The 60,948-nt window shown below is 35.0% G+C and overlaps 1 protein-coding gene and 1 non-coding gene across 2 annotated transcripts; both read right to left on the reverse strand.

The window, feature by feature from the left end:
• Positions 1-16,662: 16,662 nt before the first annotated feature.
• Positions 16,663-60,387, reverse strand: KIF18A (kinesin family member 18A). The gene is made up of 16 exons (XM_062577344.1): positions 60,060-60,387; positions 59,262-59,419; positions 58,022-58,126; positions 56,907-57,017; positions 52,253-52,450; positions 46,287-46,463; positions 45,360-45,434; positions 45,046-45,149; positions 41,218-41,380; positions 36,735-36,899; positions 35,480-35,601; positions 33,737-33,972; positions 21,131-21,614; positions 20,414-20,518; positions 17,686-17,795; positions 16,663-16,811 (listed from the first exon to the last, which is right to left on the reverse strand). The coding sequence occupies exons 1-16, from the start codon at positions 60,385-60,387 to the stop codon at positions 16,663-16,665; spliced, it is 2,790 nt and encodes a 929-aa protein (XP_062433328.1).
• Positions 34,455-34,524, reverse strand: TRNAV-UAC (transfer RNA valine (anticodon UAC)). Its single transcript has one exon. It is a non-coding gene; the product is annotated as a tRNA-Val (tRNA).
• Positions 60,388-60,948: the final 561 nt, after the last annotated feature.

Below are 60,948 nucleotides of genomic sequence, written 5' to 3' on the forward strand. Positions count from 1 at the left end.
CCAACAAGGAATCTAAGTTAAGAATTCCACTCAGACTCCCAGTTTCACTCATTCTATCCTATAGTCAGTGGTGCAGGGATGCATTGTGTGTCCATTATTCTTGTTTAGGGTACAAATTAACAGAATAGATATTTTGTCTTCATAAGGAAAAACTGTCTTGATTCTATTAAAAAAAAATACTACAACAACAACTTCCTAGAGTTTCTCCTTTTTCTTCTTCATCTCAAGCACTGGAAATTTACAGTTGTAAATACCACTCTGCACAACTTTAGTGCCTTATAGATGAAGGATCCACTTACTCCAGCCACAAGTAGAGCACTGTCCACTCAGGAACGTCCCTTTCCACTTCTGACAGTGACTTCTGACGCGCTACATCGTTCGCAAACGCACAGCAGTACCCGAACCTCTCGGCGTATGCCCAGTGCAGGCACATTTCCTAAATTCTCAAGTCATTTCTGAGCATCTACTTGGCTAGACAGCCTAACCATAACAGCTCAAGAAAGTAGCCTGAAATTACTTCAGATTACTTCGATATCCTCATTTCACTGACAAGTGAGATGCATTTTTTCTTTTTAAAATGAAACATTCCCAAGTCTTGTCCTATCTTGTTCCCTGTTTACTTAATTGTATTCCAGAAAGTCCCCTTAGGTGCCAGTTAACGTGGCATATATTTCATCATCTGCTTTTCCAGCAGTAAAGGTGCTTTCTTAACATTTCTGAACTTACTGCAGAGTTGTCACCAGCGACTTGAAGGTGCCATGGTCCCCACAGCAGTTTGCCTACGACAACGTGGTCATCCTACCTCCACTGAGGGCCAGACCAGGTTCCCATCACATCAGCTTCTGCCATTCTGTTCCCTGAACTAGTGATCATATTGGCCACATGGATCAATAACTCTTGCCATTTTCCACTCATTTTAATGTCTTCTTCCACTTTCCCATTACTTGAAATTTCTTTAGAGGAGACATTGAATAAGGTCATGGAAACTGTGTAGATTTGCTTCATCTATCTTTGGATTTCTCTTAGTCTTTTACTTTCATCTTTCATTTTAACAACTTTGGTTTCGGCACAGCTATGTTATTAATTAGATTTCCTGGTAAGCGCTTACAGTTCTTTAAGAAGAGTTTGATAAATTCTGGGAAGAATTATTTTAAACCCATGAAAAAGGCCTATTGTTTATTTTTCAAATCACTAAATCCTTGTGTGAGATGATTCAACAGGAAATTCAGGTTCATGATAGCAATTATAATGTGCTATCATTTTCTGACCTCCTTATTGAAGTTCCTGCTATAGTCTCTTGAATAAAGTGCAAGTCCTTTGTACCGAGGAATTGCTTGACCACTATAATTTGGGGAAGAACCTGAAACCCACAGAAGAGATTTAGCACCTAGCAGTTTACTTAACTTCCATTTGCTGTTCACTACTTATAATTAGATTATAAATGCTAAAAATAGTTTTGAAGGTGAAGGCTTGAAAATCTAACGAAATATCTTTATATTTCATTTTGAAAGTCTTCTAATTTCATGCATAACTATTGCTTATTAATGGTAAATTTTGTGCAACTTCCAAATGAAACCTAAGTTTGTCCCTGAGTGCCCATGGCCCTTCTACAATTTCTGCATTGTTTTCCCCCAAAATACCTGACACACAATGCCTTGTGTGACAGCATTCATCGAGTGGAAGACTACTGAAAGTCTTTCGATATCCTCCTCATGCAGCATATAATCTTGTGTCTTATTGATTTACCATCACCCAAAGCCTACAATGAACACAGAATTATTAATTACCTTATGGGATTTTGTATGGTACTTTCACTACAGTATCTGAGTTCTTTGAAAACATTAATGAACTGATCTTCTCAACACCCTTTTGAAGTAAGGGAATATTTTTATCGCTATCTTACACAGGGGAAACGGAATAATTGAGATAAAAGCCAACTTGTTCAGAAGTGTCAGCTAATTTTGTTTGCCCATGTTGAAAGCCTAGGACCTGAGTTTTCCAATAGCTAAGGTTTTTAGAAGCTTTTTATAAGTTCAGAGTAAAGATCCTGGTTATATCAATTGCTGCTGTGAATGCAAAATGTTGTGTATATTCAACATTTCTTCAGATCAAGTCTCAGTTGTCTCAAATTGAGCACTCAAAAGTGAAAAGACTTTGAAAAGTTTGAGTCACCTGCCCATTACCTTAAAGGAATCACGTGACTTAGATAAAGCGCTTACTTCTTTCTCCCTGGGCAGAATCACAGAAGTACTCTTTCTCTTCGTGTCATTCACAAGATTCCTTTCAACTTCCACAACAAATGAGATTTCTTGTGAAACCCCCTCTTCTTCACTGAAGGACTCCAGGCCACGACTAAAACTAGTCCATCCTGTGCAAAAATTTATATATATATATATGTGTATATATATTTTACTACACAAGATAGTACTATCTACACAAGATGCCTGTATGCAAAGGGAAAGAATTACAGTGACACATGAATTGCCACATGCAAAAGTTCTGATTGTGACTCTGAAATCTTCAACCAGGGACCAAAGAAAAGATACAGACAGGTCTATGTCAGACAGAAGCTGAGACACATAACTGGAGTTTAATTGCAAGCTCACATATTGAGATTTTTTTTCTCTAATTTTTTCAGTATGACCAGCCACTTAGACATGTAAGTGCTGTTATCTACAAGACCTAAAATAACTTTTTAGAAATGCTTTCAGATATACAAATATATTTGCATATATTACCAACTCTTAAAATCATTATATAGACTATTATTTTGGGCAATTGTCTTTTTACATATAACATGAAAAAATTGTTATATTTACATATAACATATGACAAAACCTAATACACCCTCAGATGTGAAGGGAGGAAGTTAAAGGAGCACCTCTAAAAACCAGGCTGTTTTCAATGTATTGCAATGCATTTGCTTAACTGCCTGTATTTAAAAATATCTAAAGTAAAGTTTATATACCTTTCTGCAAGCTAACTTTTTAGGTCTGGTTTCAGTTGTCATTTCAGTGCTTTGTCACCAGTGCCTTTAGAGAGCTCAGTGAAGCTTATGCTATTAAAAGGAAATGGAAGAGGAAGTGAAAAATCGCACAGCAAGTTCTGAGCTCATGCCACACGTACACATAAACACAAAGCAAAAACATCTGCCAAGTACCAGCAACGCCGCCTCCCCCTTCTCACCCCCCCGCCCATGGGAAAAAAAAAAATCCCACCAACCCCATTTTTTGGGCATAGCTCTCCATAGCTGATCATAGTCATCAGCAACAGGCAGAGATGTTAAGTCCTAGAAGTAAATCAACCTTTTCCAAGGAAAAAACAGTCATCTAAAAGCATAGTGTGAAAAACTGAGGCTGCTGTGAAACATATGAGAGTTTTTCTGTTGGCTTCAGTGGGACCTGAATTTCAGCTTAAATCTATATTACACTGACAGTAACAAGTAGAGAAAAGCTGTTTTAAAATATGACCTTATTCTACTGTAAAATTATGGCAGTGAAACTATTTTTTTATGTTGGTACAGCAAATAGATGATATCTCAGAATCACATAATTTAAGACCAGAAAGGGTCTACAAGTTGTCCCACGTAAGTTCCTGTGCAACACGAGTTATTCAACTTTGATCTCGTTATTACCTCATTGACACCAGTAACATGTATTTGAATAAATTACATCTTAAGAAAAATAGCTAGATTTTATTTTAAAACTGCAAGAGAGGGAAAATTCATCATCTCCTCGAAATGTTTGTTATTTATCATTTCTGCCAAGCCTAGGGCCCATTTATGATTTAAATAACCCTGGTTTTAGCTTGCTTAGTTTGTTTTTGCTACAGATTCCTAAACTAGACTGAAATAAGCTCTCAACATCCATCACGAAGGTACTACACTCAGAAGTTAAGGAGTTCTTTTTTTGTGCTTATTGCAGTCAAGACTTTTCACACTTTCTGCAAGGCACTGTCTCCTGTCCTACAATCGTGCTTTGTTCTTTCAACATATTTTCTGGTTTTTTTAACGTTTAAATTCTTAGGTATTACAAGTGGACAGTTTGCTTACCGAGGGCAGGAAGAGAGGTAAAATTACTACTTTTCATTTATCAATCATAAAGAAAATTGCAGTAACCTTATTAACCACAGCATTGCACTGGGGATGTCTATCAGCTTGCTTGTTCTCTCTGAGCCTGATTGCTTTTCCAGAGCTATTACTTGCCCTGCCCTGTGTAGGAACGGTGGTCTTTTTTCCCTCTGAGCATAAAACTTACCCTATAAGTTTGTTGCATTTTTTGTGAATGTGTTCACTTTTCTAAGTGGTCTAGCTTGCTCCGAATGCATGCGAAATTCCTTTCCATTATTTACCCTTTTGCCAGCCTCTGTAGCTTTTACAAAAATTTATCAAAGGAGATTTGTATCTCCCTTCAGATAATAGATAAAATCTGAACCTTACTGGAAAGATCTGTATGCAGAGATCTCCCTTCCATAACCTCTTGGGATGGAGCTGATGGCTTGGATTTGAATACTTTTAAATTTGGATGAGAGTATAACTTAAAATCTGTTTTTTTTTTTTTTTTTTTTTTTTTTTAACAATCAGAAATAATGAAGTCATATGCTTAATCCACATGAGTAAGTACTCTACTTTGGCTAGGGGCAAACAGCCTATAGGCCTGTTGATAATCTCTCCCTTATTAATCATATCAGCCTCTCTCATTGCTAGTAACTGTATGTTAACCGCTTGTCTGATAAGATAGTTTGAAAACATACGTTTGTATTCACTTATTTCATACTGCAAGAAATGCATCTCAGATATTTCTTCTCAGCTTTTGATAAAAAGGATTCTTGCTATCTATTTAGTTAAATAGGTATTCAGTAATTCTAATCTTCCTTCGGTATCTCCTGGATCTTGGTCACAAATCAAACAGTCTACTTTTATTTGTTTCTAATTCTTTTCAGTCCCCTTTTCATTGGATTTTCTTTTTATGAAGCTAGTAATATTGAATATACTTGCCCAAGTTGTTTGCATTCTCTCAAATTCTACTCAGTATTGAAGTCCATACTTGCACTGATATTATTCCCCAGCACAGCTTCCAGTTTGTGCTCCACGTCACGATTTTCCTCCACCTTCTGGCAGCAGTGGAGAAAAGAGTCTATCAAAAACAGGTTATAACAACTTAATTTTTTCCTATCTGTGAACAGGAGGATACTAGAACTCATCCTTATGAAATATTTATATCAGTTCAGTATATGAAGTTAAAAAATATGCAGGATTCAAGATATTAGCAAATAATTATTTATCCATTAGCTAACCTCAAAAGTTAAAGAGCTTTTTCCAACCTGTGACAAATGGTTCCATGCTTCTTCCCTCCCTCTTTAATGTGAAAAATAGTCAGTTTGGGCTTTATAAGAGATTTATTTAGACCCACAAAGAAATATATCACACTTAGACTATCCCTCTGTCATCAAAAGCCTATGCTGTGTTTTGTTTAGATTTCTAATTGTTTTACTCAGTACTCTAACTATAACTACTAGCAACAGTAAATCCAAGCCCATGATTAGTCTTAATAAAACTGAATGTTTTTTGTCAAAAAACTAAATGCCATCCCCCAAAAAAAGATAGAGATGTACCTTCATCAGAGTAGCAAACCAAATTATCAAAAGAACATTTTCCTCATTGTAAAATTTAGTAGAAATAGAGTGTTGATTTGAAATAAAATGTTACTATTTTGATTCATTAAGCTTCCGCCGTTCCTAACGGACCACGATGGTGTGGGGCTGTTATTGATTGAGAGCGGTCAAGGGAAAAAAACAACCAACCAACCAAAAAACTCTACAGAAAGAACTAGCAGGCTGAGAACACACAAAAAAATAATGGATTGAACTTGAACACAGCCCAAGATGGCTGAAACATGTTTTAATGATTTTCCAGGCAAATATAAGATTCAGTAGAAAAGATCGGTTTTGAAAAACGAGAAAAAAAATGAAGCAAATAAAGTTGTAGAGGAGTATTCAAATAAAATATTCCCTAACATTTTTCAGAATAATTTCAAATACAGTTATCTTTTCCCACCCAGGAGCCAAAGTCTCCCAGCACATGAGAATTGGTTTGTTATGGAAAATATTTTATGATTTCAGTATATCCATAGTACTTTCCATCCACTGGTGTAAAGACTGTGTGCAAGTATTACAATCCATATACTTTTCCAGCAGAATCCACAGTACTTAATACTTATTTTATAATTCATTCTTAAGTTCTTAACCTGAAATGTGTCAGCAAGGCTCAGATTAAATACTCCTTAAAAAAAAAAAAAAAAAAAAAAAAAAAAAAAAAAAAAAAAAAAAACACACACACACACAAAATTATCTCCTATATCTTCTTTTACGGTGTCCAACATATACACTTGCTTCTCAGTTTCCCCTAATACATGAGCAGAATAGTGTTACAAAATATCATAAGGGCTAAAAAAATGCATGACAAAGATCAACAAAAGGAAAAAACTCAGTGAATCGAAGAAAGTAAAGGGAGATCATGCAATGAAGAAAATAAAAATATCATTATTTCCAAGCTTTGTAACAATATGGGGATATTTGTGTATTCTTCATTGCATAATCTGGTGCCTCTTTTCAAAATGGGACAACGTAATTTACACAAAATCATTAGCTGAGATTAGAAACTAGCTCACTTAGTGTCTAGTGTCGTGCTTTGACCTCTGCCTCAACTAGGGTAGACTCACACCTAGGACTTAGCAAATCTAGGAAAAGTTGTCACAAATTGAAGTAAAACATGGAAAATTTCTTCTCTTTGTTAGTGTGCAATCTTGCAAATTTTTGCAGTTTCTGAAGAGTAAATATAACCATTGCTTGGAAGAAAGAAGATATTCAGAGTGTGGAATATTAAGGTCCTTAAGGAACAAGACTAGGTGTATTGCCAGGTGTACTGCCAAAGGAATTCAGCCCAGGTTCCCATCCTGAATTGCCTTCTGGAAGAGAGAGAGTCTCTTCTCTCTTTCTCTGTGTCTCTATTGATTAGAGGTGGTGGGAAAATTAGTTCCTCAGCATTAAGCGAGACTCGTAGCCATGCTAGAGTTAAAGTCTGGTCAGCCCAGCCTCCTCTTTCTGAGAGTACTTCTTAGTAGACACTGACAGAAGTTTCAGAACCAGTCAAACATACTAATGATACAGAATGTGCCCTCCTATCTAAAATGCATATAATGCATTTTAGGAATCTGCTGAGCCCAATCAGCCTAATCACTTTTGGCACCCACCATATATATTAAATTACAGAGTTCATTGTCACAGGATAAGCTGTGCAGGAAAGAACTTTCATGTGTTTCGAACCTGCCCTTTAGTTCTCATACAGTAAGAAACAGCAGATAATTGTTGCCTAGTCCCTTTTACCGTGACTCATTTTATATGCCTTTATTGCAACTCCTCAATCACCTGTTTTCCAGGCTGAAGTGTCCCAATCTTTTAAATCATTCCCTGTATTTGGACTGTTCAGTATTTTAATCATTCCTCTCACCCTTCTTTATACCTTTTGTAGTTCTACTATATTTATTTGAAATGTGTAGGACAACACTGTTCATAAGCCAAGGATTTATACAATGACTTCTTGTCTATTCTTTTTCTTGCTATTTTGACCACAGAGCTGATGTTTTCATGGTATTTTTACAATAACTCCAAGGTCTCTTTACTGAGTCACAATATCTATTTGAGAACCCATCATCATGTATATACAGTTTGGGTTGTTTTCCTTTCTGTGCATTATTTTGCATTCATTGACATTCAGTTTCATCTGTTATTTTATTGCCCAGTCACTTGGTAACTGAGATGCTCCTGCAACTCTTCACAGATAGTTAAAACTACCTGAATAATTCAGTATAAATAATTTTGTCATTTTATAATAGAACCTCTTTTTGAAACAATCTGAGTATGTTGAACCATACAGGTCTTAGCATAGTTACCTACAGGACTCCACCAGTAATCTTTCTCTGTGCTCTGAAAATTGACCCTTTATTCCCATTCTTTGTTTTCCAACCTTTAAGTACTTATTAACTCATATTAAGATCTTCCTTTTTACCCAAAGCCTCTTTGTTTCTTTAATAACCTTCAATGAGATAAACTTGCAACAGGTTGTCAGAAGTTATGTGGACTGTACCAAGCAGTTCTATTTTAATTACACACTCAGAGTCTGTAAGGAATCCAATAGCTCTGTGAGACAGGATTTCCCTCTACAGAAAGCTGTTACCATTATAGCTCTCTATAGGTTAGTCCACATCTTAACTGTATTTCCTAACAGATTTCTTATTATATTCATTAAATTTCTGTGTAGATCCCTAGAACCTCTAAAATAGCCATATTTGCCTCTTTCCAATACACTGATACTAAAGACAGTTGAACTGATAGAACTTGTATCAGTTATTCAGCTCTTCCATATTCGACCATTAGTGTTATTGGCTAGCACAAATGATCTATTACTACTCATTTAATTACTTTTTTTTTTTATGAAATATCTTTTATTAGCTGTTCAGTTTCAGACAATTTATCTTATTCCCTTGGACTGTAGGATCATTCATGTTGGAAGGGACCCTGGTAAGTCATATAGTCCAGTCGCTTGCTCATAGCAGAGTCAACACTTATTTCAGATGAGGCCAAGGTTGTTTGTCCAGTCGAATCTCGAAACCTCCAAGGTCAGAGATTCCACTGACAGCTGGGTGACTTGTTCCAATGCTTAATTACTCTCACTGTCAGAAACTCCTGATTCAATTTATGACCATTGTTTTTCTTCCACCACCTACTTCAGTAGAAAGCCTTGCCTCATCTTCTCAATAACCACCTCTGACATACTGCAATGCTCCTACTGGGCCTCCCTTAAGCCTTCTCTTCTCCAAGCTAAGCAAGTCCTATTCCCTCAGCCTTATGCTCCAGCTCCTTGACCATACTGATTACCCTCTGCTTACATTTATGAGCATCTTCAGAGAGGAACCTCATGAGGTTCAACAAGGGCAAGTGCAGAGTCCTGCACCTGGGGAGGAAGAACTCTGTGCACCAGTACAAGCTGGGGGCTGACCTTCTGGAGAGCAGCTCCGCAGAGAAGGACCTGGGAGTGCTGGTGGATGACAAGTTGACCGTGAGCCAGCAATGTGCCCTTGTGGCCATGAAGGCCAATGGTCTCCTGAGGTGCATTAGGAAGAGTGTTGCCAGCAGGTCGAGGGAGGTGATCCTGCCCCTCTACTCAGCCCTGGGGAGGCCTCATCTCGAGTACTGTGTCCAGTTCTGGGCTCCCCAGTCCAAGAGAGAAATGGAGCTACTGGAGAGAGTCCAGTGGAGGGCTACAAAGATGCTCAGAGGGCTGGAGCACTTGCCCTATGAGGAACAGCTGCAAGAGCTGGGCCTCTTCAGCCTGGGGAAGAGAAGACTGAGGGGGGATCTTATCAATGTGTACAAGTACCTGAAGGGAGGGTGCCAGAGGGACGAGGACAAACACTTTTCTGTTGCCCGGTGTGACAGGACAAGAGGCAATGGGCACAAATTGAAGCACAGGAAGTCCCGCCTGACCGTGAGGGGGAATTTCTTCACTGCGAGAGTGACAGAGCCCTGGACCAGGTTGTCTAGAGAGGTTGTGGAGTCTCCTTCTGTGGAGATCTTCAAGGCCCGCCTGGATGCAACCCTGTCTAACATGCTTTGGGTGACCCTGCTGAGCAAGGAGGTTGGGCTAGATGATCTCCAGAGGCCCCTTCCATGATTCTATGATCTTTCTTGCTTTGAGTAGCATCAAGCTGGACACACTATTCCACATGTAGTCTAAGCAGTGCTGAGTAAAGAGAAATGATCACCTCTTTTGACCTACTGGCCATTCTTTTTTGATGCAGTCCAGTGTGCTGCTAAGTCTCTTTATTGCTGCCAGGATGCATTACTGATTCATGTTTGGCCTACTGCCCAGCTGGATCTCCAGGTGCTTTTCAACAGAACTGCTACTCATCTAGTCAGTCCCCAGACTGTCCTGATGCAGGGTGTTAAGCCATCGCAGGAGAAGGACTTTGTTTTTATCCTGTTCAATTTCACAAGTATCCTGCTTGATCCACTCCTTGAGCTCTGAATGACAGCCCTGCCCTCAAGCACATCAACCACATCAAATACAGCTTGGTATCCACCATAGACTTGATAACGGTACATTTGATCTCTTCCTCCTTAAATTACAATTCATCCATTTCCTGTCAGAAATACTTTGACATGCAAGTCTTGCCTAATACATCTTAGGAACTTTTTCAAGATAGCTACAGTAGCCTTATCTTTTCTGATTACTCTTTCTAATGAACCATTATGAATCAGGCCTTCAGATGCTTTAGCAGGCTTTCAATTTCTGAGATACGTGAAAAAGGATTTACTATTAGCTTTTCTTTTTAACAAGTTATTCTATTATTTTCATATTTAAAAGTCTACTTTTATTTGAGCACAGCTTCCACATTTTTACTTCCAGTATATCTAACAATCTCCTTTACTTTGGTTTTGGACTGTTTGTTTTTCCTCTTGTTCCTCAAAGGCTGTTTTTGATAGATGCCTCAGGTAAACAGCATTACCAGTTATTTGCCCCTTTTAGTTTCTTTTTAAATCAATTTCTACTTTAGTTTTACTTTCCCCTTCCCTAGCTAAATATAATAGTGGGTATTTTTCACTTTTTGCTCCTATAAGGATATTGAATGGGAGCGTATTATAGAATAATGATTAAACTTTGAGGCATCATCTATGCACTGTTCAGGACCAGGGCAAGTGTTTTGGGGTGGGGGTTTTAAAATATCATCTGCATCATAGCCCTTCCTGACATTATCTCATCTATACATAGTCAACTACAGATGATAATTATTACTTCTGCTCTTTACAGACTGTTTCAACTTAGCATGTCGCTGACACAGTGCAGGTTGGACAAACAATAGGAATTTATCTATGAACTTTCACTGGAAATGTATTCCATGTTAATCAGATGGTTAGCTCATTCACTAGTTTTCAATTTCCCTTAGTATATCGAAATACTGTCATGTATAAAAATAATTTATCTTTAATATATCTTTAAGTAAATGGAACTAACTGTTTCAAGGAAATACCATACTGTATGGCAGTCTAAGTGCACCTGGTAAAAAGATGTAAAAATAGTGGTTTCACCATCTTATTTTTTGTAAAACATAATTAAATATATTCAGTATAAAAATAGTATCAGCAATGCTGGTGTGCTAAAATTCAAATTGCAAAATGAGATCTGTTTTATTCAGTTTCAAAGCTTGATTTATTCCACTAATGGTGCTAGGCAGATGTAGTCACTCCCCAGTAGAAGTTAGATGTACAATAGTCATGCTACGTAAAACCTTAATTCTTAACATCTATAGCAAAACCAAACTGAAAGCAATGGAGAAATTAGGAATATTTTTCCCAAAGGGGAAATTAATTACAGAGATTAATTACACAACAGAGAAATAAAACAGGCCATTTACCATTACTCGTCTACACTCTATTAAGAAGAGTCTTAGAAATTCCTACAGGGAAGACCACATATTTTACATTTCTGGCAAATAAATTCTCTAGGAATATTCACTTTCTCTAGCAATATTCACCTTCTCTAATTTTTAAAACTAATGTTCTCATGTCTGTTTACAGAAAAGCATTTTCAAAACCCAACAGCTACTTGGGAATTCAAATGATTCTCAAGATGGACCACTGCGCTACCTTAAGACTTTGTGTTGTCACGATTCCAAATACTATCTACCTTTTGGAACCAGAGTACTGCAACTTGCAAGTGTGACAGACTCAGCAGTCCCAGCAAAGGACTGTCAATCTTGAACTTTAGAACTCATTTCCAAAATACTGTCCCAATAAATACAAACTTCCTCACCTTCAGGCTGATACAGAAACTTCTTCCACCCATGTCAAAGTGACTTTTCCCAATAAACCAATAAAGTTCTTGTGCTTTGCTAGCCACACGAGAGCACACTTTTTTTTTGTGTGTGTAATCTTATTTCACATAACCTGTAAATATCAAGAGGTATCTCTGGATATAAGTTTGTATACGTCTTTGTTTACCATTGGAGTAACAAAGCTCATTAAAAATCTGCAAGATCAACAGATATGATTGGCTTTCAACACACCTAGGTACTTGACATACGCACACTAAAGCATAGCAACTAGTTATGAAAATCAAGTTACGCAAAACAAGTCCGAAGATACAAGTCCTTTAGAAATGACTCAGTAGTCTCTATAGCCTCACTGATAACAATACCACTTTCACTCTTTGCTGTATTTCTTTCTCCTGTACCCAACTCCATCCTCAATAACAAAAGTTCATAGATTTCCAAGACTAGTTAACAAGTGTCTCAGTATGCTTCAGATATCTCCTATAAATTCACTTTCCTGTGATGACAATAAGCAAGTAAATGAGTCATAGTACAAACTATATCTTGCAGCCTTTGTATTTTTTCCCCCTCAGAATTTCCCAGTGGGAGTCGATCTTTAACATCCTCTTCATATTTGCACAGAAATGCTTTTCAGAACATTTCAACCTATTTGGTCATGGGAAATGTTGACCTCTTAAGTAAAAGAGCTCAAAACAAGCTTTTCTGAAAAGCTGATAATAGCAAGCTGTCCCAAAAGTCTGGCCTGGACTCAAAGATATTATTAGGACCATCAGCTTGTACCAGCAGTAGTACAACCAAATACAGTGGCTAGAGGTAAAACATTAAGGTTGTTGACTACCATCACTTTCAGAGAGAAAAGGACATACTGGGATATGACATATGCTTGATGTAGATAAACATGTTTTAAAACAAACAAACAAAAAACCAAAAAACTTTTGGCCAAGAAAGCCTAGACAACATATCTCAGCGTATAGAAATATTTTTAGGCATTTTAGATGGTTTCATGACTGTTTTAGTGTTCGGATAAATTTAGGTAGAAGTACCCCGCAACAACGTATGTATTTTAAGCATTTTCTAGCTGCTATAGAACTGGGTCTTGGATAAATATGTCCACATTTAAAAAGTCATTTAGACAAGTTTTCCAAGGTGAGTGTCACTTTTCCCGTGGTGTCCTAATCTAAGAGGACACATAAAACAATTCCTGATCTATAATGAAAACTCCATCATCCTAAGGCTTGATACAAGTTTGTACTTGTACACAAGCTGCAACTGCTCCTTAAAGATAGTCCAAGAATTTGCATGTTTCTCCTCCCTTTCATTAAAAATTTTGGAACAGCAATGGACAGCTAGGAAGAGTTTATAGATTATTACCATGCAACTAACTAGGAATAAAATCAACTACTATGGAAAAAAAATAATATCTCAAATATACTACACCCTTAAGATTTAAGCAAAAATTTTGAGCTATGAAAGGGTATTTGTGTTTAAGATTAACATGAATACCACTGTTTTAGAGACAGTATTGTTCACGTTCAAACTACACACACAGAAAGGCTATGGCAGCAGTGGCATGTGTACTTGCTCTTTTAAAATTATACTTGCGTTTTGCAGAGTATACTCAAATATTCTAAAGAAAGTTTTTTTTTTTTTTTAAATGAAGAATTATCACTGTGAAATATTTTTCTTCACATTCTTCAAAATGACGTATCATATCATTGCAACTTTTGTATCAACAGATTTTCAGGCAGTTTAATACTTAATCTAACATGAACTTTTAGAAATAGTTTTTTAGGACATTTGGGTATGAAGGACTACCTCCCATACACTGTTGATTTTATACACAGAACTCATGAACACTATTAAATAGGTAGAGACATGAAGATTAATCTAAATTTTTGATTCAGGCTAGAGTTTTTGTTTTAAATAAACTAGGTATCTGTATTAAATGAGAAAGCAAGATGAATCATTCGTTACCTGTGAAGTATTAGGTATCCAAGATATCAGACTCTAGAATATGTAAGGAGCACAACATTTTCCTCAAGTGATTTTTTTTAAACTTTTTTTTTAAAACACTAAACAAGATTAAATTGACCCAAATAATTTAAATTCTTGATTCAGTCTGAGTCATGTTATATTGTGCAATATTATGTTTCATCCCATCTGGCACAATTTAACACCACATGGTACAACAGAGTGAAAGCAAGTGAAAGTATAATTCAGATTAATATAATCTAAAAAGCTATTACTTAATTTAGTTTGTAAAGGTAGGCCAAAAGGTAACAAGCAGTGCAGATATGCAAAAAAAAGTTTATTGCATTATACCTTCTCCACTACTCAAATAGTGTTTCCTTTCCACCTTAAAATAGACTGGCACTATAATAAAGAAAAAAAAAAGAAAAAAAAAAAAAAAAGAAAAAAGAAAAACACCCACAAAACCCCCCACACTTATTAAGCACTAAAAATTTCTGTACCAGTAATGTGTGTGGAATATTGGTTCTGAAGCACCTTCTGCTTACAAAGTCTGAAAGATGTGTTCATAGTACACAATACAAACATATGCTTAAAAAGATATCTGATATAATGGATGGAAATAGTTTTGCTTTTTTGCTAGTTATAACTAACAAAATACCTACCTTGTAATCAACAACTTGTAATCAACATATTTGGATAATAGATAGTAGGAATGTGGGTCATATCTCATCTCTGCACACTAATTTTCTCAATTTTTTTTGTCTCTAGAAATGTCACCAGTCAATCAAATCAGCTCCACTCATAGGTATGCAAAACATTAAGAAAAAGATAACAACCCATCAGTTCTATGTTTTGATCCAGCATCAAAACATTACATGCACAAGCTCGTCTAAAAATAAAAATCTTTCAAAATTGCTCGGAACATTTATGTGAGTTTTGAGCCTTAGATGCCACAAGAGCATTCTAACTATATTTATAAGCAAAGCCCAACATTTCCCATGTAGATGTGAAACTGTGAATAAGCTCCCCATGAACGTTTTGTATTGAACACTAAAAATTCAAAAGAAAAACCACAAATCAAGAACATATTGGTCCCTATGGCTTTAGTTACACTTGTTGCCAAATTTGTAAGAAGTTATAATTCATTCCAAAATCTTGTTGCTTTTTGTGATAGAGTAAATTTAAAATAATTTTTTCCTCCTTCATTCTACTGAAATTTCTTACATCACCTGGCCTGAGCATGGTCATTTTAAAATTCAATTTTCTTTGATTTTTCTGATGTTTTGGACATTGCTTGCAACTTTCTTTTCCACATTCAATATTTTCCCAGTCTACACCATGCTCTCTGCATGACCCCTTGCCCACCACAGTGGCTTCCTGACCTATACTCCTCAAGAAAGAGACCCAAAGAAAGGACTATAAAGAACAAATTTAAATATATTTACAAAGCTGTAAATATATGATAATTGTTAGAAACATATTTTTGGAACAAATTTGGAAAAGCTACTAATCGCTGATTCCAGTCATCTGCTCTCATAGGAAAGCATGTGATACAATTCTTTTAAGAACTTGTAAAACTCTTCTGAGCCTATAGCTATCACTGGAAGCCAGAACATTCTTCTCCGTCACTCATCATGTTGCCAAGTTGCTTGCTTCAGACAGGAGTTGGACTCTCTTGGAAATAGCTACACCTAGTCGTCTTTTCTAGCATTCCTTGGTTTGGTGAATTTTATTCATGTACTTATTTTTGTATAGACTATACGCTAGAATCATGTTCCTAGAAGTGGACAGGCTATCAGGACTGCAATATTACTATATAGTAATGACATCCCTTTGAACACTAGTCATTTATCGAAGATACAGTACAAACTATGAGGTGTTATGATAATACCTGTCAAAATTATTCTGTCATATTTCACAATAGAAGAAACATTCATTCTTCTAAAAGCTCAATTCATGCTATATTGTTCTGATTTACAACTGCTAAAAATTTATTCAAATTAAAGTAATTATTCTATTTACAACTGAATTACTTAAAAATCCCCACTGAAATACAAAGAAGGAACATTTACAACTCAACTAAGTAACAGGCTGAAAAATGGAAAAAAAAATTAGATATAATACTTCATTTAAAACCTTTTTTTTGTGAATATTTGTCTCCTTATACTACATTAGCATTATCTGTCCATATTAACACTGATATCTAAGATTAAACTGGCATCTTAATACTCAATATGAATGTATTTTAACAGATTAAACATGCTTCACTTCCAAATGAAAAAATTAACGTTATGAAATTTCAGTGAAAGCAATTTAGCCAGTAAAAATAAATTTTCTAACTTTTGTACCACAAATTATCACTAGAAAATTAAGACTGAACACAGGTAAGCAATTTAAAGCAACTTTAGAAAAATTATAGCACCATTCAGCCCCTTCACACCTCAGGTAATGCAAAGCTTTGATCTGTCAATTACACACATAAGGAAAAAAGCTCACAGAGAATATGGCAAAAAGTATACTATGCACTTCTCTATTGCCAAGTCCAAATGAAATTTCTTATTCAATTGTTAACATACCAAAGATATTTGTAAGCTCAAAAGGCAGACAAAAAACCCATTAATTTATTTTAGAATTTAATAAAATCCTCATATCTCCAAGAAGCAGTTGTTCTAGAATAGTGCATTATTGAAAGAGACATAAGTTGATATGTATCTTCAACAACAAATAGTTTATGAGGGGAAAATGAAAGTCACACAGTTCTTGCTTGTTATTTATCAGTCCTGCTTGAAATATAAACTCAGGGCTAAATCCTATTTTTCTTCTTACAAACATGAAGTAAAAGATTCTTTGAAGTCCTTGGTTTAACATGCGCCACTACATTTCCTTCTGAAAGGCTTCTAATGAGGTTTCTTGGCATATCCTGTTCTTGCTTCCAGTTCCTTGTTTTAGATCCTAATGAGGAAAGAAATATTATAAATGAGACTTTCATCCAATAAACATAAGCAGAATCTGGTATACCTGGATCTCCTTTGCAGAGGAAATCTGAGAACTTTAACAGATACTTCTTGTCTCTATTGAAAGCTATTTTGATTTGACTCTCAGCTCAATAATCCCATGTGTGAGTTCCCTAGCAGGTCCACTGATGTGACTCTCAGCTGACATACAAGATGCTAGAAAAAGGAGCAGTAGTCTATTTAATTAAAAAATAAAAATAAGCAAGTGTTTTATTCTTTATTATATAGAATATAATACTGTAAAATAGAAATTATGTCACTTGAGGAACTTTTTTCTATTCAATTTGAAAAAAGCTGTTCCTGTTAGGAATTTGGCCATATTTCATTCTTCACCTGTAACAGATCCTTTCTGAAAGCAGAATGTAGTCTGTCTTCAAAATTGAACTTTGAAAAGCAAGAACTGATTTTCTATTTCAGAATTTGGTATTTTATTAGGTACTTTCTTAATAATATGGGTACAGCAACTGATTTTGGTAAAGATGAAGTTGATAAGCAAAGATAAAATTCATAATAAATTTCAAATCTCCAATCAACAAGTACATACACAATTTTTAGTGTTAAATCCTTAACTCAGCACAAGGTTTTCTTTGACAGGCTCTCAACATCTGGATCAGATCTAATCAAAACTCTGTACTTGTCAGACATATTTAGATATTTTTTTAAAAGAATAGATATACTATGCAAACTAACAGCTTAGTGTAGCGATCACAACAACACATGCCATTAAATTGACAACACTGTAAACATCAATCTTAATCTTGCACTTCCTATACAAACACAATGTAGTGTCATCCACTAGTTTTGACACCTACCTGCCATTCTGGGTACTCGCAAAGCTCTACGGCTTAACAAGATCTCCTGTCGAAAACGTTTTGCAGAAACAGGATCTTGCAGGTTACTTAATCCAGTGTTTGATGAAGAACTGGAAAAAACAGTCAAAAAGAATTTGCTTTCAATAAAGTGATTATGCTTTATTACAGTAGCTCAAGCCTTACAACGTGCAAATACATTAAAAAATATTATTCAGCATTTACAGTTCATAACAATGCAAAGAAACTCATTTCTGTCTGTGTGTATGTATACATATGCACACACGCACTTACACATATAAGGATACTATTCCTCTTTTCTGTATCCTTTTAAATCCTTATAAGGACATTATTAATAATGAGATTAAAAAAATGAAAATTAAATGTTGCCATTTAATGTTAAAATGTGGACTAACATGCCAACAATTTTTGCCAAAACTGCGGAAGCCAGCTTTATAGTGATTACACACAAATTATATTAGGAAATTATCACAGATATAACATGTATGACATTCCCAAAATGACCAAGCTGCATTTATTGATCCAATCACATTTTTTATGGCTACAATAATTCTAGAGCCTCCAAACACAGTGGCTGGGGGTGGCTTTATAGCATGGCAATACTTTTCAGCTAAGCTACAAGTGAGCTGTTATAGCTTTAGATTCACTAAGACAAATTTCTGTATTTTATAGCCTTTTAGATGATGGGCTTACGATCTACACTGAAAGTTATTAACTTATCTGTGATCTCATACTTTCATACTTGCCTCACTAACTCACTGTGGTTCCACTCTGTAAAACAGTTTTGTAAACATGTTAATTCTATTTATATCCAGGCTTCTATGCTTCCTCATTTCTCACTCTATAGTCCTCTTATACTAATTTTCTTAATAATCACCTTATACTCAATTGAAAATACATAGCAAGCAGTAAATACTAGTCCCGGCCATGGCCAGTGCTAAGATCTATTCATAAATGCTTCTTGAAAGACAACTTACAAGAATGTAATGGTATTTTAGTAAAAAAAAAAAAAAAAAAAAAAAAAAAAAAGAGAGAGGCTTCTGTATATTATGACTGACTTGTCTCTTATGCTTGGTCCTAGCAATAGAACCGTTTCCAGTTATATTTATGGTGCAGAAAGAATAACTTTATTTTTATTCTAATGTTATTACAAGATGAATGACTGGAATGAACTACTTCAAGTAGGGAAAGCATGGAAAGAAAAAATGAGAAAAGAAAGGAGATGCTGTCTGAAAATTCAGTGTAAATTCTTTTTCTGCTTCAAAGAGACAGGAAAATGCTTTCATTCCTTTTCTTACTTCTTCACCAACAGAAAGACAGACTTGTAAAGAATTTTTGGTTTACGGTAAGACAGGTAGTCTAAGCACAGGAAATAATCCCAAAAAAGGAATAAGGGTTATGGGATTTTCCTGTAGAGTTATTCTAAATAAGAAGTGAAATTTGGTGAGACTGAAGAAAGGAGACAGAGTAGAAAGAGCTGTTTTTTTTTTTTTTTTGTTTTTTTTTTTTTTTTTGACAAAAGCATGCATAAGTTTGCAAATCATTAAACCTAGTGAGTACTTCTACAGCCTATCCTAGAACTTTTACCTTAAGATAAGATAAATCAGGCTTCAAAAAAATCCCACTCCTCTCTCTAAAGATAATCCAGACAACTAGCTCATTTCAGAGGGTGGGTGACCTGTTCTTCTGAATTCATAATTAACTATTTGAAAAGTTTGAAAAATGCATTAATGAAGCATCACTTTTCTCATCTTAGAGCCTTGTAGATTTACCTGGTCCAATTTCATGTTCTAGTTGTTATTAAGAATTAATCTAAACTTTTTACTCTAAGATTTTTCTATCTCAAATAAATCAAGAGTACTTGAAGTTTCTTCCATGTCCTGTGACATATCTATAGAACCTGCTCGAACAGCCTTGAAACATTCTTTAGAGAAAGATCTACAAGGTAGCAGCTACATTACTGTTTAGTGACAAGTGAGTCAATAACGATTTTAAGAGACTGCATTGATTTTTTTGCTTTCGATTTAAAACCAAAATTTTTTAAACCAAAAATGATCTAAGAGCTTACCCTGAAATATAATCACTCCCCTCCCTCCAAAAAGGGCAATTCTACTACTTAGCATCTCTTCAGTTTCAGCTTCTCTGCTGTTCCTAACAACCAACCTCTTTCAGGGCCTAAAAACAGAAGCGACTAAATGGGAATTCTTCCCAGAGCAGACCACAACAATGAAGTCATAACAACTGAGACTGGAAATGAATTATCAGAAAAACAAAGGCACTACCCACATAAGAAGTGTTGTCAAACATTTTCTCTTCTTTCCATTTTGGTAGTCTCTAGTGTTTTCCAGCAAAGGCATAACATTTTCAGACAAATTAGATTTTCTAATCGATGATGGAAACTGTTTCAGAATGTGTCATCTTGCTATTCCAGGTATAGAGCATTTATGGAAGACGTGAAATTAGTTTATATTTGTTCTATTAAAACAACAGAAGTTGCTGAACAAAATGCAACACAGCAAAAGTGCTTCTATTCAACTTCCCAAGAAAAAAAAAATGTTAAACATATTTGACATCTCATATAGGTCCAGATGACTTGTGTCAGACATACTTCAGATTTGGGATATAATATTAGAATTACAGTGAGAATTGAAGTGACAATATAAGAAATAAACTCATTTGCATGGAATTAGAACAGTTAGTTTCACCTTACCTTAATATCTTTCTTTTTCTCTCAGCAGCAGATGTCATTGCCATATATGAAGGCCTTTCATGTACCAAAGTAGAATTTTTGTTTTTCAAGGAAGAGAAACCAAGTCTGAAACCAAAGTATTACATTACTTAAAATCTATCCTGGATAGAAGTCAAATGGAATTGTTTTTCCACTGTGAACAAACATTTTTTCTAAAGTTGAAAAACAATAATGGAATTTTTTTTTAGATAATATTATTTGCTTCAGAGTTTCCTTTTTAAAAAAAAAAAAAAAAAAAGATAAGGACTTCATACTATGAATATCAGGAATTCAAATTACAGGGCTTCTTGCACAATAGCATCTCACAATTATTTTCCAAAGGAGGTTAAGGTATCCATTTTACAGACAGGAAAACTGACATTTAGAGAAAGAAAGCAACTTGTCTGAAGCCCCATAAACACAAGTTTCTAAGTGCTGTATTTCTTTTTGGCACATATCTTGTCTTACAAGATAAGCTTTGAACCTTTCCTGTTACCACTCAAGTACCATTGACTTCAAATAGTGGCAGAATTGAATATGATGATTAAAATTTAGAGTTTGATTTTCAAAAAGTTAGGCTTACAAATAAAAATTGACAACAGGGACATTAACTAGTTCTTTGAAATCAAGCAGAATGTTTAGGAAACAGAAATAGGGAAAAAATAGGTAGTATTCCTTGCCCATATAAATGTGAATTACCTTTGCAAAATGCTACTGCTACATGGCTGTGACTCTCTTCCAGATGAGTCAGTAGAAGCTTCATTTGTTTTACTTGGGCCTTGATAGAGAATTACTGTAGAGTCCATGTCAGCTTCACCACACTCTGGGATAATATTACATATAGAGTCCGTAAGACTGTCCTTTCTCAGTGGCATATCTATGTTACAATCACTTGCTCCCTGAAGCCCTGCAGTGTGCAAATCTTGCTTTACTACAGTCTGTGTACAGCAACTCTGTAGTGGCTTTCTGCAAAATTCTGGTGTATACACAATAGGGCGAACCTCCTTGCTAAGCGAATCCTCCAGATGGTGGAGGTTGGAGAGCTTGGAAGCAGCAGGACTTTGAGCTGTGACTGGAGAGTCCATTAGCTTTCTCCTAGTTCTCTTCTGTGATGGGACTGCATATTCTACTATTTGTTTTGTATTTTTCTTAATTTCTTCTGATGGTGTGCCAAAAAGTGTACCTGTGCAACAACAGTTAGCAGTAGTTAGTACATTTACCTACATTTACTTCCTAAATATTGCTGTTCTTCTCTTTTTCCCTCCTTAAATAAGTTTTCTTTTGCAGAAGATATCAGCAAAAGTTACTACAAATACTATTGATTTCATTTACATATTAATTTGCTCACATGACTTAAATTATTTCTATTGTCGCATTGTCCGTATGGTAGCATTTGTTCTGCGGTACTTGACGGATTGTAAATATGCACAAGCCGATATAGTTAATGTCAGAGAAAAAGTTACAAGGAAGCACAAGATACAAGATACAATGACAGGGCATGGAAAAGTAAAAATTTGTCATGATAACAGTATCATTTTCAGTAACACTTAATTTAAGATGGTATTATCACAATAATCCTGCAACTGTCTTCTGACCATAGCCATTTTTCCTAGAAAGTACCATGCAGTAGAATGAACAAGATTGTTATGAAGGAAGACAGTATCACAAAAAGAGGACAACTTTTTTGACGCTGTAAATGATAAAGTAGTGTTTTGGGAAAAGGGAAAGAGAGCAGGTACCTGGGTCTTGTCAGTTACATTCACTATAATTGTAACTATGATACATTGTTAAAAGAATTAAAAATTGTTAAAAGAATTAAAAAAGCAAGCAATGACCCAGCAGTTGGTCCATTCACCCCTATTAATGCATTTTTTCTTGAAGTGCCACAATATTTTTAATTTTGCGTATGCACTAATAAAACCAACCGCCAAAACATAAGATTAAAAAGTCTTATTTCTATTCTAAATTAAATGAGGGAGAACCATTCTAATACACAGACCACTGTTCTAATAGCTGGGCTAATGTTAACTCAGGTCAATGACTAGTAGTTTTTAATGGAAAATTAACCAAATTCTTATTTTAGAATTCAAGACTAGTAGATGGTAGTCATAAAAAGGGAAGCGCTTCTATATTCAACTTTTATTGCAAATTTCAGAGATGAAATAAAAGGCAAGCATCCTTAAAATTACTGTGGATTGGCCCCTCTTCAGCTTGCAGCTGAAGCTGCATCTGCTTTGCCTATTCTATGATCAACTAAACTGTAAGAAGATCTTGCACTTTTAAATTGCAGAAAGAAAGGTACTCAGGAAATAACTATAGCTTCAAGTGATCACAAATATTTATTTTTTGCAAAATTCTGTTTCATGTTTGCCTCAGTGAGAAAGTTAGCTTTTACTCAAGCTAAATGACTCTAGTTTGCTATTATGCATTCAACACCTATAGCATGTTAGCACTTCCATGAAATTCCTTAAAAGAGAAAATTTAATTAACAAAAATATTTTAATATCCTTTCCCCCCCCTCATTTAATGTTTAATTTCCTTGGAAAGCAAAGCTTATGTGATTATGTCTCTGTCTATTACTTCTCAGCCCTGGTTTCATTTTGACATCATTGCCCAGCTGCAACCCAATTTGTTATATGCAAAAGTTCCAAGCAAACTAATCTCCAATCAGCATCAGAAATCGGATGTCTTAAGGAAAAGGCCCAAACAAGGACCTCACTGAGGGAAAGCCTTCAAAGGATGATCTCAGCACTCTCAGCACTTCTTGTCGTTTTTTTTTTTTTTTTTTTTTTTTTTTTTTTTTTTTTTTTTTTGACCTAGAATTTGCACACAAGATCCTCTCATGGTCATAACACATGACATCATCAGCTACAGCAGATGATTCCCATTTAGAGGGGATGAGTTAGAGTTTTAAGTGCTGTGAGGAAACAGGGAAGGAAGACTACCATCTCAGACTTGGACATCTTGGAGAGGACGGAACAAGTAGTAGTGAAGACATTACAAGTAATAGGTAAATTAGATGCTAATATATAAAGGACAAATTTGCTCTACGTTGCCAGAACTTAATTAAATTATGAAGCCTTTGAAAAATAAAACAGCCATTTATCCCAAACTTAGAAGCTCAGTCTTACAAAGAACGATGCTTACGCTATTATGGCTCAAGAAATACGTAACATGGTCTTACCCAACAATAAAAGCAAGGTAATGCAACAGCACACACACTAAAAGTAAGGTAAGTTAAACTATCGCTTATTGGAAAGAGATACCTGTGCAGAAATTACAATTCTACCATTTTGTTTTCAGGTTTGAAAAAATACAAAGAAAATTCAGGCGAGAAGTCTGTTTGACCAAAATAACCCCACTATATGTGTATACACACGTGCATATGTGTAATTTACCTACCTCATCTTAATGTAATTCTTTGTCAACATTCACCAGCAGAAGTGCAAATTGTTGAGACAGAGTAACTTGATTCTAAGCTGAAGATTAAGCTAATTAACAATTATTATTCACATGCAGTAGAATGGAAAGGACAATGGGGAATGTTAGAGCAGAATAAAGCCATATTTCTTTCCAAGATCACAGGTTGTTATCATGACAGAACCTGCACATTCCCTAAATAATTTTAGCCTTCTCTAGAAGTATTATAGGCCTACTTTAATGAAGACATTTGTACTATTTTCAGTGTGTACTCCTATGACATTACCAACAAACCTATGCTTTATTAATGTGCTTAATCTTTATTCTGATTACTAGAAAATATTTTTTGAGGGAAAGAAAGGTTAGTCTTTTGCATAAAAGAATACTATACTCATGTAAAACCAAGAATTAAAGACTAGCATTTTCTTTTAAAGATTTTTGGATAGCTTATATTCTTAAACACAAGAAGCTTTATCAAATGATTCCAGTCTAGTCTTTGAATTAACTATCCATTAAGCATTTTAGAACTCATTTTAAAATATTAATTCATTATGTTTTCCTCCTGCTTATATGCAACTGAAAGCATGTGTTTCGGGAAAAATAATGGCTAGAATTATATTTGTTCATACATTATGACAGGGAGGTTCCAGTTTCAGAAAGTTTGCTTACTGTAAGGCACTGAGGTTTTGCTAATGTCCTAAAGTTACTAGGAAGGAAGTCTGTGTTAGAGAAACATTTTGGTGTGAGTGCCAAGTTTTAGAAGCTTCTCCAGGACCAAGTACTGGAAGCATTTTTAAATTAACCGTAAATGCAAGCATTTAAACCATGAACCAGATAGGTAGAGAACACAAAAGTATTGCCAACATTAATAATTTGTTGAATTTCATCATAATAAGCAGTATTTCATACTGTAATACAAGTACATTAAATGACAATTGCAACAATTCTATATAGGGCAAATACAAGCCATTAGTAAAACCCCAGACCTATTTTTTAAATCTATTTATCACTGGAATAAAATTCATAGCAAGAACAAGTTAATATAAAACTAGCTCCTCTTGCCAGTTAAATAGTGGAAAGCACATGAAATATTCAAGTGTCCCTTCCCAAAGCTTCTTCTGAAAGTATTAAGTTGCTCCCAACGTACTAAAAAAACCCCAAAACAAACAAACAAACAAACAAAAAAAAAACCCCAAAAATCCCCAAAAAGTAAAAAGCAAAAAAACAACCCCCTCCCATACACATAAGCAATGTCATATTTAACTTGGTTTCACTTGAACCCATTAGTGTCATCATCTCCACATCATTCTTCTCTATGGATTTGTACTTGCTGTGTCTAGCTTGCAATCTCCCCCTCACTCCAACCTCTGATACACTTTTCTTAATCATTCACACAGACCTTGAATCTACACACTTCATCCATTGGATTACTCCAACATCCTTCCTTTATGTCTTGACAAGTGCAAGCTTATTCTACTTCCTGTAGATTCAAAATGTTGTTAGCACTAGGCTGTTGATACCCTCTGTCACAGATAGGTATCCCCATTCCAGTTCAGAGAGGGGCATGTTTCTCAGCACACACAAACTGTATTTCTTTTGGATGAAACTAAGTATCTTCCAAACACAGTCTAGCATTAAAGAGATATTTCACTTATGAGATCACATCAAAGCAAGCTTGTAATAAATCAACCAAAAAAAGAGATCCCCAAATGCACATGTTGTTGATATCAGGTATTGATTTTCTTCACTGATCCCTCTACTTCCTAATGTGGACATAGGCTTGACAAGTTGTGTCCAATTGTCTCGTAGTAATGCACAGTCTGCATTTTTCTTTTTCTGATTTTCACTGTCTGGTCTGTGAGACATCACTAGTTTCTCAGCATTATGTCAGAAGAAAACGTTGTCACTCTTTAATGGGACAACCACCTCAAAAGTCAGGTTTGTTGTTGTACATACACATCAAACCAGTTATGATCTAAAGTAAACATTAATATTGCAAGAAAAACACATTAAAATCTACAAAATAACAATACATTTCTCTCTTATTTACATCCTAATAAGGAAAGAAGATACTGAAAGCCCAGCTATGACACAATGGCTATTTTTTCAGGATGCTTTTAATATCTGCAACTGAAAAGTTAAATAAAATGAGCTCAGACAACAACAGCTGCTACAAGGACAATACTCCTATAGATTTCAGATGAGTTCAGATGGTCATATCTGGTGTGATATATTCTGGAGAATAGCCAATATCTTTTTTTGTGCAAATTTACTTTAAGATACTTAAGGTTACCCCAAATTTTTAGAATAGTGTTATTTAGATGTATACTTTCTTAAATTATATACAGACATATATATCTCAAAAATTACTTTTGAAAGAGAAGATTAGTCTTGCAGGCTGACACAAATACAACATCTAAAACTGAAACGTCTACACAGCACACCTTCTATTTCCTAATCTTAGCATAACTTTGTCTAAACAAGCATTAAACATTTTAGTAAATAATTTTGGGAAATGGGTGATATCAGTCACCACTAGGCTTATATTGTAACAGAGCAGTTAAAACTTGGATGAACTAGTTCTTTAAATCCAATTTGAAAAGGGAATAGGAAAAAGAAAAAACTCCAGACTTCAATGTCATCAGTGGCAAATATGAACTCAGCGTTAAAACAACACAGAAAAGACCTGAGAAATGTGATTTCACAGTAGGTCATGTCTACCAAAACCAGAAACATAGTCTTGATAGATAGAGCAGAAAACTAGGCCCAGAGTAAATGGGACAGCTCAGCAGACCATAAAACTAAGCCAAAGTTTGCTACAGACCCCTAGAAAAGTGGGAAGAAAATGCATACAGTTGTCCAAATCTATAGATTTTTTATATATATATATATATATAAAATATATATATATATATAAAGATATATCTACATATCTAGAAATCTAGAATCAGAAATGTTTCTGCATTTCATTAATCACAGGATCTCTCCAAGAAAATAAAACAGAAAACCAGAACCATATAAAGTTTGCAGAAAGGCTTTGTGGTTAACACTGTCACTGAGGAAACAAGCAAAGAGTTGCTTTAGTCTATTGAGAACATAAACGTTTGGCACATCTAAGTGTGGTTGACAGACTCAGTTCGATTGCAGAAATTTGACTACTGAAGACTTATTGTTTGCATGGGCTGCATAAACACAGATGGACTAAAGTGACCAAATACAGTCTTTGGAGTATTAAACTTCCTTCACTCCTTAACTTTGCCCTTGAGAACACTTACATTAACATTTTCCCCCCAAATGATGCTGAACTGGACTGTTTCCTATAGTACACATTCATAATAGCTACAAGATACCCCAAATCCACTCAGCAGGACCCTGAAACTCTGATTTCAAAACAAGCATTCAAAAGGATAAGTAAACTTTATCTTTTTATACTTTTTCCTTAAAGTCTCTTTAGGGACAGCCAAAACAATATCCAACTTGGGCTGGAGTTTGCGTGAAAATGTATTTTTCTTTATAAAATTATTTATATGACAATTTCAAACAACGCTTTCTCCCAGTATACACAGTATTAGCATAATATTGTTGAGTGCTTGTAGATAGGATGTATGTATACATAACACATGCTTTATCTTTTTCCCTAAAATGTATCAGTGAGTAAAGAGAAAACTGGGATAACAGCATACCATTGTGTAGGAGAAAAAAAATAAATTAAAAAACTCAAAGGGAATATATAAGGTTAATAAAGAACTATTTTCCTTCCTGCAAAATCAGACTACCATATTCAAAAAAACATAGTGATTTTAATACAAAAATAAATACTTACTTCCCACAGTACAATTTTGCTGTTGAACTCACTGCAATATCCTGTGGGATTTATACATATTATTTTAAAACAAACTCATAAGATAGAGGTTTACTTGCAGTTATTACATATGATTGCTCCAATGAGACTTCCTGAACTGGAAATTGCAAGTCAGCTGACTCTAGACTTGCCCTGTTATCACAGTCTTTCTTAGGATTGCGTTACAGGCAACTTCTGAACATAGGATATTGAAGAAGACATAGTGATGGACCAAGTATAGCTACTCATATTGTCTTCAGAACAAACTGAATTGATTCCTAAATGAATGTCCAGTGCTAGCCATTAAGCAGAAAATTAATGGCAACACTTAAAAACAAACACGACCACCTCTAAAAACTCCCTCAAACTTCTTTTATAGTAAGGCATAAAAGAAATGTCTATTTGCTTCATATTTTGCAGCCAATTCAATATTCTTCATCAGATGACCATCATGCTTCAGGAATATTAAATTTATTTTCATTTCATATACAGAAGTGAATCACTATGTAAAAGGATTAACTAAACAGAAAAATGCAGAAATATCTTCTTAGCTAGCATTCTTGTCTAAAACTCTTACTCTTTAAAAAAATAAGAATTATTCTAAATGTGTTTTACGGACCAGATCACTTGCTTATTTACTAATCCTTTATTTCAGGTTGATAATTAGAAAAGATAACTGTCAGCCTTCTTTTAAGATATTATTTATCTTACTAGATTCATCTTTCTAACCACTTGTCACTTCAAAATTAAAAATAAAAATCATCCCATCTGCTGGTGGGCAGGTATGAGGTGGTTTTGGTCACTGGTTTGTCATATTATCTGTCCCCCAAAACTCTTCAGAGGACAGAGGAATTGATTTTCAAGAAACATACCAGTATTAGCTCTTTACAGCACTGAGAGTTAATATGAAAAGCAGGGCACGCTATTTAGAAAACATGAGTCACAGCAAAAGTAAGCAAGGCTCATGACAAGACAACTGCGATGAATTGGGTGAGTTCTAATTGAGGTCCAGGACAAAATAACAGTCAAGACTTTTTTCTTCTAGAACTTATGTTAATACATGCTTAAGGGGATTATTTTTGGAAACTGTGCTAAATTAAGTCTGCCAGGTTGTTCTGCTAAAGTGAAATCAAATATTAATATATTCATTTCAATAACCATTCCTGGGCTACCAATGATTGATCCAATTACTACACTAATCATACATTTTGATTCTTCTAACAACTGAGTCATGGAATTCCAAACTGCAAATGAGGTCTAGTGAATGAATTTCAATTACTTAATATTCATGTGACCCAAAGGCATCAGTGTGATGGCCAACTTAACAACAATTTTGCAAACAGCTGCGATGAGGAAAAAAGGCTAAAAGCCAGGGTGCATTCTTGTGGGTTCTAGAGGTCATGAGTACTATTTCACATAGCACAAGAAAGTCATACGGGACATACGGTGTGAAAAAGCTCTTCAACATATGACAAGTCTTTCCAGCACGCAAGAATTACGCTTCTCCTGGTTTTAATCAATGCTTTTACTACATGCAACTACATTCCAACTGCCACGCAAAGTAATAAATTGACTTTAGTTTCAGATGTTTGTCACCAGGAGAGGTAATGGATGCCATTTTTTTCCTGTAAATCAATTCTGTTCTCTCAATACTAATATACAGTAAGGCTTCCGGAAATGGTATGCCTGAAACAATGCCAAGAACTTTCCCATTCATAGAAATACTTGTAAATATCAGTCATAGCTCTCCATCTACCCAACAGTCCATCCTCTGTGAATACTATATGGCTCTCCATTAACCAAACACCCTAAAATGGATGCCTGAAACATTTTTAAAAATAAAGTTACACTGCTTCCATAGCTTCCATTTTACTCTACATAATGGTTAGCTTGTTCATGAAGTTGCACATTTTAACTCTAACAAAACACATTAAAATCCGTAGTGAAAAGATACATGACCTTTGACAAAGGACATTAAGCTTTAGTTAGTTGTCAATAAGCTTTAGCTAGCTTTTCCTTAAAAAAAAAAAAAAAAAAAGTTTTAGCACAAGAATTGGCCGTCTTGATAATTTCAATATAGGAGCAGATATATTGAATGAATGGCCAGACAGGATCTTGATCCTCTTCTCTTCCAGTTAGACTTTACACAGTTTAATATATAGGGGAGCTTTTCTATGGAAAAAAAAAGTCTTCACTGGAAACAAAGATTTATACATTACTGGAAATAGTGAAGTCTTCAGTATTTTGAAGATCCTGATAGAAATAAATATCTTACAAAAAATTAATATCAAGAACACATTTAAACTTATTTACCTTCACACAATAAGGTAAATTCACTTGGTATATATTTTTCAAAAAGTAATTTCGTAAGAAATTTGCTTTCAGCAAAACCTGGATTAAAAATCTCCACTTTCACCCTTACTGTCACTTCCATTCTTTAGATTCTTTTTCTAGATCAACTACTATTTTGGTTTCCTTCTTTAGGATCAGCTAGTGGAATGTAGTTAATTCCCAAAGTAACCCATGAAAAGGTGAAGTCTTGCTTTTATAGTTTTTCCTAATCCACAGAAATGATTCAGCTGTTTCAGTTCTTTTGGGGACAGTGCTTATAGTCAGAAAAGTTACATATGAAAAAAAAAAAGAAAAAAAAAAGTTGCTTATGTGGCTTAGAGCATTCCAGTCTTCTTTTTGTTAAACCACTCAACAACAATTTGTATTTCAATTATGTCAAATTTCAGTTTCCCTCTAAGAGGGCTGCCAGCAAAAGTTTACTATATCATAAAGAAGTTTTCTGCAATGATTAGTGCCTCATGCTTTATGAGGTGGAAAATTCAGCAGTCTCATTTAAGTACAGATGTTTTTCTGTATTGCTACCATGTTAAACACATAGTGACTAAATAATAACTTGTAGATTATTAGAGTAACAAATTTGAAATTTCCAATTATGGGTAACAGATGGCTATTACCATTTATATCATTAAATACCAATTATATTATTAAATACTTAATTACATTTCTTTTGAACTTATTAACTTCATATGCCTTCATTGGAGAAGCAGCTGATTTTCCTCCCAAGTCTTACTATATAGCCATTATTTTCTACATGACTAGTATATATCATTTTTACCAAAGAGTTTTCTCTCCTCAAGTACTCTTTCAAGTATGCTTGTACGTATGTTCAAGAACGATACATCACATTTGTTACCAGCTGATCTAGTACACATCTTTCCTGTTAGATCCTCTAACTCCTGTTAGGAGCTCATAGTACATTAAAGAGTTATTATACACAATTCTATGTAATATGAAACATTATTGCCACGAATCAACTTTCCTATCCCTCTTCCCAAATTATTTCAAAAAGAAATATCTAAGATACTACCACAATTAAACACAAATTTATTTGAATTGGGAGACTACAGTAAAACAAAAACTGTTCTCAACTTACAACATGAAAAATAATCAAAAGCCAAGAAATGAACTGTATTGCTCTCTCCTGTTGACAAGCTGAAGTACATGTAATTACGTTATATGTGAAAAACAGATTTTTTAACGAGGAATAACGACCACTGTGTAACAGGGTCTTTTTCTTTCTTTTTTTAAACGTGGACGTGAAACACTATTTCCTTCTAAACGTCCTGAATAAATTACAAACAACAAAGTATCAATGTACCAAAGGTGAGTGTATTTGTATAAATCTTTCTTTTTATTTGTTCACCAAGTTCTTAGGTCAGCTTTTACTAACATTTGCAAGTGTACTTTTGAAATGACTTTAGGGAGAAGGAATTGGATTCTTGAAAAATTTATTACATCTTTAAAGGAAAAGAGAAATTACTACATCCTTCCTATTTCTGATTAGGATGTTGTCTTTGTACTACTTCACATTTTCCCATGCTAAAGTTTATCTCTAAAAAGTTTGAGTATTTATGTCCTGCTCAAGAGAAATGTATTTCTACAGCATAACAACTACTTAATAGTTCAATCTTTTAGGACTGAAATCTAACAAACAATTGAGGAAGAGCTATTTCTTTGTGTTTGTGTCCTATCAAATAACTTTTATAACACTTTTTTTTTTTTAAGCTGGTAAATGGATTTTTTTTCCCCACTCCCACCTCCAAATATGTATGGAAATGACTGGCTCAATGTCAATAATATTTTATGTAAGGACATATTAAGATTAAAATGGTATTATAAAAATACTGCTAATTTCTCTTTTCTGAGCAGATACTGTTAGGAAGACAGTTGTTTCTACCATGTTTTCTGCTGCATCTATCAAGAGGGAAAAGGAAAGAAACCAATACTTCCCATTCCAAAGATCAATAAAAAAAAAAAAAAAAAAAAAACCAAAAAAAATCCCACACCATCGCAAAAGATTTCCATGGAAATCTTCAGGCAAGGACATTGTTTACGGCCAAAAAAAATCAACTGCCTTTTAACTGAAAAGAGTGTTTACTTCAGCGCACATGCAGTTAAAAAAAAAATTAGAACAAGAGAATTGGAAAACTTCCCCATAAAACTTCCAATACAATCCCTCAAATTAAGTCTATGCCTTAAAATTCCTGAATAATTTTAGTAATAGTAATTTTAGTGTTAATTTCAGGAGGAACAGATCTGACCTCTTAGAAGACAGAATCTGAAAAAAGGTAGAACAGAAGTAAAATTAATTATGAAAGAAAACCAGAAGCGTATTAGTGTCAGTGAGCGGTAAGAATTAAAATTCACAAAAGTCCTCACTCCAGGCAGAAATGAAAACAGGACAAGCCAGCAAGTGCTTTCAGCTTTGCTGTATCTCTCCCTCCTCTGACTGAGATGGGCAGAGCAAGTAATACAAATATCTTCCTTTATCTTCCTTTCCATCGTCTCCCTTAAAGGGCTAAGAGTTCCAACCTAATGGACCCCTAACACAAGCTAACCTTTACATTGAGGACAGCCAAATATAGTGAGTCCTCTCTGATACAATCAATAGCAGTACAAACATCTGCTAAAATACTATAGTGCATTTAATGGGATCAGAGAAAGAATAGGCTTTTGCAGAATAACTCCCAATCCTACAGCTAGCTATGTAGAATACTGACTAAAGGAAGAAGGTAACTTAATTGCATGGTGCTCCAGAGGTCACTGCTCTTTCATGTCTACCAGCTTTTGAGAAACTGAAGAATTATTAATATGCTTTTCCCTGGATAACTATGGATAGCTTCCACTGTTATGGATTATTATAACTATTATTACGAAGCTCCAATGTGTTGAGCATCTTCATTCTGGCTAGGCAGCAACACAGTGGCCCATAGCATCTGAACTGTTGAGAATTGTCCTTTTGAGATTTTGCTTCTCATCTCTCTGAGCAAAGCTTACTCTAAGGCTTGCTTCTTCATCCCTTTGCACACAGTCTACAGTACAGTGCAACTCCTTTAATAGTTATCTGTGGGAAAATCAAAAGAGAAGGCAGCTACAGAGAGTAATGGGGAAAATCAGGGCCACCAGGATGCAGCAGCATAGCCATTGCTGTGGAACAGCATAATTTCATGGTAGAAATGCCGACTCCTTTGATATCTTCAAAAAGTAAACTTATAAAATATTGTATTAAATTGATTCTATGTCAACCTATAACAAACAGCAAAGCTCATTCCCCCTCAAACTTGTTACATCGAACAGTTTAAAAACATTTAGTTGCTCAACTTTTCAAAATCACTGCAACAGTACTTACTGACGACACTATGATACTCTTCCATCTGCATCATATGAAAGATTCAAATGGAATTAATCTTTTTAATAACATGCATAAAATCTGGAAACACTGATATATGAGGCATGTTACAATAACAGAATGGTGTTATCTGTGTGCAGAGCATGTATACTGAAAAAGTCAAGCTATTTCCCACATCCAATGAAAAATAGTATATAATTTATAGAAGATTAATCTGATACTCGCTTTTATTTTTGGCTTTAATATTTGCAGAAGTGTGTATCCACTACATACATGGATAACAGAGTCTTTGGGAGACATTTAAAAATATTTCCAACAGAAAACAAATTAGTTATATACTTACGGCATGGGGTGTTTGGATTGTTCATAAGTTGTGGAAATGCAAAAATAACTGATGTCTCTGGATGTCTTTGATTTTGTACCTCATCTCCAGTTTGGTCAGCCCAAACTACTGACTTTTGTCTTTGAATCAGCTGCTCAACTTCTGCAAATTCAGCCTCTATTGAAGTATTTGTCAATCCAGCTTCTTTCAAAGTCAGGTATTGTTTGCGAAGAATTGGAAGCAAAGCATTTAGTACTCTATAAACAACAAAAGGCAAGACAAACATGACTATTTCATAACTAATCAGAGGCTTACTAGAACTGCCACTATGAGAAATTTTTTTTTTCTTTTTTTGTTCTGCTTAACTTCAGTAGCTCTGTTGCAGAACTAATTTTTGGAAAACATTACAACACTGAGTAGAAATATTTATGACTATTTCAGTGATTTTTCTCTTTTGTCAAATCTTGCATTGGACTATGATTTTTTTTTAAAAAAAATTAACTAGCTATGTCTTGTTTTTCCTAATCTCAGAGTTTTCCAGTCCCTCACTTCCCCCCAAAACACAGTCAAGACAGTCAAGATACCTTGATTTAAATACTTACTTTCAAAATTACTAGATAGATGAACAATTTAAATGTACATAGATCCTAATCAGAAATCACAGAAATCACAGATTCAGTAAGGTTGGAAGGGACCTCTGGAGATCCTCTAGTCCAAACTCCCAAAGATTTCCTGGTGCTGGTTCCACTGGGGCTTGAACCCAGGACCTTCAGCGTGTAAAGCAGACGTGATAACCACTACACTATCCCAAAAAATTTGGAACACTAGGAACCTAAATTATACAATAGAGCATATTTAGATCTATACACAACTAGAATCTAAATTATGATGAGAAAATTGGGAATTTTACGTGAACACAAGAATGCCTTAACTGCAGAATCAGTTGCAAGATTGAACTCTTGATTCAACAGAGAAGGGAGGGGGTGTAAACACATACATATACAAACACACACGCATATATACAAATATATTAGGAAAAAAGCAAAGTAACTTGGTAATTACAAACATGGAGTTTTAAAAATTTTGATTTCCATTTTGCAGGTTTACAGTAAACTTCACAAGAAAGCAAGTATGTAACAACTTTCTCCTACCCTCCCAAGAATGTATAAAATCTAGTTATGTCATTTTGGAATTATTTCATTAAAAATTTAATTTTCATTTACTAAACAGATTTGTGATTACTTCCCTTTTGTTTCATCATGCTTGAAAGTTAATCTTGAACAGCTTCAAGCAACTGATAATTGAAAAAGAGTTGATGAATACCACCAAACTTTTTTTTTGAGTTTGAGTAGCTATATAGCAGTTTTATAGTAACAATTTTTAATACAATTTTTAATGTAATCAGTGCCTACAGATCAGGGAATTAAAAGATAACATATCTAAAAATTTGTACCATTCTTCAGCACAGAAGTGGAAAATGAATCACCTTGAACTTGTAAAAACTACAAAAGTGAAATGGAAGTGAGAGGCTCTACAGTATAATCTTAGCTTCTATTAAACAATGGTAGGCAGAGATCAGGAGTTATGAACTGATAATTATTTTCCATATATTTTTTGCTAAGAAACTAGAATTCTAACTCAGAGAAAAGTTTGAGAAAAATCTCACTTCTGTTTCAACTAAATCTAAATTCTACAGATATACCTTTTGAAGTTACAATTATCAGAATGGATGTCATCTTAGGACCACTATGAGAATGTACTTACTTTTCTGTCTGCTTATGATGCTGCTCTTGAAGAGACACCAGAGACAACATGTGCTCAATCTGGGCTTTCAGGTCTTTAACTTCTAGGTTTAAATGACAACACTGAAGATCTTTAGAGAGTTCCTTGGGAAATTAACAACAAAAATAGTGCTAAACAAAGTGAAAGTAAGAAACTGAAATTTAAACTATAAATAAGCATATTAATGAGTCCTATTAAAGAGCTAAGATAGAATTAATCTATATTATTACAATAAGATTTTACAGTAGAAAAGTATAATTACTTGATTTTCATTTACATACTTCAATACTGTTTGGTAGATTTCTTTTCAGAAATATACGGGTGTACTGCAATTAGCATGAAGAACACAATAGTCACAACTATATGTTTATGTGTGTATGCCTAAACCCAAGCTTGCCTATTTTCATATTCACATGCTCTACATCTGGATTTCAGTGATACGGTCTTGGATAACTTGGATCACTACATTCAGTCATCTTCCTGAGATGCTGGTATCTTGTTTGAAACATAATAAAGCTCACTTTTAAGGTATCAAAAAGTTTTAGCCACCCCATTAAAATATACATTCCATTTCACAAGACATGTAAGCATTCATTACACTATATCATTTGAGCCAATCTAATTCCTGACTTAAACTGAAAGGTGGGAGGAACAACTTCCCATCCCTTTCCTCTTTGCTTTCTTCCTGCACATACTCTCATCCCTTCTTCTCAGCCAATTCTTCTGTTTGACGGAGGCTGAACTGAGCTGATTCTACTTCCTAAAACTTGGCAAAGAACTTTACTCACCACCCTTTTTACTCTTCCCTCCTCTCTCCTAGCACCCTCCCAACGAACTAATCCCCAGTAAGGGGAATGCTCTTTGCCAGGCTAGCAGATTAGGTTGCCATATGGTCAGGCAAGCATCAGCAGCCACTGTAAAGGCAAAAGTAGAAACGTATGGCCAGGAGTAGGATCAAGATTCCAGAAGCTCTCTGAACTCAGCCATATTGTGTCCATTCACTTTCAGCAGGTATTTTTGTGTGCAATTGTCTATTTTCATGAACAAAAATACTTGCATGAACATTGAAGTACTTTTAGGACGCAAGGACTGAAATAGCTAACACTAGAATTTAAAAACACCCCAGAGAAGTCACATGAACAAAAGCAGGGGAGAGAGAAGGAAAATCTACTCTTAACTATAGTCAAATGTTACCTACAATTAATGAAACCTGCCCTTGAATTAAAAGGCACTTTACCTTTGGAATACACCCATCTTGACCCAGGAGGCGCATTTCATTTTCAACACGATGCAGCCAATTTGTATTTTCCTCAAAATGATTCACCTCCTCTTCTTTCTTCTTCTGCACATGCATATGGTGGGTTCTGAGCATTGCAAGCCTGTGATCCCGCTTGCATGTGGCCTAAAAGAACAATGTCGAAGGGGAGACTTTCAAATGGTGTTCAGACATCTCTATGCGACAAGGATTTTTCCAGACTTCTACACTTAACAGGACATAATAAACATTTTACATTTTTGACTAGTTTAATAATAGTGCATCCTACTTTTGGACATTACAGAATGATTTTTAAATATTGTCATGCTTGTTCTATGGAAGCCCTTCCAATAGCGGATAGTCACTTGATCATTCTCTTAAGGGATGACATACTGTTTTTGATCAATTTCTGTTCTGTTTCAGAAAATTGTCTGAAACTCGGAAGACTAGAAAAAATGCCCATGCACATATACACACAAATGCATACACTTGCTTCTAGATATAACATATAACTTAAGAATTTCTAGTAACTCAAGTATATACATTTATGAAGGAATTTTATCCACTTTATTTTTCTAATGCAATATGACCTAAAAAAGCCTACTGAAGCGCTAAACATTCTGCAAAAGGAAAACCCTCTACCTCCAAGCATCAAAATTCTCCTAAAGCTTCTCTGAAGCTTGACAACAAAAAAAAAAAAAAAGCACAAAACCAGCAAAAGCCAGCTGGGTACAAGGCAGTGTCTCAACAAGGTAAAGGAGACTTATTCTAATTTCAGAGAACAACAGTAACTTGCAATATACTTTCAACATTAGGTCACTTGATTTCAGTTAGTCACAGAGAATGTTAACTATAGGCAGAGTGTACAGAGTTCAGCTATGTCTGAACTCTAAGTAGTTAAAAGCTAAAAGAAAAACACATTTGAAGTCTATCTGCTACACTCAGCAAAAATGAACATAGAAAACCCAATCAGTTTTTATAAACTATGTAACCTAAATCTCTAGGTTGATAGTTTCAAGAATAACTCTCTAACTAAGAGCATTGACTGTAATAAACCTATGTATTTAGAAGAGTAGGCCAAACTGATTCCACTATAACAAGTCAGAGGAAAGTCTGTATGTAGCTCCCTCACGTTGAGCTGAAGCACAGATTACTAACTGCTGTTCTTTCGAAGCTAATGGGGAAGAGAAAACAGAAGCAGTATGCAGAAAGATGCAGATAGTGTTTCCTAAGATGATTTTTCAAAACCTATGCTTCAATACATGGTGTGCAGAACACAGAACCAGCACAGCAGAAAAACTTGAAATATGCAAGTGCTCCCAGCACTTACCAGGCAAGTGCCAGACCCTTAAGAAAAGTACCAGGAAAAGACCAGTGCTAGACTAAAGCTCCCCTAAACTTCTGGTCCCCTGTAATCAGTGACACTAGGGGAAAGTTTTCAGGTCCACTGAAGCAGAAAAATGCATTGTTTTGCAGGCTTGTCTTTGACATTTACGTGATTCGAAAGAGGTAGTAGATAGGACTACAGGTAATAATGACAATACTCTGCTATTTGATGAACCTTCCCAGCAGATTCCCAGAAAGCAGGGACATGTTAGTGCACTGCAGTGACAAGTGGAGTCAAGCATGCTAACTGTAATATTGATACAGGACATGACATCTGGAAGACACGTACTCCCAGAGAAGACACTTGGTTCTTAGTCCATTTTGCAATTGCAGAAATCACAGGTGATCTAGAATAAATTGGCCCGTCAAGGCTGAGGAACCAGGATATGTTTAACACACAAATCTGCATCCAGCATGAGCAATTACAGTAAATAAAAATATCTGAAAGCAAGATGGACTGACTACTTTCCAGGAACATGCTCCTTTCCCAGACAGTAAAAAACACTTGGAAGTGACAACTGGAAGTGCAGAAGTGATTTCACACCTAACATACTTTTTAAAGCCTATCAGAGAAGAATTAGTGTTTTTCATGATACAGTAGTCCTAATCAGAAGGGCATTCTGTATAGAAGAGCTCATGATCTGCATAACAGCTAAGCTGAGTCAGCACAGGCTAGTGCTGGGCTATGCTCTGTTGCACATATAGTTTGGCCCCCAGGCCTATACTGTGCCGCACATATTCTTGGCCATAGAATAAACTTCATCAGCTAAGTTTAATGAAAACCTGTTGGCAGCTCCCACTTAGCACTGGCAATTATACCACCTTTATCTGTCTTTATCTAAAAGTGCAGCAACAAATTCTCACGGGAACATCCATTTCATTTGACATTAGATAACGATCAAACGTGTCTTAAGAAAATCCTATAAAAGCTTAAAAGACCAAATGGGATAACTTTTTGGTGAACAGGATCTGCATGCTCTACTGTGCCCTGATTGGAGGAGTAAACTTATCTATACTAATCTTTTTCTCCTTACAGTGTTAGCTCTAACAAATTGCATTTTAAATGCTCTTTAGAGTGTGAATGCCTTTCTCACTGGGATCACAACAAACCACCACCTGCCAGTGCAGAACACATCTAAAAAAAAAAACAAACCAAAACAAAAAGGATTGCCAAGTATGGAGTATTGCACTAGAAGTAGAGAACTTTAAGATAACATACCGCAAAACTACACAAACTTTTACTTCTACTAAGGTTGTTAAAAATAACTAAAATACAAGGGTACTACCCAAGCTCTTAAAAAGGAAATGATCTAGTAGTGGTCCAGAATGGGTTAAAAATAATTTACAGTAACTTTTTTGCAACAAGAAAGATTGTTAAAACAGATTCAGCTAGTCTAAATTCCTACATTAATCTTTTTTTCCCCTTCTTCCTGAAATTATCATTTTGAATTGAAACTTGCAAACAGGGGTTGGGCAAACATAGGCAAGACCTTTGCTTCACATTAACTTACCTAATGCAATTATAGCTAGTTACCAAGTATGAACAATTAAGTGTAAAATAAAAACACTTTATAAGTATCTTCCTTTAGAAATTATTATTTCAGAAATATCCCATGCGGTCTCGCAATGTATTTTACAGAGAGAAAACCCAGAGGCATTTAGGAAAAGAGCAAATGTGGAAAAAACACATGCAAGAACAGAAGCGTTACAGTGCACAAGGGAAACGTGAGCAGTCACTCTGATAATCAAATGACTGAATTCCAAATTAAAATCCAATTTGTTCCAACCAAAGCAGTCTCGAAAGAACATTTAATTTTACCATTACAGAGACTTACTCTTTTTAATAAATAAGGCATTGTACTTTTGGGACAGTGACACTTGGCCCTTACTAAATCATGCAAGTTAACTAAAAACAACAACATCTGATGCAGCAGTGGCAATGTTTGATATAAATGGTAAATCAGTCCATAAGAAGTGCTCATATGAAATATAGTGCATGAATATAACATTCTACATTATAAATAAAAATACAACTATGCTCCATTTTAAGAAGCTTTAAAAAAGTGGCACAAGATAGGAGATATTATTTCAGAGTTTCTATGACATGAAAGAGAATTCTAGAATACCTAAGTCCCTTGAAACATCTTTATTAGTGACATGAAAAAATATGCCTGAAAAAAAAAAAAAGATATATTTTCACTTTGACATTTATCTAAGGATCAAATTTCATGTGAATCACTGTGGGGGGGTGGGGGGGAATTGTCATATGGTAAGCTATATCATTTTTGGCCAAATACAGATTGTTATTGTGACTAAGCAAAACCAGCCCCACCCCCAACTTCATACCTACATAAAACATATATTCCTTTAAAGCAAGTCTCATCAAAAAATTTGATTAAGCTAAATGCTTACTTGTCTATACTTCAATCTTCTAGAAAGATGTAAGCATTCAATGCTGTGCAACAGCAATTATTTGTACTAGGCCTCAAAATTATTTTCTTAAAATCAAGGACAACATGATTAGTTTATTTCATATTCTTAAGTATTCTTTGCATATTCTTAAGTAAGTCTCCAAAAGCTTGCAGGTAACAATCAAAACCACCAACAATAAAAATCTGTCTTATTTAACACAATGTCAATGCTTTTCCTTCTAAAAAGTATTACTCGTGTCATAGATGGATTTCTCAGTTTTTAGAATGGCCCCAATGTCTGCACCATAGGTAAATTAATATGTTTTGGAAAAAAGCAGCATGAGTTTCACAGATCTAGTCAGATATGTTACTATGACAGTCAAGCCTACGTAAGGACAAGTTGTAAACTCTTCATGATTAGCAGCAATATAAAACCCAATACTTTCCTGTAATATGCAAAAAAAGCCCACCACACCTGACAAACATTTTCTGCATGAATAGAAAAAAAAGTTACTTGAGTGATAATCAGTGTCCCATTTTATCTATCTATTCTATTTATGTTTAAATATTTAGCACTGATTAATTACGTAAACATTTAAGTAAAATTCCATACATTTCTATAACAAAATAAAGGTATGGCATATTGTGTCATATTACTGACAACTCACCTTTTCTACTCTTTCTTCAGAGCACATTAGTTGAATTTGTTCATGATATTGTTTCTGGTAATATGTCTTCAGTGTATTTTCTTTCAGACGCATTTCCAACTTGAGATATTCTTTTCTGATTTCTTCACGATTTGTGAACACATTTTTAAGAATTTCTTGGTATCTGATAGAAGCAATGTATTAGAATAAGGGCTCTCTATCCCGTGCCAAAAAGGAGGAAAGAGGTAACAGAGCATCTTTAAAGCTGGCGAATGAATTGTGAAATCAACTCACACCTGCACTGTGAGTAACATGAACTTGTCAGGATCCTCAAAAGGAGGAAAAGAATGCAACGCTCATGTTTACTGCTAACTTTTATAAAGAAGGGGAGAGGCTTATGTGTCTCTATGACTACACCGTAAGATTAACAATATTCTCTGACAAACAAATATTTGCATAGCTTATGTCCAGCATTTTGAACTGACCTTGCCCTTGACTGATTCTTCTCATACACACACAATGCAATAAATGGCAATCATACAAATTAATTTAACCTTTAAGACATAGGGCCCCCTTCAAAACGTGGGAAAACTGTCTGAAGTACAAACATGACTTAAAAACTAATGCTTTTTTTGAAAATGAATTTTTAATAACCTGAATGAGAGGTTTATGGAAGCCTCTGCAATACCAATAGGAGTAACTTGAGTTAGAAGGCATTTTCCACAGAAAATAACCACTGCAAGAGTGCTCTGATGCTTACAAGAAAAACAATTACCCCCTTGCCACTAAAATTAGTAAGACAGGAGTATTTATAACAATACAAAATTCCCAAATAATTTTAGAATATGAGGTATTTTATAACTGACATCCCAAACTTCAGGATATGTGAAATTATGTTGTCTCAGAGTCAGACACAGTCATAACAGAAGGCAGAGAAGAAAGCATAGAAATGCAGTTTCCTTTCATTTAGGTAGCTCTTGGTGTGTATGCTACACTAGAAAGTGCTACTGTGAAGATGGCCCATTTAACCCATTATGAAACAGGTATTTTAAAAAAGTTTGCCCTAACTGTTTACATTTACCTGATGAGGAAGACAGTCTGCCACCTCTCCCCAAAAAACTCCTAGTCTTTTACTTTAGGATGAATTCAGAGACAACCTGTGTCCAGCAGATAAAGTATCTGCACACATATACACACACTTTCTTTCTACAGAGGTTTCATAAGCACAATAAGGAGTTATTTAAATAACAGCTATATTTGTTTTGGATTTCATCCAGACACATGTTGGGAATAATACATTTCTAAACAAAGATTTAGTGACACACATCAGGAACTTTAACAGGCTCAAGTTCAGCTAAACAAATTTAGCAGATTACTTTCCCTTGAAAATTCTCCAAGGCTCTAACCTGTTACTAAACAAACATCTGTTTGTAATATCACAGATATTATATTTACTTATTTTGGATGGAATCATGTTGTGTATTATTAAACTAATGTTTTCGTTTTGTTAGGCAATCCTGTACTTTGGAGGAATGGAGTATTGCTTTCTCTTCAAGTAGTACTCCAGATTAAAAAAAAAAATGCATTCAAAGGGCCAACAAAAAAAGTTAAAAGAATAAATCTAGTTGAATAATTCCCAGAAATACATTTGTGATGAAATATTCAAGGACAGATCCAATAAGACGACACTGAGACCAAAACTTAACCTTCTTATGGAAGAGCGACATTAGCATCAAATTTATACATCGAATGCCAGTTTGTTCAAGGGCCATCAGAAGATAGGCAGGAACACCACCAAGAAGAAAACAGAATGAGAAGTATAAAAAACAGCCTACAGATGTAAATGAAATCCTTTGTGAAATTCTTGTTCTTGCCCTTCTTAAACCTCAAAAGAAAGGATATTATTGAAGAAATACCTGCCAGCAGTGCAGCAGCTGCTGACAGTTATGAAAACTGCATTCTATCTACCCACAAAAATGACCTTTTAAGTAGCTTTGCTGAAAGCTAGCATTCTTATAATTTTCCATAAAAAGAAGGCATTACAAGTAAAATCAAACTGTTAGCAGAAACAATAGCATTAGAACCTAGCATATAGCTTTGAGATTTTTACATATTTCAATAAAAAGTTAGTTTCTATTTGGTAAAATGTTTCTGGGAGCATTAAAAGAGAGCCTATAAATATTTCCCTTTCCCTTCCTAAGTGTCATACCACTGTTTTAAAAGTCTAGATATTGACTAGTTTCTTAACAATATAATTTAAAAATTGTATTAAGTTTCTCTTACTTGCAAGATATTTTCACATTTCTTGTTGTATGAAGATAAGCTTCCTACCAAAAAAGGATTGTTTTCTGTTACTTATTTCAGGACTGTCTAGCTTTCAAAGTCTAACTAAATGGACTTCCAGGAAAGACTGTTCTATAGACAGATGTATTAGAAAGACCTTTCTGAAATTATGTTCAAGTTTTTCCCCTTTCTTAATTGTATTACTTTTAAATTACAAACTTCCCAAATATAACACTGGCCTATACTGTACATCTATCATTCAATTTTTATCTGTAGTAGATTGTTTAGTCTACATACAGCCCAGTTGTTTGGCTATATAGGATTTCTCACTGATTCTATGATGATTTTTAGTTGATTATCTGGGCTAGGAGTCATTCTTCATTAGAGAACTTTCACCAGTTTGTCAGTGTTCTTCCTGACAGGATCACCTCAGTGAATAATCCTATCCCAGCTCTGTACCTCCCTCAGATAAGGGCAAGAGTTGCACTGAATACTTTTGCTACCAAGCTTTTTGCAACGCTATCGCATTTTTTAATCTAGTGGTACACTATCTTTATGCTTTAGTTTTGAAAATTCTTTTTTTTTAAAGAGACAGGGCTTTCAGATGAGGGTTCTTCCTATAATACAAGAATAACAGTGAAAAATCAGATAGGAAAAGTCAAGGTGACTCAAAGTCATTTTACAGTAACATTGCTTAAGTATTAGCTCCAAAAAGGATAAAGAATTTATAAAGCTTACTTCTCATTTTAGTTCTTCTGAAACACATTACAATATAGTACTTTAAACAACTGAAATTAAAGAAGGTTGTTTAGAATTCTAGGTTTTCCCCCAAATCTTTAGCCTTTTGAAATATGAACTTCCTAACCCTACAGAGCTCTGGCTAGGAGAAGGCTTGCACTAAGTGCTATTAATTGTAGGTTTTCACTTGCACATTAATACAGAATAAGATTAGTAGTCTTGGGACAAAAATATCATTTTTCTGTGAAACTTAGCATCGTTATAATAGTTAAAAGCATAGATAAGTTAAAACAAAACAAAAAACAGTATACTGGCATTTTAATAACCAGATGCTCACTGATTAAATTCATTCTTTTTAGTAAGATTTAATGTCCAATCATAAATAAATACTTCTGATATCAACAGTTGTAGTGAAAATTTGATGGGATCAGACATAACCTACAGCATGCTGACATTGCTTCATTTTTGTCAATCTAGTATATTCTTAATAAGCAAGTAGTTAGAGATGCCAGACCTTCATCACTGACCTAAATTGTTATGTCAGAGTGAATCACATCAGCTTCTTTATCAGAGTACATGATTACTCTTATGGTGTTTTATTGTATAATTTTCCTAGAAAGTTGATAAAGATACTTCCTCACATATACAGTATTTCAGTTTAAATATGCCTTCAAGTTATCCTGAAAAGAAACAATAATTATGCAAAGTCACACCTATGCCAAATAAAACAATGTTAACAATGAAACCAATATTGAAAAGAAAGTAAATTTGCTCTACAAATTATGTAAACTCCAGTTTTAAAGTAAGACCTTACTATGATCAGTTTACCTTTGTATTTCCTCTTGGTAGTTTGAATGTACTGCTATACTAGGATTTTCAGGAACGGCTGCTTTTTCTTCATATTCTCTCAGTTTCTCCTTCAACATTACGATCTTAAACAAAAAAAAAAAAAAAAGTACCTTTCAGTTGGAATATAAATTTGGCTTTTGTCAACCTGTTTTTAAATCATCATTCTGTGCTTAAAAATAAAAAACACATTTTTTCTTTTAAGACAATACAGGAACATTAGGAGAACACTTGTCCTACAGGTCCAGTCTTATGAAAACTTTTGTTTTCAAACTCAACAAAAATTATCAACATACCTCTTTCTTCTGTTCATTGCAGATTTTAACATACTGGCTTATATGGCTGTCCAAACTAACAACATTGCTCTTCAACTGTTAAAGAATAGAAATAAGTTAAAATTTAAAAAGACCCCTTCACTTTTTCCTGCATAATACTTATACTACATATAAGCATTGCATAATTACATGTGTACTGTAATTTTTTTTAATAAAAAAAGAGATAAATATATGGCTGACTTGCCCAAAACTGTGATTCTCTTAGCTTTTGTAGTAATCTACTGCTCATGTAATTTCCCTCAACAGCACAATAAAAAGCGATTACATTTATACACACAAGCAAATTTTACATTTATTTGAACTAGCTTTATCATTTAAAGTAAGCCTTGTGGATCTTTTTATAAAAATTATCTTTAATTTAAAAGTATGCAGCAAATAGAAACTGCAATCAGCTCCATATTATGCAAAAGAAATAGGATGCTGAAATAGATAGGATTATGAAAAAAACGATCTGAATACCAGAGAACAGAAGACAAGATACCCCAGCAGCTTTTCATTCGTCACTATAAGCTAGTTGAGCTTACTAGCTCCAGCTGAATTCTGCCTGTAAGAAACCTAGTCTGGCTCTTGTACAACTGTTCAGATGTTTGTGACATGCTTCCTAATTCTCCATCTGGGAACACAGTATTAAGATCCTGAAGCTGAGTATGAGTTATATGAGCTAAGAGATTATTAGTTCAAAATTTGAGGCTTATGGAAACAATCTCTTTCAAATTGCAGGCTAGCCTTTTAAGGCATAGTCCCAGTAATGCTCCTTCTTTGATGAAGTATTACTAAATATTGTATTTTAAAATTAAATAAATTGTAATAAAAAAAAGAAACAGCTCATTCTATTAGCACTATGACAGTATACTTTGATGAAACATCAGTAAATACCAATATACTCACAGAAGACTTAATATCCTTTGCTCGATTTGCATACTTAAGAGTATTGTATGTATCATCATAGAACATGGAAGATGGACTAACAGCAGCTATCATTATCGTTCGGCAATTTCCTCCAAGAGAATCTTTCAGTAAACGAGTAAGCTTGCTGTTTCGATAGGGAATATGCTGTTTCTTGCTCTGGAAAGAATTATATGCATTTTTTTTTTTTGGATTACATAAATGTATTTTAAGAATTGACCTGCTTAAAGTATCTGCTTAGCATTTCAACAATACCACAAAACACAGCATATAACTTTTCATTTATATAAGTAATATTGCTCAAAATTACACATACATATCAAACTGTCTCCTTCATAAAATCTCTCAGAACCCACTTTATACCTTTACGGCACACACATTAGCCAAGTTGTTTTTCAGAGTCTGGATATTTAACAACTATTTTTGTTATGTGGACAACCAATAAAGAAGTGGACTATATTAAATTATTTTCTGTTCATAGAATCATAAAAGAATTGAGGTCGGAACAGACTCTGGAGACTGGCTAATTGAACCCCCCGGCCCAAAGCAGGGTCAGCTAGAGCAGGCTACCCAGAACTGGGTCCAGCTGGGTCTTTCAATAGCTCCAAAACCCGAGCCTCTACCACATCTCTGGGCAACTCAATGCCTGCTTTGTAAAGTTTTCAATTTCATCTACAAAATCTCCAACTCACAGGACAAAGGCCATTAAAACCCAAATCCTACACCAAATAAGTCAACGGGAAGAAACTTATGTATAGATTCCAAATTCTCCCTCCTTTCCCAACAAGACAGTGGTAACACTGTACCTTTTTTTGGCACCAGGAAGGAAAAATTAAGCTTTGATCCCCTTTACATATTTGAAGGGGCAACTTGATAGCTGACCAAAAGGACAAAACGGTGTAGCTGGCGGCAACAGTCACATAGGAACTTGACTTTGGCAAAGTTCAGGATGTTCTGTCATCTTCTTATACAACTGTTCCCACTTCTTCCCTTCAGCTAGTGTCACGGGTTTGCAGAGCCCGTGGCAAGCCAAATCAGTGGACTAATTCACTCCTGCTGCAACACCATCCCCATCACAACCACAAAACACACAAAACTTTGCTCAAAAAAACAACAATGAAAACACACAAGAAACACTCCGCTCTGCTCCCCTCAACAAGTTAGTTGTCACATAGCCCATTTGCCTGATGTGACTCTTCGCACGGCTACACGAATGCTAGCCAAAGCCAGCACAGAAGTGAAAAATCAGTAACCGAAAGCAAGAAGAGGGTAGGATCACTGCTTTGACTGGATTCAAGCATCTGTACAACCACAGTCTAAGGAAGAGTTGGTATGGCAAGTGAGCTGATTTTAACAATTTACCATTGCTGAAAGAGGTATCCTGCTCTGCTCTTTAGGCTTCTACTTAATCAGTCCTCACATTTATGTGAGGAGTTTGTTTTGTTTTGTTTTTTTTTTTAAAAAAAGCAAGATTTCTGTAATGTTGTCTAAAGAACCCAGATGTTCCACCCCACCCCTTCTCAGGCAATAATACACCCAGCTATTACTAGAATTTTATTTTACATAAATCCATACTTTGATGCTTGTTTTCTTGGCCTATAAGACAATAATTGGCAGCAACTGGAACCAACAAAAAGAAAAATATTTTAGCATCCACCTTATAGTACATTCATTTTAATTCAGCTGAGATATCTTTAAACCTGCCTTGATATACTTTATGAATGTTCAGTACCAAAAACTGAGGAATCCAATAAACACATGAAACTCCTAACATACTTGGCTTTTCTCTCTTTGCATATTGCTTTTCCTCAGGAGATTTCAAAATAAAGACCCCAACCCTACATCCCAGATCTTGTCCAACAAAATACTAGAATAAGGAGAACATTTACAGAATTCTAATTATTTGATGAATAAAAGAAATTCTTTGGAAAAAAACAAAGGAAATAGAGAGGTTTGATCTAGCTTGTTAGGTTGTTAGTTTACAGCCAGAATAACCTATAGGGGAAAATAACATGAAACAAACAGGCATTCTCTAGAAAACTGAAGGAGGAAATTCATGGCTGTCCTGACTATCAAGGGAAAAAGCACATAGTAAAGGTCATAAATGAGATTTAATGATGAGACAAGTTTGGACATAATACAAGGGTAAGATGACAACCTTGGAAAGAAGAATATACCTTAGCTGACAGGTGAGAACATTAGCAGTAGTGTTCAAATATACTCTGGGGAACCAATCTTGACTTGAAAAGGACAAGGAGAAGCAGCTTGCAGTAATTAAGTATTTAAAAAGACAGAAATGACTAACTACAGGAGAAACACAAAAGCAACTATGCCCATGTAACTAGCATACTACTTTTATTTGTGTATACATCTTGTTGGAAGTATTTGTCACTTTTTTCTTTTTACATTTCAGATCGGCAGTTCTCTCACACTACTGAGAATGCAATGCATGATGAGTCAGATTGAGTTCATAGACTTTATCCTGAATAAGAAAGGAGGGGGGAAAAAAAAAAAACTTTCCAAAACACTTTTGGGAATCATATGTGGCTTTTTTCCTTTTGATCAGAACAATGCTTTTAGTTATCTCAATTGAAAGCAATCACCTACACACAAAACAAAGCTCCCTCAACAAATGAAGGAAATGAACAAATGAATAAAGTTGGCCTGAAAATTATAGATTAATTTATATGATCAAGTAAAACACCTGGTTTATGTAACAGACATCAAGTATTAAGGGGTAAGAAACAAGTTGAACAAGATGGCTACTAAGGGCAAAGAGCTCATTTGTTTTATTGCCAATAACAAGGCAAGAAATTGTCTGAAAGAAATACAATGGCAAACTTCATGAATGTAACAGAAAAGTTCACTTGTAGATTAGAGTTTTGGCCTAGATGAATGAACCGTTTATCCCAAACGGTTCTAGAATATTTACTATAGTACAATATATCCTATAATTTACTTACTTTAAAGGACAACCAAAAACTTGCCTGTAAGTCCATGAGGACTTGAAGATAGTCTCTTGTACATGCTTGTTCATGTGTTCTAATTTTACATTCTTGTGTGTGCCAATAAATGCAATCAACATACTAGACAATGACTTAAGCCTCAGTTTTTGTTTTTCCTCCCGCTTACTAAGTTCTGCATAATGTCTGTCCTACTCAGAGCAGTCACTGATTCCACAGCAAGAAAAGTCAAAATTCCTGACCCTTCAAGCCACCTATAGAAAAGCTTCCTATGGCTGATAGTCACTAGAAAAGGAGGAATTCCAAGGGCAAGTCATTAGGACAAAATGATACCTTTTTCTCCCAGCCTGGGTTTTTATAATTCAACTTCAGGGTGAGATCCAGATCAAATCAGCAAAGCTCTGGACTCACAGCAACCCATGACAGACAGACAAGAACAGATTGCTAAATCCACTTTTGTTCTGTGCTCCAGTTCTGTTCCTTTAAATACATTTATGTCATGAGTTGCATTAGAGTATTTTAAAAACCACAAAAACACTCAAAAAACCCCAACAAAAACAAAAAGAGCAGAACTCCAGCTATGGAACAGATGACGTTAACTCCTCCATGTTATAATGTACCTGATTCAGAAATTTCAGTTTAAAAAGCATAGGTGTAGTTTAAAAATACTCCTCAGTGTCATAACTGGATATAAAAGCTCAGAGGTTAGAGCACTAAGGGATGCTCTGAGTAGCAGTGGAATTCTGCTATAGTACAAGTTACATGCTATGCTTTACAAATTTAAAGCAGAATAGCAAAGGTAAAGTCATGTCTCTTAACCATGAGTTAGGAAAGTAAATAGGTCCTCAGTTGTGCTCCACAGTTCCATCATCCTAATAAAAATGTTTCTGTAATCTACAGATCACCCAGACATAAGCCCCTCTTCTGAAAGACTGCTTCCAGAGATGAGCTTTTCATTTCTTTCTAGAATCAAAAGAAAGATTGTTGAATAAAGGAGTGCCATGAATCTGAACAACTATCAGATTTACAATTCATGAGAAACAGTAAGATAAAACCCCCACAAAAATGCATTTACTAAATCCTCAAATACTAGAAGGTACTCAGTGAAACTAGTGGGAGATCAGCTAGCAAGGAAGTAGTTCTTTACACAATAGCTAGTGAACTTCTGGAGCTTGTTGCCACAGCAGGTTGCAGTGGCAGAAGGGGAAGCAAGTTCAAAAACAGATTAAACAATTTCTTTTTTGACAAGTCCATATATGGGTACTGAAAAAACTAGGTGGGTGTACCCTCTAAGATCCTTAATGCAAGGATTTCAGATGTCAGGGAGAACAATAGGCCAGAAGACCACAGAAAGTGACCAGGTTTGTGAGCTTTAACTTCATTATTGATGCTGTCAGAAATAGAGAATTGGGTTTGGCAGACATTGATCCGAGCCAATAGGACATTTTTAAGTGTTCTTTAAATGCCAAAAGAATAAATGTTTATTGCAAATCCAGTAAATGTCAGACATTATTTAACAGTGCGAGCTCTGAATAGATGTTTTCTCCTACAAAATCCTTCTCCTTTAAGATTAGGAGCCACACAGCTTCCGACATCTTTGTCTTCAGTAGGCTATTTACACAATCTTCTTTAGATATGCTTGATTTTGGAAAAAAAAATCATTCATTCATTTTTGATATTATCCAAAGATAGCTGCACACTATTTTTGACAACCATTTCCCAAGAAGGTTCTTTCATTCAGATATCCTAGAGGAAAATGGTGGCAACCCATAAGCAAAAACAATGATGTGAAAAATATAAACAAGGTAATCTCCCTCATTCAAGGAGAGCTCTCCTAGACTTTAGGTTTTAACATGACTGTATTTCAGAAGGGAATAGATAGGTAGTATCTACCCCCATCATTGCCCTAAAAGATGCTTAATATTCTTTAAACAAAGTAGTAAACAGGGAATTTCTTGAGACCAGATAATAAAAGATTGAATTAACTACCTACAGCACTACAGGCAGAAACTGTGCTAAGGCATCAACTCCTGCTGCTAGCTGCAGATAGAATGCCCTCTCTCACTCTGTAAGCACCAAGGAGAGTTTACAGGGAATACAGTATGAAGAGCAGGATTTTCAATATTAGGTACTTAAGATATTATAGCCTAATTTTAGTTGTTGTAGTAAATGAAACAAAAAAAGTATACTTATATTAAATGACTTAAATATTAAGAAAAACTTTTAGTTCTGAAATAGTGCTTTTATTTATCTAGAGGAGATAGTCTAAGATGAAGGGCAGAGTGTATATAACTGGAGGACAAAACTTTTCTAATTATAACCATATGTATTATAGACTTATGAAGTGCAGGGAAAAAAAAAAAAAAAAAAAAAGCCACTTACCTCTACAAGAACTCAGTATTATTGACAATAGGCAGATGCCAAAGGATTTAAAAGCATCTAAAGTCTCAGCATTGTTTTTCCTGATTGTAAACAACCAAAACTGGGACACTTTCCTCCAAATAAAAAAACAAAACAGAACAAAAAAACCCCAAAAAAATCCAAGCACACAGAAGACCTATCTACACTTCAACTAACTAACCTTCGAATTAAAGCAGTCAAAGAGATGCTGGCTCTGCAACCAATATCAAGCACAATTAAAATACATAAGGATCCTCATAAAATGTTTCTACTTCAAGTGTAAGTTACTTTTAGCAACTTTTGCTACATTAGCACAGGAAGGTACATCAGATGATTTAGCAACCCAAAACTTCAACCTGCAACTTTCACAATCAAAGTCTACAGAGACTTTGTATTTTTAAAAATAAAAAACCTGATATGTAAACATTTTCTAATATATTCCATAAGGATAACTAGGAATACATTCTGAAGATACAGTAAGAGTCAAAAGATATAAGCAATGGTGCAACATCTGATATTTATTGTTTAAAAAATTATTTTTTAAACTATTAGAAAGTGGACACTGCATGCGAAAACAGCACATACCTTTGGATCTGCCAAAGCATTGATGACATTTCCAAGAGCTAGCAGGGAGCGGTTAATATTTGTTCCTTCTCTAAAACGAGCCCCCTTGGCATTTGTAGCACTGGCACGTTCAGATCCTGCCAGGTCAATAAGAGACATTTTGGCAATGCGAACATTTTGATTAATACTAGCTGTTTTATCTTGCTGTCTCAAATAAATCTGCAAGTACAAAAAAGGAAAAAGAATTAAGAAGTAACCACTAATTAATCTCTTGTTATTCTGAGCAGTAAATCAATCCTACAGTATCAAAAGTATTTTCAGAGATGCGTATTATCCCCATCAAGATAGAGATACAGATGAGAGGCTGCCCAAAGGACATGTATGAGAAGCATTTCTGACACTTACCTCTTGAATTCATCTGCTCCAGGCATTAACTGAGGGAACAGGGAGGAGGAATGTACATTGTACTAGCATGGTTTCAAGTGTAAAAGGTGTTCATTTTTAAAAGGCATCATTAACAGTATATGGCACAAGAACATATATATAGGATAGTCATAGAAAAAGGCTGAACTTTCAGCAATTGACTCATCTGTGACTGACATTAATTGAATCTAGTACTCATTTATTCCTGTGAAATCACAGGCTATGCCCGAGTCCTCTAGAGAGCAAAGACTCCTGTAGCCATTTGTTTATCCTCATTCTTTCTTTCCTGAAGTTTAAGGTACAGGAGATACAGGAGGAACAAAATGCTTTTGTTTGCTTCTGCTAGTGAAGGTGTCCTTACCCAGGTTTCTGAGAAAGTGGGCAGCTTGAGCTTGAGCTATTGAATCACAGAATCAATAACAAGAATTAGTTATCCTTACTTTCACTTTGCATTTACTTTTCCAGCATTCTCTATACATTTCCACTCTTGCCCCTTGCAAGGCTAAGCGTTTCTGACAAAAAATAGGGAAAGAGTTGCCGTACTAGTATATCTCACCAGTTCTATATCTTTAAGGCTGTTTATGAGAAAAGTCTTCACAGCAATGCTTAATAGAAGAAATTTGACTTATGACATACCAAGAAAAGTTTTATATCAAATAAGCCAAGGAAGTCCGGTTACACTATTTCTAGTACAGCCAATATGCCAAGAAATGAAAAATAATAATAATATATATATATTTTTTTGTTTCCTGTATTTATCTTTGTAAGGGAGCTATCTCAAGCTAGTAGTACTCTACCAGAACCCAGTAACTACCATTATAGTAAGTAAAGCTGGTATGACAGCTGGCATACAACTATTTTGTATGATCCAAGCTTCTATAAAAAACTCAAAAGACACAGGAAGTGCCCCAAAGGAGAATCTCTTCTATTTCTTTGTCTGTCAGGAGAACACTTAACAGAACAGTGTGGCAATTCAGAATTTTACTTTCAGATGCAGTAATTGCCTGACCTACATAGAGACTTCAAACCTAAGACAGATGGTATAATAAGGCAAAACTTGCATCTCTCAAATCAGCTCAAAATGTCCTGGGCCAAGACTTTGCTGCTTCTTGAGTCAGTTCCAGAACATGTCCTACGCCAATAGAGCTAACAACAAAAAACAAGATTAGCCTCAAGATAACTGATCTCTACAGTAAGACCACCTTTACAACAGGAGAAAATGGGGGGGGGGGGTAGGGAGAGTGGTAATCCCCCTCCTCTCCCCCCCCCCAAAGAAAAGCACCCCAGACCACAAAGAGGGAAGCAAAGAATCAACACAGTAGTAGAGATATCCACTTTTAAGACATGGTTCTTAGAATGTCACATATATATGGGGGTAACGTAAATAGATGTCATATGAACCGATATAAGCAATCACTTGTAATACTGAGCACTTTGTAGTTATTTCCTACAGATGCCAACACTCAGTATAAATTCCTCAAGCAGAAAAGTACCTATGATCCCACTTTTCCAAACTGCATATTTAAAAATTTGCCTCGTTTAAACTATTTTAACTGTTAAAATGTCAGCAGATGGTGAAGTCTTATACCCACTGGTATTCACAGAATTCGTATTGGTGCAGTATCATCTAATAAATACAAGAATATCATGAGCAGAGGCAGAAAAAGTCTTAGAGCCAAACAAATCTGCCCCTGGCGACAAGTGCATCAAGGGCATACATATTTAGCTTACTTAGCTCACATTGCAGAGTTTCACATTACTTAGACATGCTGCTACTAAGTCATGTCATTCCTTACGTCAACTTGTGTCCTCCCAAATAACAGCAATAATAAAAAATTAATATACTAATACTCATTAGATTCTGAACTTTCCGTTCATCTGTTAAACTTCCCAGTTGCTAACCAGACTGCCAATGAATTGCAACTGAATTATACTTAAGTGCTACGTGTAAATTCAATATTTATGGCATGCATTTTTTTAATACATACTTTCTTATAAATAGCATAATCCCTTCTCTCTCTTCAAACAAATAAAACAATGAAAACAGCTTAAAAACCATTCTTCGTTAAGTGAAGTATTATTCTAAGGCTGCATCAGCTTATTTTTTCCATTGACAATACATCATACTAGTAGATTGTATAGGACTGCGTGTCCTATGTAAATAATTACTTTTCTGAGAGAAGAAATCATGACTTTTAGTAATAATTTATGCACTTAACTGAAAAGTACATTTAAGGAGAAAAATAATTAAATCTATTTACCGACAAACTATCTCAGAAGACAATAAATGCCAAAACTGCCAGGATTATCTCATTGCAAGGACTAAATGGATTAGGAATATTGCAGAGAAAGCCAAAAGAAGATTCTGACTAACTACAATAATCTGGTGATACCATCCTCAAACAGAATCAGTCTGACAGCATGAATTAACTATGTATTAGGATAGACTACAGAGAACAGCGCAAAACACACTTTAAGCTGTAACATGCCCAAACTTTATCTTTAGGCTGAAAGGTCTTTTCCTTCATGAGGAAGTTATAGTACCAAGGCATTTGACCATGAGTATTGAGTTCAGCCAAGCATGACATTTAACAGACTGCAACTGCATATTAAGATTGGCTAAGGGACAGACAGTGCACTTCATGCAACTACTACTACTGTGCTAGGTACCACTACTACTACCCTGGCATGAAGAAACTAAAGAACAAACTCCACAGAGGTTAGTCTGACCAATTTGCAGGAATATATAATACAGGCTGAAGATGATAAACTCTCCAGCATCCCTGTTCACATAATTAGCTTGTTAAAGATCTTATTAGACAACAATATCTGTCTGATTTAATTGCTAGTCACTTTCAGTGCCAAGTCTGTCAGATAAAGCAATCCAGAGCTTCCTGCTGCCAAGTAGAGATGAGGGAGATAAGGTAAGGCAGTCCAGCAAGTGAACTGTACTGGTTTCTGTTTCTTCCTTTATTGCACTGATCTCATTCTGTGCCACTACACCACTGTGTTGCACCTTATTAAAAGACGGCACACACATACAACATTGCAGCTCTCAATCTGAACAACTTTGCCTGAGTCTTTGCTTCAAACACCCAAGCACGATGCTCTGTAACAATTGATATAGATCAGGACAAGATTACAAAGGCAATGGGGAAGGGAGAGGGAAGGAGATTCAAATAAAAATCTGAGGTAAATAAGACAACACAAAAGCTTTTAGGGTTGGAATGATTTTTGCTCCCTTATATGTTTTTTTTTAAATATAGAAAATCTATTACCCATTATTAATCTTTTTTCCTTAATATTGAGAGTAAAGCTATTGTGTTAGCTTTACAGCTGCTTATATTACTGTCATCTATTTCAAAATATTAACTTTGGATAGAGTTACTAAGCATTGTCTGTAGAGAGAATTAAGAACTGTCAAACAGATGAAAAATAATCGAATTGTAATGGAAGGACTAGAGTTCAATTATTTTTTAATATTTTGCAATTCAGAATAGCAACATATAAATAACAAAGAATAGCGTGCTTTGCAATATGTGCTAGCAAATGGATAATGAAGTTTTAGCTAACAGGACCCATCTTTAAATTTTTCATATCACAGGCTGTATTTAAGAGGAGTCAGAAGGACACAGTGATGGTTTGTAAACAGCAATAATCTCTACAAAAGTCTCGTGTTTCAGCAGATTTTTACAATGCATGCAAACTCAGGTCACACTCAAATGTTAAGAAATCACTCAACATGAAAATTGGCATTACCTGGAATAAGCATGATGGGAAAGTACCACTTGAGGTACTCAGTTTATACCTGGATGTGTAATTGCACCTTATAAAACATTTTCCTAGAAAAATGCTGAACAAGATATCAAGAGGTTGAAGAAACAAGTCAGAGTAACATACAAGAAATCTTTCTATTTATAGAAGAGCATTCAAAGCTCAAAACTACAATTTTACAGAACAAGATCTTTCCTCTAAGGAAAATTAGCTCACACTGGAAAAAAAAAAAAAAGCTGGAAAGCTAGAAAGCTTTTCATTGATTTCACTTTGTCAGATATAATCACTATGAACATTTACAGTTACAAAGGATGAGAAATCAAAAAAGAACAATCATTTATCACCTTCCATCCAAATAAAAATTAGATACAGTTAAACAAAAAAACACAACAAAAAACCCACCCACCCTTTCATTGTATCCAAGATTAATCAACAATTAAAAATCAAAAGAACGATGACATTTGCTATATCATTTTACCTGAAAGACGGCATGGGATCGAGAAGAGGAGGCATTTATATCTGTGGGATGTTGTGTTCGATTTTTATTTCCATAATCCAACATTTGGAGGATTTCCTCTGCAGATTTAGGCTTTGTATGTAGAGCGAGAAAGGGGGAAAAAGCATTTATCTTAAATTTTCATTAAATGTAGTCGATTTCATCCTGATTACAAAATAAATAAGAGAGAAACTTCCTGTTTTGGAACTGAGGCACTTCAAACAAACTTATTTAAATAATTATAAGCTCAAAGAGCAAGCGCTTAATTGCAGAAATTTAAAACTTTTTTTTAGTTATTATTACAGTGCTCAAATTCCTCAAAGGTTCGCTACAGTTGAAGAAAGTCTTAATTAAGTATGCCTTAATTCATCTTTTTTGTACTAATGCATTAAATAATATATTATTTCCCCCCCCATCCTGCCCACCTCCCGAGCACCAGGCTTTGGAAAGTATCGTGTTCAAAGAGTGAACCAAACTGATGAGATTGCTGGCCGTAGAATCATTATACCACAGCATGTAAAAGTTGGAAGCTATGTAGCGTATAACATACACTAAGAGACTGTAAGAAAGAGAAAGTGAGGTCCATGAAAGTTGAGTTCTAGATTGAAAAAATGAATTCTTTCACCAATTTCGCCACAGAAGTGCTATGCTGAGCTGGAAAATTTACATAAAATTTTCAGATGCAGTTATTAAAAAAAAAAAGAAAAATATTGAGATGCAGGCAAGAGATCTGCAAAGGTGCTGAACACTCATACAAGCACTGAAAGCAGAAAATATCTTCAGAAGTGCTAAGGTATGTTAGTCAAAAGCTAATCTTCCAAAACCAGAAGACATCATTAAATTAATGGCACTATTTGGATAATAAGGACTGGATGTTTTAATAAATATGCATATTTGAACAGCAGGCATTTTTCTACAGCCTGCTTCTGAATAAAAAATTTATTAAATCTGCAAGTTATTTAGACACTAGTATTACTACCACAAAAAAGCCCACAAGGAAATTATTATTCGGTATCCAGCTTTCACAGATGTATGAGAATTTCACCACTTTCCCAAACATGTTGTGAGGCTTACTAAGTTAAGACCTGTATACATACCTGGTGCAATGTTAGCCCTTGAACGACCACCCCTTTCTGGGCATCTTCACGAACAGCCAAAGGTCCTGAGTTTACCAGCAGATCACGAATCTGTTCATTGTAGACCTCCAAAAAGGAAATTGCAGTCTTTTAAGAAAAATAGCTTATGGTACTTGACAGGGTAAACCTAACTCAACAGAAATGATTATGCCTTTTTTTTTTTTTTTTTTTTTTTTTTTTTTTTTTAAGAGACTTAAGATAAAGTAACAAATTCCGTATAGTTTTTGCCAAATAGCTTTCCTACACTGGAGACAAACACTCAACTTATTCACTGTGCATATATTTTTAGCTATTGAAACAAGAGTCATTCTTTTTAGTAAAAAAAATTGACTTATTTTTGGAGTGTTAATATACAACACTTATTTTTCTCTATTAGACTTCATAATACATACTACAGCAAGATTTCTTAATCCAAATGATATTGATAATTACCATATTATATTTCAGGGCCTGTGGAAGCACTTGAAATAGTATGTGACAAAACATACTTTTCTTCCGCCCTCTTCCCTGCCACTGCCAAGTAACAACTACTCTTCCACTATGACTTAATAGGAGATAGAAGTTAACCATAGCTTAATTTTGCTCCTTCCACATGACAGCAACGCAGTGGCATTCAGGACTTTGATGCAAAAAGAAAAAAGAGAGAGGCTGACAATAAAGAATGAAAGGAATATTTGGAGACAGATAACCATTGGCACAGCAGGTCTAATTATTTAGGTTTGTTTGTCAAATCTAAAATACAGTTCTACTAACTTGAAAGCTTTAAAAATTAATTATAAAGGAACTAGATATAGAGTTGTGAGATTTTTCAGTAATTACATGACTTTATTGCTAAGTCCTGAAACATATGCTTGAAAAGATATTTCCTTGTACACATTAGCAGATATTCAAGGGGATGTAACTGATCAGCAAAACATGATTCATTGAGTGTTTAATAAAAAATACTAGAAGAGATTGTCCTTTTTTAGCAGTCTGCTGTATGATAACAAGTGTCTATAAAAACGTATTTGCAGAGCACAGTTCTGTTCCATTCCTTTCAAGAACCTGTTTTGTCAAGTCCCAGAATTATTGACTTGGGGCGGGGGGGGGGGGGGGGGGGGGGGAGGAGGGGGACACCAACAAAACCCCACCAAAAGCTTGTCTCTGTTTTTAAGAATATGCTTTATTGAAAGCAACACACTAAATGCAGGAACTGGCTTACCTCTAAATAAGAAACAGCAACATTGCATATTTTATCTTCTTTTATTTGATCCATACAATTATAAAGTGCCATCATAGTTAAATACATCACTCCAGGATCTTGAGGGGAGCCTAGCATTGTATGAGTCTTTCCAGCTCCTGTTGCACCATACGCAAGCACTGTTTTTATTAAAAAACAAGAACGTATGCTATTATACCAGTAAGCCAATCAGGAATACAAAATTCAAATGCACATTCACATACACCTATCATATTGCATAGCTGTTTCATAAGCTGATCAAGTTTCTTATGCTTTTCCTTTAGTACCATAAACAGAAAGCTATTTCAGAATCACATTTATGCTCAAATTTCCAGTTTAAAAGTCATACGCAGGCAATTTACATGAAAAATATCATTTCTTTACTCTCATAGCCCTAAGCCATCAATTTATTGCAGGCAAATATTGTACTTCCTCACAATGTTTCATTTGCTAATTAAAAAGAGAGAAGCTCTTAAAGTGAGAAAACCACTTCTGTTTGAATAACTTTCTTGAGCACTTATGCCAACTATACATTTTATTTCTGATCAAATTATAGAGAAAATAACAACTCTAGCATAAACTTTTTTTCAAAATGGAGTATAGCTATCCTATTTTCTATAGGATATCACAAAAAAGTCACCCTCCCATTTCTATAAAATAAATAAAATGTTCTATTTAAAAGTCAGTCTTTTTTAAGGCATCTGGATATAACAGTAGAAACTTCCAAGAATTTAGTGGGGTTTTGAATGAACAGAAGGAGACAAATAGAAAAAAAGTTACCTGTGCAATTATATCCATTTAAGAAGCCATCAAGTACAGTTTTGGTAGTATGTTCAAAAACTTCTAACTGGGATGAACTTTCAGCAAAAACTGCATCAAACGCAAACTTCAGATCTTTCTTTTTTCTTTTATTGATATCCCTATGGGCTAACCTCTTCCCATGAAAGAAGCTAACTTCTTCCTCCTTTGGATCAAAGACCAATATATGCTGGTCCACAACATGAACCACTTTGCTAAAGTTGCCATCTTTTTCCTTTTGGGATTCTGGACGGACGCGGACCACCACTTTCACATGACTACAGACATCCTCTTCTTTAGCAGTAGACATAACAATAGTCCTGTTCTCTCCCTTTTTGCTTCTAAGTATTCCTTAGATCATGCAGCTGAATCCTTTCTGCAAATGCAAAGAAAAAAAAAAGTTGAAAGGGCCTTATATTTCAAATATAGCTTCCAATTAGCTCTCTAGCTGTTCCTGTGCTGGACCTGTCCAGCCCTTGTTACTTAGCTCTATGGAGTACTGCAGTGTTCACACAACTTTAGAGAGCAGTTGAGCTGGCCTGAAAGGGTGTCTTAATTCACCATAGAATTCAGGAGAGCTTCAAAAAAGCAGGACGGCAAAACCCTAGGAAGTCCACAAGCCTACTTCTCCAGCTTAAAAAACAACAATAAAAACCACTTGTTTTCCTTTATTTTAGAAGTGGTGTGCATATGACCCATCAGTCTTCTCCTGACCTAGTCTAATGCTTTTATTATCCTTCACCAAAACATAACTATGTTAGAGGATAGACCACCCGCTTTCTCTAGTGTATCTGTTCAATCCTATTGCACGTATGTTTAAACAAGCAGTAAACCAGGATAGTTAAAAGTCAGCACAATTTGCAGGGGAAAT

Source organism: Rhea pennata, chromosome 5, assembly GCF_028389875.1.
Source record: "Rhea pennata isolate bPtePen1 chromosome 5, bPtePen1.pri, whole genome shotgun sequence".
In the NCBI taxonomy this organism is placed as follows: domain Eukaryota; kingdom Metazoa; phylum Chordata; class Aves; order Rheiformes; family Rheidae; genus Rhea; species Rhea pennata.

What these genes read in the sequence shown, in the direction of transcription:
- KIF18A (XM_062577344.1), bottom strand. Translation starts at nt 60,387, where the DNA reads ATGTCTACTGCTAAAGAAGAGGATGTCTGTAGTCATGTGAAAGTGGTG. An exon ending in TTGCTGTTTCTTATTTAGAG is followed by an intron (nt 58,127 to 59,261) that starts GTAAGCCAGTTC and finishes TCCTTTTTGGAG; the next exon opens with GTCTACAATGAACAGATTCG. An exon ending in AGAAAAAGAAAGATATTAAG is followed by an intron (nt 17,796 to 20,413) that starts GTAAGGTGAAAC and finishes TGTTTTTTCCAG; the next exon opens with TTCTTCATCAAACACTGGAT.